Source organism: Phocoena phocoena, chromosome 7 (genome assembly GCF_963924675.1).
Source record: "Phocoena phocoena chromosome 7, mPhoPho1.1, whole genome shotgun sequence".
NCBI classification, from domain to species: domain Eukaryota; kingdom Metazoa; phylum Chordata; class Mammalia; order Artiodactyla; family Phocoenidae; genus Phocoena; species Phocoena phocoena.
In genome coordinates, this window is record NC_089225.1 from 114,400,318 (window position 1) to 114,468,241 (window position 67,924).

At 59.9% G+C, this 67,924-nt stretch overlaps 4 protein-coding genes across 4 annotated transcripts in view; 3 read left to right on the top strand and 1 right to left on the bottom strand.

Moving 5' to 3' along the window:
- RNPEPL1 (arginyl aminopeptidase like 1) overlaps positions 1 to 1,265 on the top strand; it is a 9,496-nt gene extending 8,231 nt beyond the window's left edge. The window contains exons 9-11 of the mRNA XM_065880895.1: positions 1 to 34; positions 107 to 249; positions 978 to 1,265. The exon at positions 1 to 34 is cut by the window's left edge and continues 197 nt beyond it. Coding sequence (XP_065736967.1) covers positions 1 to 34; positions 107 to 249; positions 978 to 1,265 — 465 coding nt within the window. The remainder of the gene's footprint in view (positions 35 to 106; positions 250 to 977) is intronic.
- Positions 1,266 to 9,203: 7,938 nt separating this feature from the next.
- CAPN10 (calpain 10) lies at positions 9,204 to 20,793 on the top strand. The gene is made up of 12 exons (XM_065880663.1): positions 9,204 to 9,329; positions 11,849 to 11,980; positions 13,120 to 13,316; positions 14,091 to 14,308; positions 15,830 to 15,971; positions 16,458 to 16,624; positions 16,893 to 17,113; positions 17,863 to 18,065; positions 18,151 to 18,403; positions 19,994 to 20,193; positions 20,438 to 20,483; positions 20,764 to 20,793. Exons 1-12 carry the CDS (start codon positions 9,204 to 9,206, stop codon positions 20,791 to 20,793), a joined length of 1,935 nt encoding a protein of 644 aa, XP_065736735.1.
- Positions 20,794 to 48,624: 27,831 nt separating this feature from the next.
- On the top strand, positions 48,625 to 49,546 carry GPR35 (G protein-coupled receptor 35). The gene is given in 2 exon segments (XM_065881024.1): positions 48,625 to 48,837; positions 48,839 to 49,546. Coding segments are annotated over 2 exon segments (918 nt in total). The 5' UTR covers positions 48,625 to 48,627.
- A 14,496-nt stretch (positions 49,547 to 64,042) lies between these two features.
- The window catches only part of KIF1A (kinesin family member 1A), an 87,610-nt gene continuing 83,728 nt past the window's right edge, over positions 64,043 to 67,924 (bottom strand). The window contains exons 45-49 of the mRNA XM_065881198.1: positions 67,012 to 67,136; positions 65,984 to 66,136; positions 65,482 to 65,674; positions 64,467 to 64,585; positions 64,043 to 64,085 (exon numbers count right to left, since the gene is read on the bottom strand). Coding sequence (XP_065737270.1) covers positions 64,043 to 64,085; positions 64,467 to 64,585; positions 65,482 to 65,674; positions 65,984 to 66,136; positions 67,012 to 67,136 — 633 coding nt within the window. The remainder of the gene's footprint in view (positions 64,086 to 64,466; positions 64,586 to 65,481; positions 65,675 to 65,983; positions 66,137 to 67,011; positions 67,137 to 67,924) is intronic.

Here is a 67,924-nt window from a genome sequence, read left to right on the forward strand (position 1 = left end):
GACCGGCTCCTGGACGGGTCCCCGCTGCCCCAGGGTGAGTCCTGCAGCCACCAGGGTGGTGGGGGAGGGGAGGGGACGGCTGGCCTGACCTGCCCGTGGCCGGCAGAGGTGGTGATGAGCCTGTCCAAGTGCTACTCCTCCCTGCTGGACTCGATGAATGCCGAGATCCGCATTCGCTGGCTGCAGATTGTCGTCCGAAACGACTACTACCCCGACCTCCACAGGGTCCGGCGCTTCCTTGAGAGCCAGGTGCACCCACCAGCGTGGGCCCGCCCCTCCCCTCCCCTCCCCCCCGCCCCTCCCCTCCCCTCCCCCCTCCCCTCCCCTCCCCCCCTCCCCTCCCCTCCCCCTCCCCTCCCCTCCCCCCCTCCCTCCCCCTCCCCTCTCCTCCCCCTCCTCTCCCCTCCCCCCTCCTCTCCCCTCCCCCCTCCCCTCCCTCCCCCTCCCTTCCCCTCCCCCTCCCCTCCCCTCCCCTCCCCCCTCCCCTCCCCTCCCCCCTCCCCTCCCCTCCCCCTCCCCTCCTCTCCCCCCTCCCCTCCCCCCCCCGCCCCGCCCACTCAGACTGGGCATCCCAGAGAATGGGGTGGGGAAGACGTGGCATCGGGGCTGGCAGTGGGGGGAAGAGCACAGACCCCACCGGGCCTTGGGGCAGTGGTGCCCGAGGGCCAGGCCGGGAGCAGAGTCCGGGGTGGGGGTCTGGGCCCACTGGGCCCTGGGCGTGGACAGCCGGCACATCTGAGCTCCTCAGAGGCCCTAGGACCCCAGGCCTGCCGGGGCCCGGCCTCCCCACTCCCCAGACCTGTCCCCCGGCAGCGCCCCCCCTAGCCCGAGCTCCGTGGAGATGGGGCCTCCACAGAGGCCTGCAGTGGTGGAGGCAAGGACAGTGGGGCCCCTGCTGCGGCAGTGTGACTGCAGCCCTGGGGCCCGCGGGTGGGAGGGGCCAGGGAGCAGCCAGTGTGACAAGCGGACGCCCGCAGATGTCCCGCATGTACACCATCCCGCTGTACGAGGACCTCTGCACCGGCGCCCTCAAGTCCTTCGCCCTGGAGGTCTTCTACCAGACGCAGGGCCGGCTGCACCCCAACTTGCGCCGGACCATCCAGCAGATCCTGTCCCAGGGCCTGGGCCCCGGCACAGAGCCCAGCGTGGAGCAAGGCGGGGCCGGAGCGGACTCGGAGGCGGACACAGACGCACCAGCCCTGCTGCTCGGGGACGAGGCCCCCGGCAGCGCCATCTCTCTCAGGGATGTCAACGTGTCTGCCTAGCCCTGACTGCTCGACACCACGATTGTGCCTTCCGGGCCTCGGCCCACCGTGACCGTGCCCCAGCCTGGCCCGCGCACCCCTCCTGCAGGCTCTCTGGGGGCACCCCCGGGGCCGGCCAAGGCCTGGGGACCTGGTCCCCGCAGCCCTCTTGCACTGCAGGCCTGGAGCGGCCAGCACACGCCACACCCTCCTGTCTCAACACTGACTGCCAGGCGCTGCCCCTGGGTCGATGGCGACCGCCACACCGTGCCTTACATCTGCCGGGGGCCTGGGCCATGCTGTCCCCCCAGCGTGCTTCCTGCCCGCGGACCCCGCACCCCACCCCCGGGGATGGCAGCCTCGGTTGGCCTCCGGCAGAGGACGCAGACATGCCCTCCATGTGGGGGGCAAGGGACACCGAGTAAAGGGTGGATGTCCCTGGGGAGGGGCCCCCCGGAAAGCCTTAGCTCCTCAGGGAACACAGGATCCCAGGCCCCAGGGGGAGTGGGACAGGACAGTCTGTCTCGAGGCTGCCTGGGGCCAGTGCAGCAATAACACACAGGGAGGGACAGGCGGCGCTGGTGCTCTTTCTAGGCCCACCCTGCTGGAAGAGGCCTGGGGAGCCCAGTGCTTAGAGCCGGGCCCCCCGGGGGACCACTGTGCAGGGTCACCGTGACTGTCCCATTAAACCTCCACTGCAAACTACCTCCCGGCCTGTTCGTCCCAGCTCCTTCACACCTGCCCAGCTGCCGTGGGGCGGGGTCCTGAGCTGGTCACCGCCAGACACGCAGGCCAGAGGCCGGAGGGGCTGGGTCGTGCTGAGGTTCTTCTCTGCCCCCCAGCCCCTCCTGACCATCCCGGCTCTGCCCTCGGAAGCCCCCAATCCTGCCCGGCAGCCCTGGGGGTCTGAGCGCCAGCGGCACCCTCCACCCTCCCCAGCCCCTCCCCCCCCACCCTGGACCCCCAAACACCAAAGCAAGGAGGCCACTTGTCATCACCCTTGCTGCGGGCCTTTCTCAGCAGTGGTCCCCCATCCCAAACTGGAGTAAAGGAAGAGGTGAGTGTGACTTTGGGGGATGGAGAAGGAAGGATGTCTACAAGCACAGGTGCGGTCGAGGCGGCAGGTACTGGTGGGGCTTGGAAGAGGGAGTGAGGTTGGGGACTCCACCTGGGGCATCGCCACGAAGGATGGCTAAGCTGTGGACGCTGGGATTGATGCAGCCACTGCGACAGAGGGCAGCGAGCGGGCACTGGTCCTCCTGGTTGCCCGCAGGGTTGGGCTCACGGGGTGGCACGCCTCTAGTGTGGGTCTCCCACCACCATTACACGCTCTGGCCCTGCAGTGACATCACCTGACCAACTGGCCGGACCCAGTCACAGAGCGCCCCCCCCCCCCAAGGGGCCAGGGCGAGGGAGGACCGCAAATGGTGGGCCAGCAGCCCTGGCCCTGCCACATCCGGCCCCCAGGTCACCAGATGTCCCACTGATTCTCCTTCCTGCACTCAAGATGCAACCCCTCCACCTCACCCCCTTGCCCCGGCCAGGAGTTGACTTGGTCCCATCCAGTTACGGTCCAGGGACTCGGGGGGCTGTCCCAGCACCAGGGCCCGGTGGGGCTCCACTCGGCCCAGCCACTCGTGAGCTGGAAGGCCAGTCACCCACCCGTGGGGAACAGGGACAGGGCGGCAGCAACAACACCCCTGCGGAGGGAGAAACGGGGGGCCAGCAGCCCCCGCCCCACAGCAGTGTTAGAGGCCTGCCAGGGGCCCCATCCTGGGCCAGGCTCCCCAGTCCTGGGTTCTCTGTGGCCCTTGGCTCTGCCCTGGGAAGGGTCCGCCCTCCTCCTGTCTAACTGGTCACGCCTGATCATGGCATTGGCCAAGCCCTCTTTGGGGGCTGAACTGCTTCCTCGGCCTCTTCTCCACCAAGGCCATTTTCAAGTCTCTAGTCACAAACTTTTTAGTCCCAGCCTCCTGGTTTCTTCGGCAGTGCAACTCTCAAAAGCGCTGTGGTCCCCCAAGGTCCTGACGTGGCCTCTGTGGGCGTGCAGCCACACCCGAGGCGCCTGCTTCGCTCTCCGCCCCCCCGGCCTCGCCCGACTTGGCGAGGCTCAGAAGCAAGCCCCACAGTCACCCACGGCTCGGTGTTGTCCTGCCACATGGTCCTGACTCTGATCTGCCCTCTGGGATGAGCAGGTGGCCTCTCAACCCCATGAGTCCCTGCGTTCCTGCCTTTCTCGATTCTTTTTCCTCCCAGCTTGCAAACCGGGCATGTTTTTTCAGGCTATCTCTCCCTCGTGGTATCTTGCCAAACGCAGCCTGTGACCAACACAGGCTGCCAGGGTTTCCCAACCTCTTCCACCAGACCTGTGAGTTATTTTGGACATCGTTTGCCTCATGGGTCGTCACGGTTGAGTTTTACCAAATGTTTTATGGCTGCATATCACGGCTTCCAGGGATGGGCCCATGCCAGCCCCCGGCCTGCATCGTATGTCCTGATATAGCCTCACACCTATTCTGGGGCCGATGTCTGTGCTCTGGCAACAAACAGCTCTAAAATACCAACATTTTATTTTATTTTATTTTATTTTATTTTTTAATTTATTTTTGGCTGTGTTGGGTCTTCGTTGCTGCGCGCGGGCTTTCTCTAGTTGCAACGAGCAGGGGTTACTCTTCATTGCGGTGCACGGGCTTCTCATTGCGGTGGCATCTTTTGTTGTGGAGCACGGGCTCTAGGTGCTCAGGCTTCAGTAGCTGTGGCTTGTGGGCTCTAGAGCGCAGGCTCAGTAGTTGTGGCACACGGGCTTACTTGCTCCGTGGCATGTGGGATCTTCCCGGACCAGGGCTCGAATCCATGTCCCCTTTGTTGGCAGGTGGATTCTTAACCACTGCACCGCCAGGGAAGTTCCTAAAATACCAGTGTTTTAAATAACGAAGTTTTATCTCTCACTCGTGCCTTGTGTCTGCTTCAGGCCAGGTGGGGGTATGGGCTTCCTGTCTCTCGTTCCTCAAGGACCCATGCTGATGGATGAAAGCACCTCGTCAGAGATGGGTCTGTGAAGGGGCTCACACCAGCAGTCAGACGCGCTGGGGCCATGTCTGTCCGCTCCTGCCACGTGCATGGAGGTGGGGGTTTTCGGCCAGTGGCAGTACTGACCACCATAGGGGCTGAGGGCAGTGCTGGGAGACAGAACTTTCGGGACAGAGAGGGGAGCAGTCAGGCAGGAGAATTGGGCCGAGGGGGGTGATGCCCAGGATGGGGATGGGAGTGGCCGTGAGCATCGGATCTGCTGGGGCCAAGGAAGGTGGGGCAGCGAGGAGAGATGGTGTGTGGAGAGCTGACCCGTGAGGGTTTGTGCATAGAGCCCCGCGCTGCCTGGAGCCTCTCTCGAGTCCAGGTACAGGCGTCTTGAGTCCCTCAAGCCGTGTCCTGTGTGGTCCAGACTTGCCTTGGGGGCGCTTCTCTCCCCTCCCCCACTCTTACTGGGACTTACTGGGGGTACGCCCCCCTCTCTCAGGCCAGGTGCCTTGGGTAGAACTTCAGATGTAAACATAAGGCCGAGTCAAGCACCAACCACGTGCACAGCGGCCAACACTCCCCGGCCCAAGCTGACCCCCAGGGAAGCAGGGCTGACAAAGTAATCAGAACACAACTAACATCTCAGCCACGCAATGGCGGGTGGGGGTGGTTTGAAATAAACCCTAAGACAGGAATAGGCACCTGTGAGATGACCAGGAGTCAAGAAAAAGAACCAGAGACCTTGGAAGTTTCTTAAAGGGACAACTTTTTAAATAAAAAAAATGCAACCCGAGAAGAATGGTCACAGTGAAGACGGGACTCACGGACTGGAGCATCAAAGAGCCCTCCTCGCGTCAGCAAAGGCCTGACGAAGGGAAAGAACAGAGGAAGCGCGAAGCGGTAGGAGTCGCCCAAGACCCGGGGTCGTGGAAAGACTGGGCCGCACGAAGCAGCTCAGACTGATCAAGGCATCCTCGCTCTCAACACATCCGGGACTCCAGCCTCCTCTCCTTAGCCATTGCCCCCCGTCTACCCACCATCAGACCTCCCCGGCCAGGCTGGGCCACCTAAGGCCGCCTCGCCCAGGCAACCTCCCTAACCCACATACCCTAACACAGGCTGTCCTTTCACCAAGATGATTCTGATGGCAGCTGTTAAGGGTTTTGTTTTTTGTTTTTGTTTTCTTCACTTTCTCTCTAAATAATCACCAGATGCTGGGAGGGTGAAGGCCAAGCGCAGGGTGCGCCCTGAACACGGCCGTGTGCCGAGGCTCCCACAGGGCTAGCCCAGCATCCGGCAGGGGCTCTCAACACAGGGCAGGGTAGAGAGTGCTACCGCCCACCCACCCAGGCCCAGATAATCCTTCCTTGTTCAAAAACGCAGGAGCAAGCAGAGAGGAATAGAGGACGCGACGCCCGCAGTGCAGAAAATATCCCACTTGGAAATCCGGTCACCTCAGAGCAGTGAAGTCAAGAAGAAATTACCTGTATTGTGTTCAAAATAAAACTTAAGAACACGTGACCACTTTGGAGCAGTAGTTAAGGGGGAAAGTCCTATCAGGAGCGTGTATTATTTTTAACAATGAGGTAAAAAAAAAAAAAACCCAAACAATCTAAAACATCACCGCAAAAGAATCCATTCCTCTGTCAGCAAGCAAAGCGACCTAGGCCTGCCTGGTTTCGGAACGCTGGCTCCGTCCCACGTATAGCTGTGGGGTCCTGGGCTGCCCCCTCCTCCCTTTGAAGTTCAGGTTCTTTGTCGTAAAATGGGACGGTGACACCTACCTCTGAGATGCGTGAGGATCGTACAAACTCCGCGTCTCAGCGTTGTCAAGTGCATTTAACCCTTCAAGCCCTTAGGGGCGGGACCTTCCTCACTTCTGTTGAACTGATTGAGGGTTGCAGGAAAGACGCAGATGGCTTTGTTCCAGCCCTGCCTGGGGAGATTCCTTCAGCTGGAACCTCCAGACAGGGGCAGGGGAGAGACCCACGCTTCCAGGACGCACTCCCGCTCCGCCCCAGCGAAGACCGTCCCACAGGGAAACAGTCCACATTCGTGGCCCTCGCTGATGCCCCTCGGCCCAGGCCCAGCCTTGTTTCTCACGTAATCGTCAGCCCGCCCCAGGGTCCCTGCACTGTGGGGGTTGCAGCTGGAGATGGGCCCAGAGAGCAGCTGGGACAGCCGCCCAGCAGGGCCAGGTTTCCAGTGACTCTTGCTCAGGTGACCTCAGGGTGCTCCTGGCTCGGGGGCCCTGGACTACTGCTCTGCGTGCCCCTGGCCCCGGGGGGGGCGGACACCCGCGCTCCCACCGTCTCTCGGTGCTCAGAGGCCAGAGTCAGTTCTGGGATGTGCGTAGTGGAGGCTGGTCCTGCGCGCCCAGGGCCTTGCTAAGGTAGGGGACCTCCCACCTGTCCCGTCCCCTCAGGAGGAGAGTCCCGGAGAGAAGGGCTTGCTCAGAGGGACAGCCACCCCACCGCCCGCAGGCCCGGGACACGAGTCAGTCTCGGGCTGCCTGGGGTCGGGCACGTGGCCTTCACTGTTCTGTGGGCCTGAAACTGCCTTGTAATTCAGACGCATCAATGTAACTGAGAACGTGTCTCAAGAGCTTCCTAACCTGAGGGGCCCGAGGCCAATCCTTCTTGCAGCTCCACGGGGCCTCCCGATGTCTCACTTGTAACCGTCAAACAGCGCTATGACATGGAGCTTGTGTTCCCGCCTTACAGCGAGGGCCCTGAGGTCAGACTTTAAATAACTGCCCATCCCAGGACCTGCGGCTGTGGAGACTGGGGTTGTGCACCAGCTGCCCCCAGAACACCTCCTCATTTTCCCACCCCAGGCTGCCTCCATCTCCTCCTGATACCCACAAGCCAGAGGCTCCACTCTGCACAGGGCTGGGGGGTGGGCCCAGGAGGGAGAGGGGACTACTGCTAATTGGCCCAGGGGTCATCTCTGCACCCAGAGGTGGGGAATGGCACCACAGGGCTTGTGGGGGTAAGTGTGGCCCAGGAGGAGCTGTGCCCGCAGGCCGACAGGAGAGATGCCTTCATGCCGTCTTGGTGTTGGTCACAAACCAACACTGCAGGCCTGGGCTGCGGCCTACCCCGCACCAACTGTCTGCTGGCCCCTTCTCTGGGCCTGGGCCCAGCTCTGCACACCGACATGCCTGCAGGAGACTGCTTGCTCTCCAGAGCTTGCAAGCCTGGGTAAGTGGCACAGCAGAGGCCCCCACTTAGAGTCCAGATCCTGGGCTGGCCCCAGCCCGCTGCTCACCACCCCAGCGTGTTACCTGGAGCAGACCAGTCACCCAACACCCCAGGTCAGGGAAGTTTCTCTTAGTCCTTCAGGACACCCACATGAAGCAGGGCCCAGGCCATTCCTGACTCCATCCAGCTACGGTGCAGCCTCCAGCCTGCCATAAACATCTTCTGGGAGAGTCAGCACCACGGAGGCAAGGGTCATGAAGTGAGCATCCCAGAGAGAGATGTCAGACGATGCGGTCACTCCCTTCTCTAGAACCTCAGCAGAGATGAGGACCCTAGGCCTCCAAACCCCCCCCCCCGTATCATGCCACCACCAACAGCTGCTCCTCATGCAGGCCTTGCTGGGCCTCTCAGAGGGAGAAGCCGCAGCTGTCACAGCAACCGGGGGCTCTGGAGCAAGAAGGCCGGGGCAGGGGCTCCTGGACCAGGCTCCGTTTCTCATCAGCACGGATCAGATTGCAGAAGGGCTTCGATCTGACCACCCTTCCTATCTGGGAGGCTGGGCAAAAGCGGCCTGGGGATACAAAATCTGAGAAGCTCTAGTAGGTATCAGAGAGCTGTTCTAGAAGGATTGTGCCCCACCCCATCTCCTCCCCCGTGCGGCCCTCTGTGAAGGCTCCAGCCACAATGAGGCAGGCTTGGAGAGGCAGTCAGAGAATAAGCCTCTGGCTGGCTGCCTGCCTTCCTTCCTAGGAATGGGGACGGGGAAGGGCAGGTTCCTGCAGCAAAGATGAATCCTTGAGCAGATCCTTAAATCACTGCCCTCACCAACCCGCAGCACTGAGCGGCCATGAGCTATAACCGCAACTCCAGCGGGTCACTGTCCAGCCCATCAGTACCAGATGCCCGGCCATCTGGGGACCAGGAGGATGCTCCAGCCTCATCGCCTGCCCGGCTCAGGATCTAGCGCGTCTGATCCCAGCCTGCCCTGAGACAGCCTCCCAGGCCTGCGAAGGCCCTCCCGGGGCCGTAACATTCCCCAGGACCCCAGCACGACCACAACAGTGGCGGACACCACACGGTCCCTGACAGCCCACAGCTCCCCTTCCCGAGTCTCTCATTGGCTCTCCCGACACCAGGTGGCCGGACCCACCGCCCCCGCCGGAAGAAGTGCATTCTGGAGGCAGCACGGCATGCTGGGACCTGTAGTTCTTAGCCCGACCTCGGCCGAGACTGCCTCTCTGGTCCCTTCAGCCTCAGGAGGCAGTCCCGACGCCCCGACCCGAACCACACCGGCCCGAGGACAAGACGCTGCCGGCTTCCCAGGTGTGAGTCTCCGCTGAGACACCTTCGAGCCCCCCGGCCCTGGAAAGAGAAGTGCAGCCAAGGCGACTAACCGGCTTCGCCGGAGCCTAGATCGAGAGCCACGCCCCCTGCGGGCTGGGAATCTGGCGCGGACTTCCCAACGCTCGAGTGGGATTGGGCCGTTCTGTCATGTGATCAGGGGCTACGCGCCTGGTTGGCTGCAGCCTAGATCGACGGTTACCGGGGCGACGGAGCGGGCGGGCACCGGGGCCGGGTGGTACTGTGGGTCCAGCGGGGCTGGGGGGCCGGGCCGGACGGGGGAGGCGCGAGGCAGGCGGGACCGCGGCCGGTTCGCGCTCCCTCCGGGGCTGCGCGCCCCCTCGGCTGCGCTCGGCACCGGGGCGCGGGCAGCAGATGGGAGCTCGGGGTGCCCAAGATGCGGGCGCCGGCCAGGGAGCTCTTCCGGGACGCTGCCTTCCCGGCCTCTGACTCCTCGCTCTTCTCCAGCTTCTCCACGCCGCTGGCCCAGTTCCGGGAGGAAATCACGTGGAGGCGGCCCCAGGTGGGTCAGGGGGGCGCGCGGGTCTCACGCGTCTCGCGCCAGGCCTCCGGGCGCTCCTTCCTGCAGGGGTGCGAGCGCGGCGGCCGGGGTTAGCCGGGGCTGGGTGCACGACGGTCGGCAGGGTCTGCCGCCGCTGTCCTCCTGAGTGGGCTCCCAGGCCCCCTCCCCAGCCCACTCGGGGTGTGCTGGACCCGAGTTTACGGCCCCTACTTGCGAGAGCTCCATTCAATAGGAGTTTCAAGGCACAGCGAGAGGGGCGTTTTAACAGACGCAAACTCAGCCCCACTTGCGTCTGCTTTGAAGAGCTTCCAGTCTGCATGGCTCTTCTGGCCACAAGCGGTCTCTTTCTGTTTCTCATTATGTTCTGGAAGGGCCAGGCTGAGCCTACAAAGCAAAGCCGTTTTGCTCTGCACGTTCCTGTTTTGGACCTCGTGCACTTTAAGGTGGCAGTTAGAGGGATGCGCCGGCCTGGTGCTATGCTGGTATCTTTAGAAATGGCGTATCAGCTGAATAAGACTGTCCAAGGAACAGTCTCTCCCTGAGTGTATGCAGTCTTAGTGGGGACATCTGTGTGCACCAGCCCTGGAAGAAGTCCAGACCTGGCTCTGCCTGTTGAAGTGCTTTCCGTGGGCAACACTGAGAGGGCCTGTTTGGCATGGAGGTGCCAAGGGCCAAAGAGCCTGACCGGCCATGCCGGTGGAATTTGGGTTAAAAAAAGTGTGGGGAGTGGATTTTAGGGACAATGGGAGGCCATTAGAATGTTTTTAGTAGAGGAGTGATTCGATTTGATTTACGTTTTAAGAAGCTCACTCTTACTGCCAGGTGTGGAATGGATTGTTGGGGCAGGAATGAAGGTGGCCATTGCAGTGGTCCTGGGGAAAGATGAAGGAGCTCAGATTGGTGTGACAGCTGTTGGGGTGGGGCTTTGGAGTGGATGGATTTGAGAGATATTTTGGAGCGGGGATTGATAGGTCTTAGTGACCGATTGGAAACTAGAGTCGGGTTCATGGTGGTCAGGAAATGGGAAGAGAAACTTATATTTACATAACGCTCATTATATGCCAGTAAAGGCTATAGGTATTCTATGTGCACAGAATTTATGCCCTTGATTTTATTTAGTCCACCTTGGTACTTGTATCTCCATTTTACAGACCAGGAAACCAACGTTAGGTCAAAATGTTGCCCAAGGTCTCAGAACTAAGAAGTGTGGCAGAGGTAGGTCTGAGACCCATTTGTCTTAGTGACCGATTGGAAGTAGATGGTGAGGATGAAAGAGGGACCAAGAATGACTTCTAGATGTCTAGCCTGAGCACCTGGGGGGATGATGGTCCCGGTTGCTGTGCTGGGGAAACTGGGAGGTGGGGGAGAGCTAGGGGTGGAAATGTAGGCTTGGGTTTTGCTCTCACAGGTTCAAGCGGAGCTGACAGTAGGCAAGTGGATATGAGAGTCGGGAGCTCAGGAAGACCTGGCCTAGATGCTCCACTGGGAGCTGGGACTGTAACAGATGGCTTACTGTCCAGGGTCTGGAAGGGTATCTCAGGAGAAAGTATGGGCAGAGAAGAAGAGGCAGCTTGGAACCGAGCCTTGAGGAACCGCAGGTGCCTTGACAGGTAGACTTCAGACGTGGCAGGCAGTGAGGGGAAAGGACAGCCAGAAGCCCTTGGAATCGTGGAAGCCAGGAGGGGACTGCTGGGGTCGGGGGCAGCCACTGCTCTGATGCTGCCGAGTGTTGGGAAAGACAAAGGACAGAGGATGCCCGTTGGAGGTGACGACACGGAGGTGACATTGATAAAAGCAGTTTTGGGGGCACGGCTGGCTCAGAAGCAACGAGGTGTGGCAAGGAGCCGGAGGGAGGAAGTAGGGGCAACAGCTCTTTCGAGAAGTCAGTCAGTGACGGGCCTAGAGGGGAAATAGTGCCCAGGGACAGCATCTTAGAGAAGAGGAGACATCCTCTCCCATGCCTTATGCTGGTGGGATCCTCCCTGCAGAGAAGGAAGGAAGCGGGGATCAGATACTGAGGGCAGGAACGGGTCATGTCCGGGGGCTTCTGATGGAGCATCAGATGAGGCCATCCGCTTAGAGGGGCGAGGGTGTTTTGAGAAGAGAAGGAGGAAGGAGAAGGGGTAAACTAGTCTGGGGTGTGGAAAATTGAGCCTTTTAGAGAAACAGTATAGAGGACCCACTTGAGACTTGCCTGTGTGAATTTAAAGTGAAACCATTTTCTAGACCAACTGTTTTATGAAAAGCAGGGTAGGATTCATCCAGAGTTGGGAGTTTTGCCAATTAAGGAAGGTGGACAGAGACAGGGACCCCGGAATCTTAAGTTGGATGCGATGATCTGAAGCCAGGAGAGGCTGACGGATACTGGCTGCAAGAAGCCAGCTACTTCCCGTCCCCTCTTAGGCAATGTGGATGACCAGGAAAGCTCCTCCCCAGCCCCTGTCACATAGATCCTGTATTCTTAGTTTTAAAGCTAGCCACAGGCATGAAGTAATTCTGGACGATTTTCTTTATTTCAGGAAATCTGTGCCGCGCCCCAGCTGTTTGCAGATCGCGCTCAGGAAGGACAGGTGAAGCAAGGGCTGCTAGGGGACTGCTGGTTCCTGTGCGCCTGCGCCGCCCTGCAGAAGAGCCAGCACCTCCTGGACCAGGTGTCTGCCACAGCGCGGCTTCCCCTCCGGCCCTTGCTTCCTGTCTGCCCGCGCTGGAAGGAAGCAGGAGGCAGCCAAGCTCTTGCCCTGTGGGGCTCGGCCCTCGGGGGCTCCGAGGCGCAGATGCAGTGACCCCCTCCCGCAGGGGCCAGCAGGGCTGCTTTCTGCCCTGCTCTGCCATCTCCTGAGCCCTGGGTCAGGCAGGCATTTGGAATAAAAAGACAAACGTGCCAGCCCAGGGTAGGAAAGGGTTGGCTGAGAGGTCCTGTGCTGCTTTAGAGTAAGCTTCCTAGCTAGTTGCGGTTGCTTTTTTTTTTTTTAACAGGTTTAGAATATAAATTGGCAAAAGGTGATTAAAACTGTTTCTGATGCTAAGCAGGGACCACAGTTATAGAAGGCCTGTCGGGCTGCTTCCCCAGGAGCCCTCACGGCCTCGCTAAGTGTCACCGATACAGGCAACAGTGTTGACGGTGGTGACCCCTTTCCGAGCTGCTCCCATGTCCCAGGCCCTGTGCTAGGTGACCCCAGTTGCTGGCTTTCATTCTCACAGGACTGGCTGGCTTTGACCCTTCCTTACAAACGAGGGCACTAAAACCATTGTCCCGTTCCCAGCTAGTAAGGGGCAGAGCCAGGCCCAAACGAGGCCATCTGGGTCCAGAGCCCGTCCTGTCTCTCAGCATTAGGCCAGAATCACAAACCCAGCAGTGAACAGTGGGCCGGGCACTGTCAGAGTTTCTGAGGTCCCAGGCTCCAGCCAGGGGGTCGCTGTGCCTACGGTGACCTGCCACCAGCCACTCTGTCGAGAACTGGGTCACTCAGGCCTATAAAAGTCACATTTGTTTTGGATTCAGGTCACATGCTTATTGGGGACGCTAGGACGTTAATGGTTGACTCTGACCTCTGGGAGACAGTCGGCTCCCTCCGTGTGGCCCTAGCATCTTTTATTAAAAGGTCTATTAGTCTTCTGTCCAGTAAGCGGGTTTTGCATAAGCCCTGCCAGCCAGGCGTCGGGGGAGGTGGAGTCCTTTGCGCGATGGGAGGGTACCGTTCAGCACGGTCATGCTCTCTCGGGATGCTGGGAGCGCGCCGCGTGGTGGCTTCTCTCACCGTCTCCTTTTGCCTCTCCCCACGCGCGGCAGGTCTTTCCTCCGGGACAGCCGAGCTGGCTCGACCAGACGTACCGCGGCTCCTTCACCTGTCGAGTTTGGCAGTTTGGACGCTGGGTGGAGGTGACCATAGATGACCGTCTGCCTTGTCTTGCAGGGAGACTCTGCTTCTCCCGGTGCCAGAGGGAGGATGTGTTCTGGCTTCCCTTACTGGAGAAGGTCTACGCCAAGTACGCACGCTGGGGGTGGAGGGGCCGGGCCAGGCGGGCTGGGGGCCCGGGAAGCACATCTGCTCTCCCTGGGCTGCAGCGTTCTTGTCAGCAGCTAGGGCCTGGTGGCCAGTCCTGGGTGGGGCGACCCGTCCAGAGACAGAAACTCTGAGACTTGGCCTGTGGCTTGCTGTCCCCTCTGCCCACTCCCTCTTTCCCTGCCCTCATTTCAAAGTTGGGCATGAAGGCCTCGCCTCCAGAAAGAGGGTGTGTGTTTTCCTCTCTCTTTCCTCAAACCCAAGCGAGAGAAATGTCTCTGTCTATCTGTGTCAGCACTGGGGACAGGCGGCCTCTGTGCAGGTTGCTGGGAAGGAATGAGGCCGCCGAGTTACCATGCTCGTTTATCGTAGTCCTGAGACCAAGGACTTCCTCCCCGAGTGTGCTGATGGCCGTGCTGAAAGGCGCTGGGCCGGTAGGCAGGCCTCCGCGGTGGGAGTGAGCGCTCCACTGCTGCCGCTGGCGGGGCCGAAGGCCTTGATCATGAGAGACGCAGGAGTGGGAGCTCACAGCCTCTGTGCCCGCCTCATGCTGGTGCCCCACAGGGGCAGAGGCCGCAGGGCACTGCGGGGTGCTGTCCCTTATGGCCTTGGAGGCGAGCTTGTGTCTGGACTTGGTGAGGACAGGGTGGGAGGGAAAGAGAGGCGATTGAGGTGGGTAGAAGGCAGACCACAGGGGACAGGAGAGGGGCAGGGGGCCTGGTGCCGGAGCCTCACGCCCTCCTGGCTGTCTCCCCAGGGTCTACGGGTCCTATGAGCACCTGTGGGCGGGACAGGTGGCTGACGCCCTGGTGGACCTCACTGGTGGCCTGGCCGAGAGGTGGAACCTGAAGGACATGGCAGGAACCAGCGGCCAGCAGGACAGGCCCAGGGGCGCGGAACGTAGGACTTGTCGGCAGCTGCTCAGCCTGAAGGACCGCTGTCTGCTGAGCTGCTCGGTGCTCAGGCCCAGAACAGGTAGGGCGGGAGCGGGCGGTGGCATGGCAGGCCTGCACACCTGAGCCCTCTCGGCCTCCTGTACAGAGCTTTTTACTGTGGTCCTATATGGGCTAAGTGGAAAGGAGGACCTTCCCTACTGACCGTCCTTCTCTGGAGGGAAGTGTCCCCTTTTCCCTTGACCAGGGCTTACCCCTGTGGGGAGACGGGAGCCTGTATTGGGGTCACCAGGTGGTGGCACCATCTCTGGCCCAGCTGGTAACCTGGCAAAAGCGACAGTCAGGTTTTCAGTTTAGTAATATGCCTGCTCATTGAAAGAAAAAGATCACTCAGACTTGACTACCTTTGACTTTTCAGTCCCCTTTCTCAGTTTTTTTTCAAAAAGATGTGTATGTTTTATATTCTGTATCACATACCGTTCTCTGTCGCTGTGTAAGCTTTGTCGGCGTCGGACGTTACCCGTGTGTCTGCTGCGCTCTTCTTAACGCTTCCCTCGATGTTGGGTATTCAAGGTCTTTCCATTTTATGCTATTATAAATAACATTGCAGTGGACATCTTTATGCACAGTTGTTTTCATATTTACGGTTATTTTCCTAACGGGCTTTTTGTCCGAAGAATAAGAACATCAAAATAAACCGCCACGTGTTGGCCGTTGCGCTGCCCGGCGGTGCGCGAGCGTTAGCACAGCCCCGGGCTGGTTTGCCCACCTGCAGGCCTCAGGGTGGGGTTGGGGAAGCACACTTCGGGGGTGAGGGGAGCCCACGGAGTGCTGTGCTGGGACGCTGTGCGAGACACTGCCTCAGAGGGTGGCCCGTGTAGCACCAGCTGCCCCCAGGTGGGGTAGGGCTAATTCTAGGCACTTCAGGCTTGGGGGGAACCCACAGGCAAAGATGGAGAGCAGCTGGAACCCACCGAAGTGGCAGGGGGCTGGGAACGTGGGCGGGACACCCAGAGTGGCGGCTCCAGTGCCTTTCTAAGCAAAGCACTTAAAGACGTTCCAGGAGTTTCTTCTCCTGTCTGGACCACCACCCGCCCACCAGTCTCTGCTTGGCCCCTTCACTTCTGCGCCTGTCTGTCCCCAGGCCTCTGGCCAGGGGGAGGGTCTCCCGCGGGCCTCCAGCCCTCCCCACCGGTTTCTGCGCAGACACTACCTGACGCCCCTGACACCTTAGCAGCTCGCTGAGAAGAGGTTTCTCTAGTTTCTGGTGTCGCAGACCCGCCCGTGACGGTGCTGGGAGCAGCCCTTTTGAGAACCTCCCTCATCATCCTCAACGAGGACCGAGGCCCAGAGAAGGGAATGACTCGTCAGGCCTGGTGGCAGCCGAGCCGGGGTCTAAACCCAGGTCCTTCCCTGTGACTCACGCTGCATAAGGCCGTTCCTGAGCTGACTTGTCGGCAGCGGTCAGGAAAGGAGCCCCTGCTGGCCCGCAGGGACCCGGGTGCCTGTGCCGCCGCAGTGGAGTGGGCTGGGGCGTCCCAGGGAAGGAGGCGGACCTGTGCATCTGCTCGGTTTGAGGACTTCCTGGCTGTCGCTCACCCAGGTACCAGGGCGCTGGGGGAGTTTCACGCTTTCATTGTCTCGGACCTGCGAGAGCTCCGGGGCCGGGCTGGTCAGAGCATCGTGCTGCTGCGGATTCAGAACCCCTGGGGCCGGCGCTGTTGGCAGGGGCCCTGGAGAGAGGGGTGAGTGCGGCGAGGTGCACTCTGGGTCGTCGCGCTGGTCTCGCTGGGGGAGGGGTGCGGGGCCCGAGGGGCAGCCCAGAGCCGCCTTGACCGCGTGCGCGCCTGGTGTCCGAGGCCGGGCCGTGGTCAGGACAGGGTTTGGTTGCTCTCCTGCTCGTGGGCCACCGTGCTCTGTGCTCGGCCCCAGATGGCCTGTTGAGGCAGGCTTAGCACTGGGCCCTGCGACCCAGGCACCCGGGGCGGTCGGGGCCTGTCCTGAGTCAGGGGCACCCGCGGACTGGTGGATGCCTTGCCGGGCTGCGGGTGACAGACCCACGGAACGCCTGCACCCAGTCGTCAGCGTCAAGACCTGGACCAGGGCTGCTCCCCTTCGCCGGCCCAGGGTCGCAGAGCGGGACCAGCATCCCCCAACCCCCACCCCGCCCTGCCGCCCCTGTCATCCACTCAGCAGGCGGGAGGCCTCGGCTGAAGGGAGGTTCCTTCCAGGGGTGAAGGGTGGAACCGGGTGGAGTCCGAGGCCCAGTCTGAGCTGCTGTCGCAGCTCCAGGAGGGGGAGTTCTGGGTGGAGGAGGACGAGTTTCTGCGGGAGTTTGACGAGGTCACCATCGGCTTCCCCATCTCGGAGGCTGGCCACCTGCAGAGTCTCTGCTCAGGTAAGGGAGGCCTGCGCCCTGGGGGAGGCCTCATGGGCTCGCAGTGGCCCGGACGACTGGCCTCTGAAGTCCGGGGCTGAGCGGGCACCGCGCCCCACCGCGGGCTGCCCGAGCACCCCTCTTGCCTCTTGGCTTCTCTTCAGGGCGGAGCGGTGGTTGCATCCCCACCTGCCCTGGGGGGACAGGTGGCGGGGTGGGGGGCCCCTGCTAGTGCGGGGAGCGTGGGGGGGACCCCGTCCCTGCAGCTGACGTGGGGGTCCCCGCCCAGGAAGGGCGCTGTGCCACACTCAGGAGCTGCCCGGGGCCTGGGTCAAGGGCCAGTCAGCGGGAGGCTGCCGGAACTACAGCGGCTTCCCCAGCAACCCCAAGTTCTGGCTGCGGGTCTGCGAACCCAGCGAGGTATACATGGCCGTCCTGCAGAGACCACAGCTGCGCACGGCGGGCCGCCCGGGCAGGGACTACCAGGCCGTGGGCCTGCACATCTGGAAGGTAACCCACCCGGGCCTGGCACCCCGCTCTGTGGGATGCAGGCACAGGGGTGAGGAGGCCTGAGCCCCAGGAGCCCCCAGTGTGCCTCTCGCCCCCCCGGCTGTCTTCCCACAGACCCCGTTCAGATCTGAGTCCACAGGGCTCACCTCCCTCCGCCTGGCCAGGGTGTGCCCTTTGGCCAAAGGCAAGCTACACAGAAGCAGCCGTTAGCAGAGCTGGCAGAGGTGTTAGGAGGGCTCCCCTCCCTACAAAACGGGGATGGGGTTGTTGTGCTCTCGTGGGTTGTCTGAGGGTAGGTCTGTGGCTCCCGATGGAGACCCCTGTCCTGCTCTCCGAGGGGACAGGAGGGTGGCCAACAGAGGACCGCGCTGCCCGTTGGCTTGCCCAGTCGCTTGGCTTTAAACCCTGTGTGTCCTGACGGGGTCTGACAGCTCACATCGCACTGTTCCCCGTCCCTGTGTGGCCACGGCCTGCCTGGTGTTGCTTTCCTCGTGCAGAAACTGCTAGCAAGCGTTTGCCTGGCAGTCCCCAGATTGCATCAGCCTCTTGCCTTTGCAGGCGCAGCCCTGTCTGGATTTGTCTGTCTCCTCCCAGAGCAGAGGAGGACTTGCAGGCTCCCGTGTGGGACGGAGCCGCTGACCCCAGGGCTGAGGGGAAGGCCCGGGTTCACCAGGGTGCGGGGGACCCGTAGGCCTGGGTGCTTCAAGGGGGGCCCTTCTGTGACGGGTGCACGTGGGCCTCCCCTGCAGGTGGAGAAGCGGCGGGTCAGCCTGCCCAAGGCCCTGTCCGCGCCCCCCGTGGCGGGCACCGCGTGCCACGCGTACGACCGCGAGGTCCATCTGCGCTGTGAGCTCGCCCCGGGCTACTACCTGGCCGTGCCCAGCACCTTCCTGAAGGACATGCCAGGGCGGTTCCTGCTCCGGGTCTTCTCCAGCGGGAGAGTCTGCCTCAGGTGAGGGCGGCGGGCGGGCCGGGGACTGGGACAGGGCCACGTGCGTTCGTGCCACGGCCGCCTCCTGTGCTTGTCTCCCTGGCAGCGCCATCCAGCCGGCAGCCCAGAGCGCTGCCCCCCGGGAGGCCCTGCCTGTGGGCGAGTGGGAGACCGTGAGGCTGCGGGGCTCCTGGAGAGTCGGCCGGACGGCGGGGGGCAGCCGGAACTTTGCCTCCTACCCCACCAACCCCCGCTTCCCCCTCTCGGTGCCGGAGGGCGCGGGCCCCCGCTGCGTCCGCATCACCCTGCGCCAGCACTGCCGTGACCGCGAGGTCGCCATCGGCTTCCACGTCTTCCAGGCAGGCGCCCCTGCTCCCGGGCGTCCGGGTGGGGTGAGCCGGGTCCGGGAGAGAGGCCCCCCGGGGTCTGTCCGCATCATCCAGTCACACGCAAGACTCATTTCTAGGTTTCCTAAAGTCCATAGCTCACTGGGGGTCACGGCTCAGCTCAGGCAGCCCCTCGTCCACTCGCCCGGGCTCAGAACCACTGGACACTTGTGTCCTGAGCTGCCCCCAGCATTGCACCTGCAGCCGGGAGGCCCGAGAGGGCGTAGAGGGTGCCGTTGTCCGGCAGGAGCCGCCCTGAAGCCCCGTGAATCCTCCCCGCCCCAAACCCCGGGCCTGAGTCTGGAACCAGCGAGGGCCTGGGCTCTGGGGACCAGCAGGGAAGGGACGGAGGGGAGGCCCACACCCGCTGAGACGCGATGGACGGTCGCGCCACCGAGTGAGGGTCTTCTGATCAGAAAGACAAGACAGAGCTGGGGGTGGGAGCTGAGAGCGAGGCCAAGGTGCGGGGCCGAATCTCAGGCAGTAGGAGGGTGGGGCGGCCTTCGGGAGCTCGGGGAAGTGTGCCGGTTGCCCCTGCAGAGGAGAGGCTGCCTCCCGGGCTCACGTGGGCCTGAAGCTCTACCCACGGGTGGCAGGAGACCATGGAGGCCAGGTGAGGGCCAGGGAGTCACAAACGCCGCCCCGAGCGCCTTCCCAGGCCTCAGTCAGCTCTTCCTCTCCCGGCACGTGAACGGGATGCACCTAGCGGACGTGTAGCTGGAGAAGGCGGGGAGGTGAAGTGCCAGAGGTCGGAGGTTGCAAACCCAGATCCCGTGGTGAAGTGTGGCTCCCCTGCTCCTTCTGGGGACCCCGCTTCAAGATGGGCTTGGGCAGTGGCAGGTGCCCGAGGAGGGCATGGGCTGGAGGATGGCCCGGAGCTGTGCCATCAGGGGCCCGTCATGGGGCTGGACACGCTTAGCCTGCGGTACAGACGATGTGGGGGAGGGGAGGGTCGGCTCTCCTCTGAGAAGGTTCTGTGCCGTTAGGATCCCAACGGCTGAGGACGTACTCTGGTGCCTCGCTCCACTGCAGGCCACCCCTGGGGTACCCCCCCGGCGCTTCGAAAATAGTGCCGGGGCCGGGGCCAAAGAGATGAGTCCTGGGGCAGGGGCTTGTGCAGTGGGGGCCTCCTGGTGCCCTGGGTCTTAATTCCGGCACCTAGCTCCTCCCAGCGGCCACCCTGAAGGCTGGGCTGTGCCCTGGGACACGAGGTGCCCCGGTCTCTTCCCCTGAGAGCCCCAGGCAGAGCTTCTCAGGGCCCAGAAGCCGGGGCTGCAGTGACAGCCGCTGGAGGACGTGAGGGCGGGCCTTCTGCTGGTCCCCAGCCTGGGGCCCTCGGGTGGTGGGGCCCCGGTGAGTGGCGAGTCCAGCTTCGGGGGCCTGGCATGTGTGACGGGGTCCAAGCAGACTGCACCAGGCTGCTCCCAACCCAGGGCAGTGCTGCCTGGGAAGGGAGCGAGGCCAAGGCTGAGATAGGGGACTTGCCTTTGCTGTCCTGGCGGGCACAGCCGATTCGGTCCGCCCACGGGCGGGCCGCCCGGTCTGAGCCCGGGCCTCCCCCAGGTCCCAGCGGACGGTGGGGGCCAGGATGCGCCCTCCTTGCTGCTCCAGGAGCCTCTGCTAAGCTGTGTGCCGCACTGCTACGCCCAGGAGGTCAGCCGGCTCTGCCACCTGTCCGAGGGGACCTACTGGATCGTGCCCTCCACCTACCTGCCGGACACAGAGGGGGCCTTCACAGTGACCGTAGAGACCAGAATAGACAGGTGGGGTGCCGGGGCCGTGTGTGGGTGGGCGTGTGTGTCGGTCGGGGGGCCGTGGTCCTCAGCATCTTAGCACCCTGGTTCTCTCCCACCTGTCGCACACACCCCAGCTCTCACTGTCCTGGCAGAGCCCAGAGGCCTGTGGGAGAAGAGTGCCTTCTAGAGAGCAGACGGGCCTGGAGCGTGGCTGCCTCTCCAGGTGCGCAGGGAGGGACCCAGAGGGTGAGAGCGGTGTCTTCTCCCACAGGCGCTCCATTCACAGCCAGGAGATGCTGGGGCAGCTCCTCGAGGAGGTATGTGTGGGGCCTGGGAGGGCCCAGCCCACTCTGCTTTGGGGCCTCCTGGTGCCCTGGGTCTTAATTCCCCCGCCTAGCTCCTCCCAGCGGCCACCCTGAAGGCTGGGCTGTGCCCTGGGACACGAGGTGCCCTGGTCTCTTCCCCTGAGAGCCCCAGGCAGAGCTTCTCGGGGCTCAGAAGCTGGGGCTGCCATGACAGCCCCTGGAGGACGTGAGGGCGGACCTTCACCCCTCGAACCAGGGCAGTGCCGCCAGCCCTCGCCATCTCCTCCCGCAGGCCTCCTTCGTGGCAGTGATGAAAGCCTAACCGGGTGACCCTGCGTGTCGGCTTCGGTGACCAGGGGTCTGAGGGACTCCCAGTGGCCCACACGCCAGGGCCGCGGCGGCCGGGCCTGAGCGGGTCCTGGCAAAGAGCCCCCGTCCCTGCAGGTGCTGCAGGAAGGACAAGAAAAACTCAGGGTGGGCACCTTCGTTCCACGCCGCTGAGCCGACAGAGCCTCCCTGAAATCCTCCACGCCCTGTCTCCCTGGCCCCAGAGAGAGGCCTTACGGCGCATCGGGACAGATCTTGTTTAAAACTATTTATTAGAAACGTTTTTAGGATGTAACTTTATAAATAAACATCTGTACTGAGCAGCTTCCAGCTGGGTCCTGGTTTAGGTAGCCAGCGGCTTCACTGGCTGTCACTGGGGGAGCAGGTGAGGGGCTCCCGCCCGGCTGCTGAGACACGGGGGGTGACCAGGTGGCCCGAGGGGGGCAGGGCTGGTGTAGGGAAGGAGGAGGTGGGTAGTGAGAGAGAAAATTGGAGGGGCGGCACACGGCAGTCCGCGAGTGGCTGAAGCAGCATGGTGCCATCGACTCCCCATCCATGCTGGGCCCCCACCGGGCTGCCTTCTAGGCATCTGGTCTACCAGCTGATGGTGCTATCAACTCCCTGTCCATGCTGGGCCCCCCACCTGGCTGCCTTCTAGTCATCTGGTCTACCAGCCGACGGGCTCTGGTGCGAATGCTGCCGCCGGCGCCCAGCGGTCTCCTGCTTCCTTCTAGGAGGTGCGGGATGAGGTCCTCTGCTCTTGACTTGGGAGGGGATAGCCCGCAGGCCTCTGACCCCTGGACCCCTCAACTCCTAACCATTTCTGGTGCCCCTGTCTTGGCCTGGTTTGTCTCCTGCCCCATCTTCCTCCTCTGACTTCAACACCGTGTCATCACCATGATTGGGGCGTCGAGCCAGTTGGGTCTCCTTGTCCTGTATTACAACACAGTCTGGAAAAAACTGCCAGTGGCCGTTCCATTGCGCGAAAGCGTGGGCTGGTCCTCGTCTCTCCTGACCTGCACCGTCACGGAGCGCTGCCGGGCCTGATGCTGCCCTCGGGGGGCAGGAGTTGTCCTGGGAACCCCGAGTTCTGAGTCACGTGGAGCTGGGCTGGGGCCGCCACTCCTGACAGGACCACCCCGAGTTCTGAGTCATGTGGAGCTGGGCTGGGGCCGCCACTCCTGACGGGACCACCCTGAGTTCTGAGTCACGTGGAGCTGGGCTGGGGCCGCCACTCCTGATGGGACCACCCCAGGGTCTTCGGAGACTCAAGGGGGGGGTGTCCCAGTCTTCACCCTCCCCTGAGGTACCGTTTGTGATTTGTTGTCTGGGGTGGGTGATGGTTTCAGCCTCGCCCTTGGCCTTCCTGACAGGCGTCTCTGACCCCAGAGAGGGTGTTGGTCATTTGCACATGTGAATCCCAGTTACATGTTTGGAGACCAGGAAGTGACGCCATTGCCCGCTGGGAGCCGGTCCTGGCAAGATTCCACTGTCAACAGCCTCCTGTGTCCCACCCTGGCAGGGCCCATGAGGATGTGCCAGAGGTCAGTGTCAACTCAGGACCTGAATGCCCACTGGTTCTCAAATGTCTGGACGTCCCCTCCGTCTCCCTGAGCACAGCCAAGGAGTAGAGGGCCTAAGGGCCAGGTGGGTGGGAGCATCTGGGGGAATCTGTTGTGCACACTTGCTGTCGGGGGAGGGTCCTTCCTCTTGGAGCCCGGCTACCTCTGCAGTCAGTGGGCCCAGGCCTGGCTCTCTCTGCCCTGCAGCTGGAGCTTCTTCTTGAGTGACCAGAGGTGGCCTCACACCTGGCCCCCAGCCACCTGCCCTGTCACCCTGCTGTCCGTGTATCTCAAACCCCCGGATGGGACGAGACCACCACCTGTGCCACCAGAGGCAGGCCCCTGTCGCCAGGCGCAGTGGGTGATCCAGCTCCAAACCCCATGGTATCAACTCTTCTTGGACCTCGGAGGCGACACGAAAACAAGTTTGGGGTGCAGGATATTTATAAGGGAAGGAGGGGAGGTCTGACACGTGCATCCGGAGTCCCACATGGGGCTTAAATGCAGGGTGTTTACACCCCGCCCAGCTAGGTCTCCCTGGCAGGTTACCCCGTGGGTGTCCTTAGAAGAGGTAGCAGAGCTTCACGTGAGAACACAGAAGGCGGCCTTCTGTGAGCCAGGACAGGGGCTCCGCCAGGAACCAAATTGGCCAGTGCCTTGACCTTGGACTTCCAGCTTCGAGAACTGGGAGAAACCAATGTCTGTGGTTAAGCCTCCGAGCCTGCGGTGTTTTGTCCCGGCAGCGACCGAGACAGGCTGCTCCTGATTCTTGAGCCGTGGCCGCAGCCTTCCCTGGAGTGGACTTTCTCTCTAAGCCTCCACAGGGTGCGTGTGCTCTCTGCAGCCGCCACTGCCTTGAAGAGCTCGGTCCCGAGATCGGCTGGGGTGTGGAGGGGTGCCTCCAGACCCACACGTCCCTGCCCAGCCTCAAAGCCCTTCTGCAGTCGGCCAGCTCACCCGATGACCCTGCCTGGACGACCAGTGTCACTGCCAGCCAGCTGTGTGCCGGACACCTCTCCCTCGGGCCAGCCTGGGGCTCCCTGCTCCACCGGGGCGGTCTGGGGAGGCCTCCGGGGGGCGCACTTGAGCTGGGCCACCGCGTCTGAACTCCTGTCAAACACTGATCCCCTTCCCTTCCCCACTTGCTTCGCTGCGAGGCACTTCATTTACGTGAAAATAGAGAAAGCCAGCGCACTGTCTCACCCCGTGAGGGTTCAGACAGGGGCCTTGCGGAGCGCCACCCTTCCAAAGGGCCAACACCACTGGCCTCCCGCCCTGGGCAAGGCGCCAGGGCTCCCAGAACCCCAGAAGGCGGGGGTGGGCCTTCCCGGGGCAGAGGGTGGGACGCTGCCGGCTTCTCCCCAGGAGCCCGTGGGGTGACTCACGGTTCCCCTCGGCCAGACACCCTCGCTGTGCCCGTCTGGGGAGAGTCCTGGTCCCTCGCTGGGTGAGGGCCCCGTCTGGGTCCCACAGCGGGGTCGTTTGAAGGCCAGGACTGCGGCCGCTGCAGATGGGAAGGTGCCCACCACCTGGGCTTCTAGGTCACAGCTGGCGCAGCGGGCGCCGGCCTTGTTTACTGAGCCAGAGGAAGCAGAGTCTGGGCACTGAGAGGCAGGGCGCCGTCGGGGGTGGCCTCCGTGCCCTAAGCACCAGGCCCCCGCCTGCCGTCAGCCCCAGGCTTGCGCCAGCTGTTACATCATCCCTTCACAGTGACCAGCCACCGGCCGAGCTGAAGGGGGCCCTGCGCCAGGCCAGCCTCAGGAGCCAGGCAGGCCCGGTTCCACTGTACACGGTCGCCTCGTAGCTGAGCCACCGCCAGCGCAGCTTGTGTCCTCTGGGCTCCAGTGTCCTCGCCGTCCGGGCTCTGGCCACACCGACATGGTGTCCTGTGTCTGCTCTCTGGCCCTCCGGTTTGCCCTGGACTCCCGGGTCTGGATGCGTCTGCTCGGGTGGGTCCGGCGCAGCCCAGGTCTGCCGACGAGGGGAGTGAAGGAAGGGGCCTGCTCCCGGGGGTCTTCCGGGGTCTGAGCCCGTCCAGCTGCGGTGGCCGTGCCCCCTCCCGCCCGTGGTGGGACTCCTGATGCGTTAGAAACCTCGGGCCTTGTCTAATATCATGTCTGATGCTGGCCCCCAGGCCCAGTGCAGGATCCCCCGGGTTGAGGGGGACCGCAGAAGGCGGGGCCCCCGCAGGCTCTGGGACGGCCTGGGGCCCCAGGGGCGCCCACTGCTGCCTCAAGCCTCCACTATACTGACTGACACAGACTGGGACCCTACTCTGGGCCCACCTGGGCTCCACGGAACCCACACCAACCTGAGTGCCCTGTGCTGAGCCCAGGGCTGTGTCCAGGGCCAGGCCCTGCCTGGGGTCCCTGTTCTGTGGACATGCCACTGGGGGCCTCCCTCCCATGTGCCGTGGCCCTGGATGGCCCAGAGGGGCGGGCCAGGGGCTGTGCAGGTGAGGACGCCTCCTTTCCCGGGCTTTCCCAGAAGACTTTGCCCTGAACCGTCTGCTTGAGTTTTGTGGTAAAATCACTTCCTGCTCCACGGGCAGCAGGCAGCGCCTCCTCGGTGGGAACCGAGTCCTACCCAGCCCTGAGCCTGGACCTTCTCTCTCGCCATCCTCCCTCCCTCCCTAGGCCTGGTCAGCTTGGGGGCAGCAGAGCTTCCAGGGTGAGTGTCGGGATCCTGGTGCTCTGAGAGCGATTGTCAGGGAGGGCGTCCGGCGGGGCAGGGTTCCCGAGCAGCAGGCAGGATGGGGCCGGAGTGAGCGGGCCTGGCTTTCAGATGCTCCAGGCCCTTCCTCTCTGTCTCTCTGTCTCTGTGTGCCCCTCTCCATTCCTAAGCAAGCCCTTTCTCTCTGTCTCTGCCTCTCCGTCTCTGTGTGCCCCTCTCCATTCCTAAGCAAGCCCTTTCTCTCTGTCTCTACCTCTCCGCCTCTGTCTGCCCCTCTCCATTCCTGCATATGCCTCGTTCGGTGTCCCGTTTACGCCTTTTGTAGCTTTACCTCCACTCCTAAGCAAGCCTCGTTCAGTGTCCCGTTTACGCCTCTTGCAGCGTTACTGAATTCTTTTCTTCCCTGACGTGTAACATTTAACGGAGCTTTTGCTGCCGTGTGAAGTGAAGGGAAAAGGCACTTTGCTCCTGGGGACACTGAGTTCTTATGACAACACGTGGCCCAGGACATGGCTGCTCCATCAGAGGAAGAGTCCTTTCTAGTTGAGAGGACAAGCTTTGGGGCAGGCTGGGCCCGCCCGTCGCAGGAGTGCTCGGCTCTGCGGCTCTGGGGCCTTATCTGTCTCCAGGGTTCTGGCCGCAGCCCGGGGGTGTCCAGTCTGTGCAGCGACCTTCAGGCCATTCCTTTCTGATCCCTGGCGAGTACAGGCTGCATCTGCCCAGACCGCACAGCCCCGAGTCCGGCCTGGGAGCCTGCTGACTCGGGGTCCCTGGGACCAGTGGCTGTGGAGGTTTAGTCAGGGGCACTCCTGTGCGCGATTTCCTAAGCCTCCCGCCTCCCACCCCGCTGCCCCGCCCCTTCCCCCCACCCCCACCCCGACACGCAGGGCCAGGGCCTGTCCTCAGCTGCCTGGGACTCCTGGTCCCTTCACGAATCACCCAGGAAGTGAGGCTGCAGGCTGAGGAGCCAGCACTGGCTCGGGCTGGGCTGGGGCTGCGCCATCCGGGGCCAGGCCAGGTCCCCTGCAGGTTCCGGGGCCTGGGCAGATGTGATGCCGGGGTGCCGGGGCATACGTGTGCATGTCTGTGGGCTCAGCCCTCATCCCCCAAGCCCCATGGACGGGACCGCCGGCATCTGCGATCCCTGTCCACCATCTTGCTCCCCCAGTCCCTTCATTCTGAAGCCCCTCTGTGAGCACATGCAGCTCCAGGCATGCAGGCTCCTCAGGTTGGACTGTCTGCACACAGGTCACCCAGAGAGTCATGACAATGAGGTGATAGGTGACGCATGGGGGTGGCGGTGGGGCTGGGTGGTCTTCGACCAGCCTGGGGTCAGCCAGGTGCAGGGCAGGGGCTGGCGGAAGAACCGGGCACCCTCAGAGAATGGAAAGAAGCTCTCTGTGCTGCAGCGCGGGGAGTGGGCTTGGGGAACGAGGCAAGAGCTGAGGCTGGAGAAGCGTGTGAGGGTTCCGAGGCCGTTCCAGGAGCTGGGGTCTCACGTCTTGGGCAGTGGGAGCCGTGGCAGTTTCACGCAGGGCCCCATGTGTGCCTGCTTGACGTCTGTCTCTGGCTGGAGTCTCAGGAACGACTGGGGGGAGGGGACCAACCAGAAGGCTGCTGCCTTCTTGCAAGCGAGACAGGAGGGTGTTCCGGTGGGCGGGGGCCGGGCGGGGGGCGCTGAGGGGAGAGGGCAGTGCTGTGGTCTGCTTGGAAAGCAAAGCCCGCAGAGCGAGATGCTTGATGCTTCCTTAATAGGTTTGGTTGTGCAGATGGAGGTGAGGAGAACTGGGTGGGACCTTCCGACCCACGAGCATGGTGTAGCTATCCATGTTTGACAGTTTAATTTCTCTCAGAGATATTTTGTGGTTTTGAGCATACCTGTTTTCCATTCCTAGTTTGCTGAGAGTTTCTGTCATAAATGGGTATTGAATTTTGTAAAATGATTTTTTTTGCACCTATTAAGAGGATTACTTTCTCCTTTATTTTATTAATATAGTGAATTATATTGATGGATATTCTAATGTTAAAATAAACCTTACAATCCTGGGATACTTGTGCATGGTGGATTATTTGTTTTCTATATTGCTGGATTCAATCAGCTAAAAATATTTTATTAAGGATTTTCGTGTCTATGTTCATACATGATGTTAATCTGTAGTTTTCTTGTAATACCATCTTTGTCTAGTTTTGCTATGAGGGTAAAGCTTGTCTTTGAAAATGTGTTGGGAAGTGTTCCTCCTTATTTATTTTCAGAAAGTGTAAGATTAGCATTATTTCATCCTTAAATGTTTGATAGAATTCACCAGTGACATCATCTGGGTCAGGAGTTTTCTTTGTGGAAAGGTTTTTAATTATAAATTCAACAACTTTAATAGATGCAGACTATTCAAATTTTATATTTCTTCTACAAATTTTGGCAAGTGGTGACTTTCAAGGAATTTGTGAATTTCAACTGAGTTGTGAAATGTCTCCTCATAAAGTTATTATAAGTTTCCTTTATTATTGTTCTAATGTCTGTAGGATCTAAATGATGTGTCCTCCTTCATTCTTGATATTAGTAATTTATGGATTTTTTTTTGAATTTTTAAATTTTATTTTATTTACTTTTTTATACAGCAGGTTCTTATTAGTTATCCATTTTATACCCATCAGTGTGTACATGTCAATCCCAATCTCCCAATTCATCCCACCATCACCCCGCCGCCACTTTCCCCCCTTGGTGTCCATACGTTTGTTCTCTACATGTGTGTCTCAATTTCTGCCCTGCAAACTGGTTCATCTGTACCATTTTTCTAGCTTCCACATATATACGTTGATATACGATATTTGCTTTTCTCTTTCTGACTTAACACGTCTCAACAAATGACCCAATTTCATTCCTTTTTATGGCTGAGTAATCTTCCATTGTATGTATGGACCACATCTTCTTTATCCATTCGTCTGTTGATGGGCATTTAGGTTGCTTCCATGACCTGGCTATTGTAAATAGTGCTACAATGAACGTTGGGGTGCATGTGTCTTTTTGAATTATGGTTTTCTCTGGGAATATGCCCAGTAGTGGGAGTGCTGGGTCATATGGTAATTCTATTTTTAGTTTTTTAAGGAACTCCATACTGTTCTCCATAGTGGCTGTATCAATCTACATTCCCACCAACAGTGCAAGAGGGTTCCCTTTTCTCCACGCCCTCTCCAGCATTTGTTGCTTGTAGATTTTCTGATGATGCCCATTCTAACTGGTATGAGGTGATACCTCATTGTAGTTTTTTTTTTTTTTTCTTTCTTTCTTTTGTGGTACGCGGGCCTCTCACTGTCGTGGCCTCTCCCGTTGCGGAGCACAGGCTCCGGACGCGCAGGCTCAGCGGCCATGGCTCACAGGCGCAGCCGCTCTGCAGCATGTGGGATCTTCCTGGACCAGGGCAGGAACCCGTGTCCCCTGCATCGGCAGGCGGACTCTCAACCACTGCGCCACCAGGGAAGCCCGTTCTCGTTGTAGTTTTGATTTGCATTTCTCTAATTATTAGTGATGTTGAGCAGTTTTTCATGTGCTTCTTGGCCATCTGTGTGTCTTCGTTGGAGAAATGTCTATTTAGGTCTTCTGCCCATTTTTGTATTGGGTTGTTTGTTTTTTTAATATTGAGCTGCATGAGCTGTTTATATATTTTGGAGATTAATCCTTTGTCCGTTGATTCGTTTGCAAATATCTTCTCCCACTCTGAGGGTTGTCTTTTCATCTTGCTTATGGTTTCCTTTGCTGTGCAAAAGCTTTGAAGTTTCATTAGGTCCCATTTGTTTATTTTTGTTTTTATTTCCATTACTCTAGGAGATGGATCAAAACATATCTTGCTGTGATTTATGTCAAAGAGTGTTCTTCCTATGTTTTCCTCTAAGAGTTTTATAGTGTCCGGTCTTACATTTAGGTCTCTAATCCATTTTGAGTTTATTTTTGTGTATGGTGTTAGGGAGTGTTCTAATTTCAGTCTTTTACATGTAGCTGTCCAGTTTTCCCAGCACCACTTATTGAAGAGACTGTCTTTTCTCCATTATCTATCCTTGCCTCCTTTGTCATAGATTAGTTGACCATAGGTGTGTGGGTTTATCTCTGGGCTTTCTATCCTGTTCCATTCATCTGTATTTCTGTTTTTGTGCCAGTACCATATTGTCTTGATTACTGTAGCTTTGTAGTATAGTTTGAAGTCAGGGAGTCTGATTCCTCCAGGTCCGTTTTTTTCCCTCAAGACTGCTTTGGCTATTCGGGGTCTTTTGTGTCTCCATACAAATTTTAAGATTTTTTGTTCTAGTTCTGTAAAAAATGCCATTGGTAACTTGATAGGGATTGCATTGAATCTGTAGATTTCTTTGGGTAGTATAGTCATTTTCATAATATTGATTCTTCCAATCCAAGAATATGGTATATCTCTCCATCTGTTGGTATCATCTTTAATTTCTTTCATCAGTGTCTTATAGTTTTCTGCATACCGGTCTTTTGTCTCCCTAGGTAGGTTTATTCCTAGGTATTTTATTCTTTTTGTTGCAGTGGTAAATGGGAGTGTTTCCTTAATTTCTCTTTCAGATTGTTCATCATTAGTGTATAGGAAAGCAAGAGATTTCTGTGCATTAATTTCGTATCCTGCAACTTTACCAAATTCATTGATTAGCTCTAGTAGTTTTCTGGTGGCATCTTTAGGAATCTCTAGGTACAGTATCATGTCATCTGCAAACAGTGACAGTTTTACTTCTTCTTTTCCAATTTGTATTCCTTTTATTTCTTTTTCTTCTTTGATTGCCGTGGCTAGGACTTCCAAAACTACGTTGAATAATAGTGGCGAGAGTGGACATCCTTGTCTTGTTCCTGATCTTAGAGGAAATGCTTTCAGATTTTCACCATTGAGAATAATGTTTGCTGTGGGTTTGCCATATATGGCCTTTATTATGTTGAGGTAAGTTCCCTCTATGCCCACTTTCTGGAGAGTTTTTATCATAAATGGGTGTTGAATTTTGTCAAAAGATTTTTCTGCATCTATTGAGATGATCATATGGTTTTTCTTCTTCAATTTGTTAATATGGTGTATCACATTGACTGATTTGCATATATTGAAGAATCCTTGCATCCCTGGGATAAACCCCACTTGATCATGGTGTATGATCCTTTTAATGTGTTTTTGGATTCTGTTTGCTAGTATTTTGTTGAGGATTTTTGCATCTATATTCATCAGTGATATTGGTCTGTAGTTTTCTTTTTATGTAGTATCTTTAGTTTTGGTATCAGGGTGATGGTGGCCTCATAGGATGAGTTTGGGAGTGTTCCTTCTTCCGCAATTTTTTGGAAGAGTTTGAGAAGGGTGGGTGTTAGCGCTTCTCTAAATGTTTGATAGAATTCACCTGTAAAGCCATCTGGTCCTGGACTTTTGTTTGTTGGAAGATTTTTACTCAGTTTCAATTCCATTACTTGTGATTGTTCTGTTCATATTTTCTATTTCTTCCTGGTTCAGTCTTGGAAGTTTATACCTTTCTAAGAATTTGTCCATTTCTTCCAGGTTGTCCATTTTATTGGCATAGAGTTGCTTGTAGTAGTCTCTTAGGATGCTTTGTATTTCTGCGGTGTCTGTTGTAACTTCTCCTTTTTCATTTCTAATCTTATTGATTAGAGTCCTCTCCCTCTTTTTCTTGATGAGTCTGGCTAGTGGTTTATCAATTTTGTTTATCTTCTCAAAGAACCAGCTTTTAGTTTTATTGATCTTTGCTATTGTTTTCTTTGTTACTACTTCATTTATTTCTGCTCTGATCTTTATGACTTCTTTCCTTCTGCTAACTTTGGGTTTTGTTTGTTCTCCTTTCTCTAGTTCCTTTAGGTGTAAGGTTAGATTGTTTATTTGAGATTTTTCTTGTTTCTTGAGGTAGGCTTGTATAGCTATAAACTTCCCTCTTAGAACTGCTTTTGCTGCATCCCATAGATTTTGGATCGTCGTGTTTTCATTGTCATTTGTCTGTAGGTATTTTTTGATTTCCTCTTTGATTTCTTCAGTGATCTCTTGGTTATTTAGTAACGTATTGTTTAGCCTCCATGTGTTTGTGTTTTTTACATTTTCTTCCCTGTAATTGATTTCTAATCTCATAGCGTTGTGGTCAGAAAAGATGCTTGATGTGATTTCAATTTTCTTAAATTTACTGAGGCTTGACTTGTGACCCACGACGTGATCTATCCTGGAGAATATTCCATGCACACTTGAGAAGAAAGTGTAATCTGCTGTTTTTGGATGGAATGTCCTATAAATATTAATTAAATCTATCTGGTCTATTTTGTCATTTAAAGCTTCTGTTTCCTTGTTTATTTTCATTTTGGATGATCTGTCCATTGGTGTAAGTGAGGTGTTAAAGTCCCCCACTATTATTGTGTTACTGTTTATTTCCTCTTTTATAGCTGTTAGCAGTTGCCTTATGCATTGAGGTGCTCCTGTGTTGAGTGCATATATATTTATAATTGTTATATCTTCTTCTTGGATTGATCCCTTGATCATTATGTAGTGTCCTTCCTTGTCTCTTGTAACATTCTTTATTTTAAAGTCTATTTTATCTGATATGAGTACTGCTACTCCAGCTTTCTTTTGATTTCCATTTGCCTGGAATATCTTTTTCCATCCCCTCACTTTCAGTCTGTATGTCCCTAGGTCTGAAGTGGGTCTCCTGTAGACAGCATATATATTGGTCTTGTTTTTGTATCTATTCAGCAAGCCTGTGTCTTTTGGTTGGAGCTTTTAATCCATTCACGTTTAAGGTAATTATCCATATGTATGTTCCTATGACCATTTTCTTAATTGTTTTGGGTTTGTTTTTGTAGGTCCTTTTCTTCTCTTATGTTTCTCACTTAGAGAAGTTCCTTTAGCATTTGTTGTAGAGCTGGTTTGGTGGTGCTGGATTCTCTTAGCTTTTGCTTGTCTGTAAAGCTTTTGATTTCTCTATCGAATCTGAATGAGATCCTTGCCGGGTAGAGTAATCTTGGTTGTAGGTTCTTCGCTTTCATCACTTTAAGTATATCATGTCACTCCCTTCCGGCTTGTAGAGTTTCTGGTGAGAAATCAGCTGTTAACCTTATGGGAGTTCCCTTGTATGTTATTTGTTGTTTTTCCCTTGCTGCTTTCAATAATTTTTCTTTGTCTTTAATTTTTGCCAGTTTGATTATTATGTGTCTTGGCGTGTTTCTCCTTGGATTTATCCTGTGTGGGATTCTCTGCGCTTCCTGGACTTGGGTGGCTATTTCCTTTCCCATGTTAGGGAAGTTTTCAACCATAATCTCTTCAAATATTTTCTTGGGTCCTTTCTCTCTCTCTTCTTCTGAGACCCCTATAATGTGAATGTTGTTGCATTTAATGTTGTCCCAGAGATCTCTTAGGCTGCCTTCATTTCTTTTCATTCTTTTTGCTTTATTCTGTTCTGCGGTAGTGAATTCCACCATTCTGTCTTCCAGGTCACTTATCCGTTCTTCTGCCGCAGTTATTCTGCTATTGATTCCTTCTAGTGTAGTTTTTATTTCAGTTATTGTATTATTCATCTGTTTGTTTGTTCTTTAATTCTTCTAGGTCTTTGTTAAACATTTCTTACATCTTCTTGATCTTTGCCTCCATCCTTTTTCCAAGGTCCTGGATCATCTTCACTATCATTATTCTGAATTCTTTTTCTGGAAGGTTGCCTATCTCCACTTCATTTAGTTGTTTTTCTGGGGTTTTATCTTGTTCCTTCATCTGGTACAAAGTCCTCTGCCTTTTCATCTTACCTTTCTGTGAGTGTGGTTTTTGTTCCACAGGCTGCAGGATTGTAGTTCTTCTTGCTTCTGCTGTCTGCCTTCTGGTGGTTGAGGCTATCTAAGAGGCTTGTGCAAGTTTCCTGCTGGGAGGGACTGGTGGTGGGTAGAGCTGGGTGTTGCTCTGGTGGGCAGAGCTCAGTAAAACTTTAATCCACTTGACTGCTGATGGGTAGGGCTGGGTTCCCTCCCTGTTGGTTGTTTGGCCTGAGGCAACCCAACACTGGAGCCTTCAGGCTCTTTGGTGGGGCTAGTGGTGGACTCTGGGAGGGCTCACGCCAGGGAGTACTTCCCAGAACTTCTGCTGCCCGTGTCCTTGTCCTCATGGTGACCCACAGCCACCCACCGCCTCTGCAGGAGACCCTCCAACACTAGAAGGTAGGTCTGGTTCAGTCTCCCTTGGGGTCACTTCCCCTGGGTCCCAATGTGCACACTACTTTGTGTGCGCCCTCCAAGAGTGGAGTCTCTGTTTCCCCCAGTCCTGTCAGAGTCCTGCAATCAAATCCCACTAGACTTCAAAGTCTGATTCTCTAGGAATTCCTCCTCCCATTGCCCTAGCCCTAGGTTTGGAAGCCTGACATGGGGCTCAGAACCTTCACTCTAGTGGGTGGACTTCTGTGGTATAAGTGTTCTCCAGTTTGTGAGTCAACCAACCAGAAGTTATAGGATTCGATTTTATTGGATTGCACCCCTACTACCTTCTCATTGCGGCTTCTCCTTTGTCTTTGGATGTGGGGTATCTTTTTTGGGTGAGTTCCAGTGTCTTCCTGTCAATGACTGTTCAGCAGTTAGTTGTGATTCTGGTTTTTTCACAAGAGAGAGTAAGAGCACGTCCTTCTCCTCTGCCATCTTGATTCAGGCTCCAATACATAATCTTGTATTACGTGTGTTTTACAAAATGAGGGTAAAGAGGAACACAGAGATCATCTGGCCACAGCTAGTAAGTAGCAAGCGCTGGGATTTAAAGTCAGTCTGTTTGTATCCAGTGTGAGTTCCATTGCCTCCAGCTGATCAAGGAGTGAATGATCCTTTGTCTGGATTTTTTTTTTCTTGATCAGTTTAGCCAGAGGTTTACCAGCTTCATTGATCTTTTCAAAGAACCAACTTCCATTTTATTGATTTTTCTCTGTTGTTATTTTTCTATTATATTACTTTTACCTTTTCTTATTTCCTTTCTTCTACTTACTTGGGTTTAGTTTGTTGTTGTTGTTGTTTCATAGCTTCCCAAAGTGAAATCTTAGATGAATGATTTTAGGCCTTTTCTCTTTCCCAGTATCAGCACTTAAAGCTACAAGTTTTTCTCTAAACACTGCATTAGCTTTATCTCACAAATATTGATAAGTTGTGTTTTCATATCAATTAGTTCAAAATATTTTCTGATTTCCCTTTGATTACCTATTTAACCTTGAGTTTGTTATACTTATGTTGCTTAATTTCCAAATATTTGGGCATTCTTTAGATAGCTTATATCTTTTGCTACTGATTTCTCATTTAGTTGTGTTGTATTTGAAGAACATATTCTATATGATTTAAATCCTCTTAATTGTTTTGAGACTTGCTTTCTGGCCCAGTATATAGCCTATTTTGGAGACTATTCATGTGTACTTGAAAAGAATGGTTATTCTGCTCTTGTTGGGTATGCTGCTCTGTGGACATCAGTGTGGGCAAGTCGATTGATGTTGTTCAAGTCTACTATATCCTTAATAATTTTTTTCTCAGTTACTGAGAGAGGAGTGTCAAAATAACCTATCATAAGTGTGGATTTGTCTACTTATTCTTCTGAGTTGATCCTTTTATCAATATGAAGTGTCACCTTTTTATCTCCAGTAAGAGTCCCTGTATTGAAGTCTACTTAGATATCAATACAGCCATCCCAAATTTCTTATGATCAGTGTTTTCATTTTACATCTTCTTCCATTCTTTCACTTTGCTTTCATTTTTTGCTTTTAATCTATCTGTTTGTTTAAAGTGTATATCATTTAGAGAGTGTATTGTCACTTCTTGCATTTTTAATCAGTTTGATAATCTTTGCCTTTTAATTGGAGTGTTTAGACCAGTTATATTTAATGTGATTATTGATATGGTTGGGCTAGATCTACCATCTTGCTATTGTTTTCTATTTATCTCATCTATTCTTTGTCTCTTTTCCTCCCACTTTTGGATTAATTGAGTACTTTGTTTCATATTCCATTTATGTCCTCTGTTGGTTTATTTATTATGCCTCCCTGTTTTATCTTTTCAATGATTGCTATTGTGCTTACAATCTGCATACTTAACTTATCAATGACTGATTAGATGTAGGAGGGAGGGGAAATTTGTGTGTTAAGAATGACACTCAAATATCTGGCCTGGGCAACAAGAGGGATCATTCTCTGAGATGGGGAACTTTGAAGGAAGATTACAGCATGGGGGTATGATGAAGGGGCTTGATGATGTGGTCAGTTCTGGTCAAGTTACGCTTAAAGTGCTTGTTATATGTCCAAGAGAAGATGCCTTGTGGACAGTCCACGTGTGGTCCAGAGGTCTGGGCTGGAGCTGGCAGAGCGGTCAGGGGATAGGGGTGATTCTTGAATCAACAGGACTGGGTGAATCTGTATGGAGAGTGTGTGATGGGGCGAGAAAGGGCCCAGGACCAAACCCCAGCAAACCCCAAGTTAGGGACCCACATGGAGAACAACAGGGATGTGAGAGGAGAAGCCAGAGAGGAAAGAGCAAAATAAGGTGAGTGCACCACTGTCTCAGAGCCAGAAGGGCAGTGGCCCAGCAGTTAGCCTGTGCCCTGGGTCCTGCAGCCAGATCCAGACAGCATGCAAGGGGGCCTCAGAGGCCGAGGGCCTCCCCCTTACCTGTGCACAGGTACCTGGTGTGCATTAGACCTAGTTAACGTTTCATTAAAACATTTTAAAAGTAAAGAACTAGGGATAGTTCATCTCTGCCCAGTGCTGCTGGGAGATGGAACAAGGTGGTCTGCCAGGGCCTGCTGGGTCTATGACATGGCAGCCAGAGGGCCCCCTCAGGGAGGATGCCTCTATGTGCTGACCATGGTGGGTCCCAAATCCCAGTGGCGGAGCAAGGAGGGGTTGGGAGAAGCAGACACTGTGCGCGCAGACGTCTTTTGGGAGAACGTGTGGGCCTGAGGTACTGTACTGCCGTCTAGCCAGGCTCTGCAGAGGGCTGGGCCCCCAGGGGAGGCAAGCAGTCAGCCAGACCCAGGCCAGGCTTCTCCAGGGGGGGAAGTGCAGCGGGGGGAGCATCGCAGCACCATGGCCGACAAGGGGCCCATCCTCTCGGCCGGCAGCGCTTCCCTGGGGACGGGTCTCACGAGTTGTGTCGTGCTCTGTCCTGCTCCGGAAGCTGCTCTTGCAGCCAGCCGCCCCCCCCCCCCCCGCCGGGGCACGTTCCGCACGCCCCACCCCTCTACTGGCCGCTTATCTAAACAGGAGCAGCCCCAGCAGCTTTCCACAGCCCTGCAGTCTGACCAATCTGCCCCAGTACTGACTTCCTGGAAGTGCAGCCCCACCACATGGGGCTGTGCAGACTGACTCTGACCTCAAGCAGGAGACCAGCTGCTTGGCTCAGGGGCTGCCAGAGGGCACTCAGCAGATAGTGGGGGGAAACGAACAGCTGGTAGATGGGGTGGCAGGCCTGCTGCAAGGGGCCCAGGACGGGCAGGTGGGGGAGGTAAGGGCAGAGGTTGGAGGCCCAGGTGAGGGTGAACAGGTGCGAGGGTGGGGCCCCTGAATCCGCCCCGAACTGCTGTGGTGTGTGTGCACGCACATACATGTGTGTGTGTATACATATGTGTGCATGCGTGTATCCGTGCCTGTGCCTGCGTCTGTGTCTGTGTACGTGTGTGTGCACGTCTGTGTACACGCATGTGTATATACATACCTGTGCATAGGTGGGCAGGGTGCTTGTTAAGTTGGGCTCGCCCCAGACAGACTGGCTGAAAGCAGCCTGAGCTAAAGGCCGGCTGCCCTTAGGGGAGGGGGGAAGGGGGAAACCCCTCATAGAGAGACAGGAGCCTTTCAAGGGAGACGCGCCCCCGCCTGCTCTGAACCCAGCTGCTGACTTTAAGGCAAGGATGATGTGTGCTGGGCACACACTTGGGTTGCTCTCTGCCCATTGGACTCCCCAGCCCGAGGTCGCCGCCGGGAGCAGGGCCTGGGAGCTGCTGTTGGGCAGTGGGGGCCCCTGCAGGGGACTGGCCACCTGGTGAGGAAGGAGGGCGGAGAGTGGGCAGGGGATGCCTGGGTGGGGTGGCGCGGGCCAGGATGGCCATCTCTGCTGGGAAGGGAAGCCCGAGACCAGGTGGGGTGCTGGCGCTGGAGGGCCGCCCGGGGACGTGGAGTCCCAGGGGGGGCTGTCACGGGGCCAGCAGCTGCCTTCCAGGCAGAGAAACCCCAGGCAGAGAAAGGGGAAGGAGACCCTGGAGCAGGCAGGAACCTGCGGTTGGAGCAGCGCCACGGCCCACCCACCGACCCTGCGGGAGGGGTCCCGGGGTTCAGGGCAGGTGACGGAGCGGGCGGCCTGGGAGCCACCCCAGAGGAGGCCTGATGGGCCGTCAGGCGCCCCTGCCCTCAGCCAGCTGGGAGAGGACTGGACATCCCTGGCTTGGCCTCTGTTGGGCACCAAGGGGTCCCAGGGTGAAGGGAGCATGGGGGTAGGAAGGGGATGCAGAGCATAGGAGGGCAGAGGCGGGGTCTGTCTGGGGGCACCAGGGGTTTACGAGGGGGACTGGGTGGGCGAGCTTGCAGTGAGAGAGTAGCGGCGCCGGGACGGCCGGACGCCAGGGATGCCCGCCCCAGGGCACCAGAGTGCGTGCCCTGGACCCATGGCCTCTGTCCGCCGGGCCCCTGGCCTGTGCGGCGGTCACAGACAGAGGGACATTCCAGAGCCTGGAGAGCATCTGCAGCGCTGGCCGTCTGGCCCGAGGACCACAGGCTCCGCCCCGGATGTGCCTGCTCGTTCCTGGAAACAGGGCAGCCATCCCTGGGCCGCTCAGAGCCGGCCCCCCGTGGGCTCCCTGGCCGGGTGGGGAGCGGGTGGCAGTGGAGGCCAGAGGCCGAGGGCGGGCAGGCGGCATGGCCGCCACGTCCTCCCTGGTGTTTCCAAGCCCAGTGCTCTCCCTCTCTGGCTGCGTCCCACTGACTCCACCGTTTGAGGGGGAAACACGAGCTCGTGCGGGTGACACAGTGGGCGTCCAAAGGTGGCCCGTGGGAGCTGGCCTCCCTGTCCCCTGTCTGCAGCACAGCCAGGCCCTGAGGGCGGCTGCCGGGGCTCTGGCACCCCCTGCCCTCCTGCCCACACCCTTTCCCGCTCAGCCACATTTGCTGAGTGGGTGAACAAATGAGCGAATGGGGGGGCAGGGTGAGCAGGGCGGGTCACAGAGGCCACGTAGCGGCTTTGTGGAAGGACAGAGGTGGCAGCCACAGGGGCAGGGGCTGGAGGCCTTCCGCGGGAGGGCCCCTGCTGGCCGTGGTGGCATCTGCCGCTGAGCCAGGCGGGGCTGGCGGGCAGGAGGTGGGGTCTAGGAGGGAGGCGGGTGGCTTTCCCCGCCCCTCAACCCACTCCTGTGGTGCCGTCCCCTCTCCGCCCGGCCAGCGGGCAATGCACGGAGATGAGTCATGGGTCGTGCCCGAGGCCCGGCGCTGGCGGCCGGGTGAGCGCCAGGCTTGGCACAGAGCAAGTCTTGGGTTGAGGGCACCTTGGGCCGAAGAGCTGGACTCGGGCAGGCAGCCCCTCCCGTTCCACGTGCCCTTGCTGACCGGCCACCTCATCTGCCCACCTAACGCAGACCCTTCCCCAGCCATGCACCTGTGTCTCTATTTTTATAAACTTTTTATTACGGGAAGCTCAACTATATATCAAGGTAGGGAGTCTAGTACAGAGAACCCCAGGTCTCCTGCCCCATGAGGATCAACTCCCCGGCTCCTGTCCAATTCCAGCCACTGTGTCACCCCAGCCAGTGACACTTGAGTGCGCTTCCAGCAGACAGGAGGCCAGCCAAGGTGCCATGAAGGCGCCTGAGGACAGAGGGCTGATTCCTGGCCTCGTCCCCTTGCTGGCCGATTCCCAACGTCCAGTCACAGAAGGATGCCTTCCCCAGGTGGCTCTCCCCAGGTGGCGGGCAGTTGGGCCTGCGAGGCCCCATCTGGCCGTGCCTCTGGTCTGTGGATCCCACCGCCGGGTCCCCTGAGGGGCTGTGAGGCTGTGGGCAGAGCCGGGGGCCTGGGCTCATCCATTGCCCCTGAGAGAGAGAAAGAGAGAGAGAGACCGACCAACCTGCAGGGAGACAAAGGGAGTGAGGCTGGGAAGAGCCTGGCCGGGGGGTGGGGGGCAGACCCAGCAGAGAAGGGCTCCTAGAGGCCGGCGGCTGCTGGGTGAGGGGACGGGGGGACGGTGCCGGAGAGGAGGGGGCGAGGGGGCAGCCCAGACCGGAAGGGTCTGTCCCCTGCCTCTCCTGGCCTTCCTCTGGGGAGCTGAGGCTGGTCTGGTGGCTCAGGGGGGACCCAGGGCCCAGGGCCTGCGGGGGAGAAGCAACCCGCCCAGTGCGAACAGGGCTGGCAGCGGTTCAGGGTGCGGGGGGAGTGTTGAGCGGGAGCTCGAGTGGCTGACGTGAGGACCCGGGACAAGGCTGAAGGGACTGCGAGGAAGAGCGGGCGGCCCAGGGCAGGGCTGCCGGCCAGCGGGAGGAGGGCAAGGGGGATCCTCTTCCTCCCCCGAGCCGTGTCCCCATCGCCCGCAGTTTCCTGAGGGGTGTGCCCCCATCCTCCTCCACTCCCCGCGTGGCGTCCTGCAGTCACCCCCACCTTGCCCCACTACGGCGGCAGCAGGGGCAGCCTGACAGGGCCCCCAGGCTGGCTTTTGGCCAAACCAGCGGGAGGCGGGAGGGATGTTTCCCAGGCCTGGTTTCTGAGAAGAGGGGAACAGAAAGTGCCCGCAGTGACAGAAGTCCACGCCTCCTCTCTCAGCTTCGCAGGGATGCCAGGCCCAAGGCTGAGCCCAGGGCCCACGGGCCCACGGGTCCACGCCATCCCGGCCAGGCGCCTGGGCCAGGGTGAGGCAAGTGAGGCCTCGGCCTCGGCACATCTACGAGGCCCCGCAGGAGTCAGTAATCAAGATAAACTGTCCTTCGGTGCAATATTTCAATACATCAGAGATAATGCAGAATCCACGAGAACGGAGAGTCAACGTGTACTGGATTAAAGGCAGGGTGGTGGGACCGGCATTCCTTTGCCTCAGGCCGAGAGGCGGGATGGAAGACCAGCCTCCACAGCCCCGTCAGGCTCTGGAGGTGCCAGCTGCGCGGGGTCCCCCTCCGCCTGCGCCAACGGCCACATCTCCCTGCGGGCAGTCCAGCTGCCCCGTCCGCCCAGCTGTGCTGGGGATTGTGCGAGAGAGGTTGTGGCTCATCTCCAGCCTTCTGTCCCGGTGCCGAGGCAGGCATCGCGCTTCCATCTTCCAGGAAGCCCCTCCCCCTCTCCTCTCCTCCCACCTCCCGGGTCCAGCTCCAGGGCCTCCTCCTTCAAGAAGCCTCCAGGTCCTGACCTGCCCTCTGTGAAGCCTCGCGATATGACTGCACGCTGCCCCCGTGCTGGGTACGCCCACCTGGCCCATGGCCCCCCGCCCCCGCCCCCCACCAGCCATGTCCAGCACGTTTGCCCACGCGTGGGGCGGCGAGGGTGGGCACAGAAGAGGGGCAGACCGTAGTGTAGAGTGAGGTCGGAGTGGACACAGAGTGTATGTAGCCTGGGGAGGACAGCCTGGGTGGGTCAAGGCCCTTGGCCAGGGGCCACACTGCCGGGCTCAGGACACCCCACCTGGGTGTCCTCAGGGTCCTTCGTCCTCTTTCTCGGCCAGGGTCCTGAATCCCCCACTCTCAGGGCTTTGTCCCCTCCTTGACCCTGACGGCATGGGCCTCGCTGCCACCCGAGGTGAGGAAGCTGGGGCCCCGGAAGCAGTGAGGTTCCCGGTGGCGGTGCGGTAGGGGCCCTGGGCCACGTCCAGAGCCTACGCTGGAGTGACTCTGCCTCCGGGGGGCACTTCCCTCAAAGGGAGGCTCACCTAGATAGGGTAGTGATGCATATCTCCCAGCTGCAGCTGTTGCCAGCAGCCTTTTTGTCTCAAACCCCAAACGTTCGGAGGGGTGGGGGGCCGGGAGGAAGGGGCAGGAGAGACCCTCCTTCAGACATGCGCCTGGACCGCCACCACCCACGGGCCTGCCACGTGGGCTCCCTAGCAGGTGCAAAGCCGGAGAGGAGGGTGCTGGGACGAGGCGCGGGGGGCTCTGTCTGAGCCTGAGCACCGAGGCTCTGGGGGCTCCACGGTGGGTGCCAGCAGCGGGGTCCTTCCCAGTCCTTCTCTGGGGAGGGTCCTTTATGGTTTTGAGACCAGCCGGCAGTGAGAATGGGCCAGGCCTCTCGGAGCCCAGGGGATCCAGTGGGACTTGAGGAAAGGACCCGGCCCTCCCCTGAGCAGCCCCAGCTCCCTCCACTGGGAGGGAGCTAGCCGAAGGGCCAGTAGAGGGAAGGGCCGTGGGGCAGGGAGGTGGGGAGAGACGCTCCATCCCACTCCAGGCCGACAGGGTTCTGAGCCTGCGGCCACTCCTGTTTACAGCGCCCCGCTATGGGCCAAGAATCTGCTTGTTCCTTGGCGCTGGCCACCCGGTTGGATTCTCCGGTTGGGGCCCCTGCTGACCGGTGAACGGGATTTGTTGAGGCCCTACTATGCGCGAGAGTGGGTGGGGTCCCAGAACAAGGACACAGTAGACATTCAGGGGAAGCCCTGTGGAGGACGCCAGGCAGGGTGGGGGTCTAGGGAGGGGCCGGGGGAGGAGGCTGGGGAGACTGGGGGTCGGGGGACGGGCAGAGAGCAGGCAAGGCAAGGGAGGAGCCCACGGCAGGACCCTCAGGCCTGGGTCTGGAGGGTGGAGCCCGGGCCCTCCTCGGGCCTCTGGGCAGGGTCTCTGCAGGCTTAGGAGGCCTGGGCCAGCCACTCCCCTTCTCGGGCCTCAGGTTCCGCCTGTGGAGATGGGCAGGGCTGGGGTCGGAGCTCTCCCAGCCCCTGGCAGTCTGTGCAGAGAGAGGTGCTGAGGCCAGGTGCTGCGGGACCCAAGCGGAGGGCTGCGTAGCCTGGAGGTGGGCTCTGCAGGGGGCGGGGGTAGCCCTTTGAGCAGGGTGTCCCAGCCCTGAGCTCAGAGTGGGGAGAAGAGAACGCCCCGGGAGGGCCTGGCGGAGCGGGGGAGGAGAACACTCTAGACCAGGGGAAGGGACGGTCTGGAAAGAAGGCCCCTCAGGAGGTGGGTGTGACGAGGTGCAGCTGGTGGAGGGGAGGGACGAGCCTGCGGCTGGAGCAGAGCTGCAGGAAGCTCCCGTGTGTCCGCGGTCACCCCGTCAGCGTCAGCGTGGGTGTGGTGCGTGCGAAGGTGCAGGGCCTTCCCGCCAGCGTGCCGGGGTGAGGTGCAGGCACCGACCGCAGCCACGGGGCTCAGCCCTGGGAAAGGCTCAGCGCCATCCAGAGAGGCCAGAGACGATGGGAGAGAGGATGCCTCCGCGCCGCCGGTGGTCTGGACTCGCTAGCTCGGGCCGTCTCCAGAGCGGGTGCTGTCTTAGCAAGCACACCGCTCCTCTGGAGGTGTTGACACAGGCGGCCCCTTGCACCCCACTTCCTCTCCCAGAAACTTCCCCAGGCAGCCCTGGGGTCGGGCTGGTGCAGGTGGTGGGGAGCCATGTCACCCCAACTGTGCTGTCATCAGCCTGCCCACCGCCTGCCGGCTTGAAGGAGGCGTACAGTCAGGGGGACCGGCTCACCTCAGCCCTGCTTCCCCACCACCCCCTACAGGTAGCACCTGCGTAGGCTTCGGGGGCTCAGTGCCAGCAGGCCAGTGCCCCTGGGGCCAGGGGTCTCAGAGCGGAATGAGGGCTGGGATGGGGTCTCAGCAGGTGGGGGCTGGCATGGGGGTCTCAGCAGGTGGGGGCTGGCATGGGGTCTCAGCAGGTGGGGGCTGGGATGGGGTCTCAGCAGGTGGGGGCTGGGATGGGGTCTCAGAGCGGAATGAGGGCTGGGATGGGGTCTCAGCAGGTGGGGGCTGGCATGGGGGTCTCAGCAGGTGGGGGCTGGGATGGGGGTCTCAGCAGGTGGGGGCTGGCATGGGGGTCTCAGCAGGTGGGGGCTGGGATGGGGTCTCAGCAGGTGGGGGCTGGGATGGGGTCTCAGCAGGTGGGGGCTGGGATGGGGTCTCAGCAGGTGGGGGCTGGGATGGGGTCTCTCTCAGCAGGTGGGGGCTGGGATGGGGTCTCAGCAGGTGGGGGCTGGGATGGGGTCTCAGAAGGTGGGGGCTGGCATGGGGGTCTCAGCAGGTGGGGGCTGGCATGGGGGTCTCAGCAGGTGGGGGCTGGCATGGGGTCTCAGCAGGTGGGGGCTGGCATGGGGTCTCAGCAGGTGGGGGCTGGCATGGGGGTCTCAGCAGGTGGGGGCTGGCATGGGGTCTCAGCAGGTGGGGGCTGGGATGGGGTCTCAGCAGGTGGGGGCTGGGATGGGGTCTCAGCAGGTGGGGGCTGGGATGGGGTCTCAGCAGGTGGGGGCTGGGATGGGGTCTCTCTCAGCAGGTGGGGGCTGGGATGGGGTCTCAGCAGGTGGGGGCTGGGATGGGGTCTCAGCAGGTGGGGGCTGGGATGGGGTCTCAGCAGGTGGGGGCTGGGATGGGGTCTCAACAGGTGGGGGCTGGGATGGGGTCTCAGCAGGTGGGGGCTGGGATGGGGTCTCAGCAGGTGGGGGCTGGGATGGGGTCTCTCTCAGCAGGTGGGGGCTGGGATGGGGTCTCAGCAGGTGGGGGCTGGCATGGGGGTCTCAGCAGGTGGGGGCTGGGATGGGGTCTCAGCAGGTGGGGGCTGGCATGGGGGTCTCAGCAGGTGGGGGCTGGGATGGGGTCTCAGCAGGTGGGGGCTGGGATGGGGTCTCAGCAGGTGGGGGCTGGGATGGGGTCTCAGCAGGTGGGGGCTGGCATGGGGGTCTCAGCAGGTGGGGGCTGGCATGGGGGTCTCAGCAGGTGGGGGCTGGGATGGGGTCTCAGCAGGTGGGGGCTGGGATGGGGTCTCTCTCAGCAGGTGGGGGCTGGCATGGGGTCTCAGCAGGTGGGGGCTGGCATGGGGGTCTCAGCAGGTTGGGGCTGGGATGGGGTCTCAGCAGGTGGGGGCAGGGATGGGGGTCTCAGCAGGTGGGGGCTGGGATGGGGGTCTCAGCAGGTGGGGGCTGGCATGGGGTCTCAGCAGGTGGGGGCTGGCATGGGGGTCTCAGCAGGTGGGGGCTGGCATGGGGTCTCAGCAGGTGGGGGCTGGCATGGGGTCTCAGCAGGTGGGGGCTGGGATGGGGGTCTCAGCAGGTGGGGGCTGGGATGGGGTCTCAGCAGGTGGGGGCTGGGATGGGGTCTCAGCAGGTGGGGGCTGGCATGGGGTCTCAGCAGGTGGGGGCTGGCATGGGGGTCTCAGCAGGTGGGGGCTGGAATGGGGTCTCAGCAGGTGGGGGCTGGGATGGGGGTCTCAGCAGGTGGGGGCTGGGATGGGGTCTCAGCAGGTGGGGGCTGGGATGGGGTCTCAGCAGGTGGGGGCTGGGATGGGGTCTCAGCAGGTGGGGGCTGGGATGGGGTCTCAGCAGGTGGGGGCTGGCATGGGGTCTCAGCAGGTGGGGGCTGGCATGGGGGTCTCAGCAGGTGGGGGCTGGGATGGGGTCTCAGCAGGTGGGGGCTGGGATGGGGTCTCAGCAGGTATGGGCTGGCATGGGGGTCTCAGCAGGTGGGGGCTGGCATGGGGTCTCAGCAGGTGGGGGCTGGCATGGGGGTCTCAGCAGGTGGGGGCTGGGATGGGGTCTCAGCAGGTGGGGGCTGGGATGGGGTCTCAGCAGGTGGGGGCTGGGATGGGGTCTCAGCAGGTGGGGGCTGGGATGGGGTCTCAGCAGGTGGGGGCTGGGATGGGGTCTCAGCAGGTGGGGGCTGGCATGGGGGTCTCAGCAGGTGGGGGCTGGGATGGGGTCTCAGCAGGTGGGGGCTGGGATGGGGTCTCAGCAGGTGGGGGCTGGGATGGGGTCTCAGCAGGTGGGGGCTGGGATGGGGTCTCAGCAGGTGGGGGCTGGCATGGGGTCTCAGCAGGTGGGGGCTGGGATGGGGTCTCAGCAGGTGGGGGCTGGGATGGGGTCTCAGCAGGTGGGGGCTGGGATGGGGTCTCAGCAGGTGGGGGCTGGGATGGGGTCTCAGCAGGTATGGGCTGGCATGGGGTCTCAGCAGGTGGGGGCTGGCATGGGGGTCTCAGCAGGTGGGGGCTGGGATGGGGTCTCAGCAGGTGGGGGCTGGGATAGGGTTTTGCACCTCAGCAGAGTGTCCTGATGGGGGAGATCCGCGGGAGGTGATGGTCTAGAAAGGGGGCATGAGCGTGGACAGCAGTGCAGAGGAACTTAGGGTGTCTCCCAGGGCCTGGACTGCCACCTCATTCAAGTCTCTGAAATGTATCCGTGGGTTGAGACAAGCATCTGAAGCTGGAAGAGGAGGTATCTGAGTGGGGTTTTCCTAGCACAGTGAGCGCTGCTTTGTGAAACTCATCCTGGATCCTGGGCTATTTCTAAAGTGGGGTCCCAGCTCCAGAGGTCGCTATGGTGCCCAGGCAACAGGGGTCTGTGCCCACTCTCTGCCCCAGATCCCATTCAGGGAGTCTGCGGGGTTCCTTGGGGGGCCAGCAGGGAGGGCTGGCGGGAGGCTTGGACCTCCCAAACATGACCAGACTCATCTCCAGGTGACAGCAAAGGTATTTCAGCGCATAATCAGAGGGTGACTTCCCACGTCTTGCAGGGGAAGCCGACTGATCTCACTGTCACCCCTGGAGCAGGAAGCGACACCTCTGAGGTCCTCCTACCCCTCGGGCCAGCCTCCCCCAGCAGGAACTGGCAGAGGGCCCCTGACAGCCGAGCACCCTGAGCACCGGCCGTGCTGCAAGGGGCCGTAGCCGCCGCGGGGCCATGGCTGCACAGTGTCTGTTGGAGGTGACAGGTCTGTACATCCAAGCAGGAGGCCAGCTGGGGCCCCTGTTCTCCACAGAGGGCCCCACGCCCTCGCCTGGCACAGGCAGGGGCCTCAACTGGCTGCCATGCCTTCTGGGGACCCCATGCTATTTGAGCTGGACCTTGGGACTTGACTCCCCAAACTTTTTTCACCCTAAAGGACAGAGATGAGGTGCCACGAACAAGGCATTTCCTCAAAGTCTCGTGTGCACCTTGAGACTCTTGCAAAGTTGGTGTCCTTCTCCCTGACGGTTAGTTTGTTTTATTATAAAAGGGAAAATTGAAAGACTGCAGTTAGATTTTTTAACTTTCCTGCACAAAATATTGGGCCACACTGAGGCTACACTGAAAGTTATACGCCCCGGGGTGTGTGGACCGGGGCCCAGACCCTAGGCAGCCGTCTGAGTGGAGGGCATCAAGGGAGGGGACAGGCCTGCCTCCTCTTCTCCCGCCCAGGCAGTGCCCTGGGCTGTGGGTGATCCAGAAGAGACAGCAGCCATCCACTGGTGCGGCACCACTGGCCCGAGTAGTGAGGGGTAGGCCCTGGACCCAGCTCGGGTGGGGAGATGGCACGGAGGACCCCCTGTGGCAGCTGGGCCTGCAGAATCAGGGGACATTCCCAGTAGGCTCCGAGGGTTCTGGGCTGGGGGTGCCACACACAGCTGGCCTGGCTGCGGCCAGCAGGGCAGGCGGACAGGAAGGGAGGATCCCAGCAGTTGTTCCAGTGGGTTCCGGGGTCTGAGGAGACTGCCTGCATGGGTCTGGGGGTCACAGAACCTGTGCAGAGTGGCGTGTCGCTCAGAACAGGGAGAGAACAAGCAGAACCCTGCAAAGACGAGGAGAGAAGCTCCTTAGGGGCTGTAGAGATTTCACACACAGCGAAAGGGCCCATGGAAACGTAACTGCTGGCAAATGTGCAATTATAATTCAGCAGAGATGGAATGGGGGCAACTGGTGGAAGACTTCTGCTCTGGCTACGGTCTGTGCTCCTGCCTCCCTAGTGGCCTGTGGCCTGGAGGCTCCCAGGGGGCCGTGGCTGAGGAAGTGGGCGCCCCCATGCCAGACACCAGTGAACCCGACACTGCAGCCGCGGGCTCTGGAATACTCTTCCCTTCCTGTGTGGGGAGGGGGCCGGTGGAGCAGAACACACCAACCTGGCTGCGGGCCCTCCCCTGAGTGGACTGAACCCCCTTCCCTACCTCACCTAAAGGTCAGCGAGCCCCCAACAGGGCCTGTGCCCATGGGGGAAGGAAGGCCACTCCCGCCCCACCCCTCCAGGCCCTTCCAGCCAGAGAAACAAAGGTGGGGGGATGGGAGGGGGTCTGGTGGGCTTGCGCCACTCACGCATGTGTGCTCCGTGGTCCTGCACGTTTGACACCAGCACCCCCGGGTGCTGACCGGCTCAGGGTGAAGCCAGAGCCTGACCTTTGCACCATCTGCCCCGGCCCTGAATGTCAGAGCGCTGACCCCCGCCCACCTCCACCCTGGTGAGCTGATCCCAGCAGCCCCAGGCTGTGTCACGGAGCACGCGGAGCACGTCCAGGGGAGCGAGAGGCACGGAGGGTGAGGCCACGTGCATGCTTCTGATGACAGGGTGTACGATGCCCAGGGCCACCCTAAGGTCGGCTCTGAGCCACGGGTCTGCACCCGGAGGAGCAGGGCTGCCCTCATGGCCCTGGCTGTAGGGAGCTCAAGGGGACTCCTGACCCCAGGGTGGCCTCAGGCCAATCTAAGTGGGACCTCAGGGCAGAGAGCTGGGGAGGGTCTCGGAGGGAGGGAGGGAGGGAGGCTGGCGCCTGGGGTGGCCCCAGCCACTGTGCCCTCAGGAAGAGGATAAAGCACTGGTAGGAGGGAGGAGGGAGGGAAGGAGGGAGGAGGGAGGGAAGGAGGGAGGGAGGGAGGAGGGAGGGGGAGGGAGGGAGGAGGGAGGAGGGAGGAGGGGGAGGAGGGAGGGGGAGGAGGGGGAGGAGGGAGGGGGAGGGAGGAGGGAGAGGACGGGGGGAGGAGGGAGGGGGAGGAGGGAGGAGGGGGGGAGGGAGGAGGGGGGAGGGAGGAGGGAGACGGAGTTCTGGAGTTTTCTGGAGAGCTGGTTGACTGAGCCACGGACCCTGCTGTCCTGAACCTCAGCAGCCAGGAAAGGCCAGGTGGGGCAGGTGCCGGCCCAGCCCGCCGAGGTGCAGGTGTGGGTCAGACTCAGGCACCACCTGCAGCTGGGTTTGCCAAGCGGGTGGGAGGCGGCAGTAGGCGGCCCTGGGCTTTGTCCTCGGCCTGTCTCAGAGTCGCCTCTGAGCGTCCCCCCCACGCTGTGAGAATGGTACTGGGTCTGGGGCGAGGCTGGCCCCCCTGGCCCCCCCCATCCCAAGAGCGGGCAGAGTTGGGGTGGCTGGGACTGGAGGTGGACAGTGGGCTCCCGATTTCCTCTCTGCCCAGCGGCACACAGGTCCCTGCAGACTGGGCTCGGGAGAGGGGAGGGGAGCTGGGTCCAGCCCTGGGTCTGCTCACCGTGCACCTTGGGCCCGCGGGCCTCTGAAGGCCTTGGTTTCCCCACCCATCCAGCAGGTGGGGGGCGGCCTGGAGGGTGCCTCAGAGCTCCTTTTGATTTCTTCTTTGGGAAGGTGAACCGGGGTCTCCTGACTGCGGGGTGGGCGCTCACCGCCTGCATCCCTGGCCGGAGGTGGGCGGGCCCGGGCTCCCCTTGCGGCCTGCGGCCTGCGTGCCTCACACCCTGCTCCCCTCCTGCAGCCCCAGGACCATGAACAACAGTACCTGCGGCTGCAGGGAGCTCCCCGGGCCCCAGGCGGCCAGGTACATCTTCTTCATCTACACGGGCTGGCTCCTGGTGCTGGGTCTGCTGTTCAACGGCCTGGCACTGTGGGTGCTGTGCTGCCGTCTGCTGTGCTGGACGGAGACCCGCGTCTACATGGCCAACCTGGCCGTGGCTGACTTCTGCCTGCTCTGCGCCCCTGCCCTTCTTTCTGCACTTCCTGAAGAGCAGCACAGACTCGCCACTCTGCCAGCTGTCCCAGGGCGTCTACCTGGCCAACAGGTACATGAGCATCAGCCTGGTCATGGCCATCGCCGTGGACCGCTACGTGGCCGTGCGGCACCCACTGCGAGCCCGCAGGCTCCGCTCCCCACGCCAGGCCGTGGCCGTGTGCGCCGTGCTCTGGGTGCTGGTACTGGGCTCCCTGGTGCTTCGCTGGTTCCTGGATATGCAGGACGGCGGCTTCTGCTTCTCCAGCTGCTCCGGGCAGAAATCCTACACCGTGGTCTTCTCGCTGCTGGGCTTCTACCTGCCGCTGGCCGTGCTGGTCTTCTGCTCTCTGCAGGTGGTGACCACCCTGGCCCAGACGCCAGCCGCCGACGCAGGCCAGGCGGAAGCCACCCGGAAGGCCTCCCGCATGGTCCTGGCGAACCTGGCCGTGTTCGTGGTCTGCTTCCTGCCCTTCCACGTGGTGCTGGCTGTGCGCACAGCCATGGGCCTGCACACCTGTGCCATCCATCTTGCCCTCCAGATCACTAGCAGACTCTCGGACGCCAACTGCTGTCTGGACGCCATCTGCTACTACTTCGTGGCCAAGGAGTTCCAGGAAGCATCTGCGCTGACCGCCCGCCCCACCAGAGCCAAGGCCCACAAAAGCCAGGACTCCCTGTGTGTGACCTTGGCCTAGGAGGTGGGCCACGGGCTCCTGGGCGGTGCTGCTGAGGCGGGGACCTGTGAGCAGCGACGAGGAGCTCCGGGATCGGGCTGGGGGCACTCTCACGAGGCCCAGGTGGGCAGAACAACCCAGGCATGGAGCGTGGGGAGGAGACATCCCTAGCCCTGGGGCCGAAGAGGGGCAGGGAAGACGGAAGGAGGATGAGGCCTGAGCGAGGCCAACGCCAGGGGCCCTGGGTGGGGCTGCACCCGGAGCCTGGTACCTCTGGGGTGCTGGGGGGGTGGGGCCTCCTGGGTGCTGTGAAGCTCTGATGGCTAGCTTTCTGCTGCTGCCCCACAGGGGCCGGAATAAAGCTCTCAACCAAGGCTCTGTGTGTGCCACCCCCCCTCACATGGCGGGAGGTGGGGGCCTGGGGGCATCTTCCCAGGTAACTTTCTAGAGCTCTCCCCGTGGGGGCTCTCCTCGGGCCTTGCCACCTGCTTCCCACCCCTGCCCACACTCCACATCCGTCTGGCAGTTCCTGGAGGGGCCACGCTGGCCACCCTGGAGGGCTGGCTCTCATCTGCCTTGCCAGGCCCAGGCCCGGGCCGTGCCGAGTGTAGGCAGCTGGTCCTGAGCTCCCAGGCCGAGTGTAAGGAGGGGCGGAGGGGACGGTTGACGTCTGTGTCTGGCAGGTGACACGAGTGAGCGTCTGTAAGGGCCAGAGGTGGGAGGAGCCCCATGTGCCTCAGCCTGGGGCGTGAGGAGGCCCTTGAGACAGAGACAGTCTCTGGAATAGAGAAAAAGTGAGAGATGGGAGAGAATGAGAGACAGACGAGGAGAAGGCAAGAGGGAATGGGGGTGGGAAGTGTGGAGGAAAGAAGCAGGGGGACAGAAAGCAACGGGGGGAGAGTAACAGGGAGAGCAGGAGAGAAGGCCCGGCCAGAGACGAGAGTGAGGGAGACGCTGAGCAGAGCGAGGAAGGTGAGGAGGGAGCACGAGGGCAGAGCCGGAGACGAGGGACAGACAGACTAACAGACAGACAGACGACAGGTCAGCCTGGTCTCCCCGAGGCGCCAGGCCCTCACGCTCTCCTGCAGACTGGGAGCCCCAACGGCTGGCCTGGGAGCCCTTCTGGTCCCTCAGAGGGTCCCCGAGAGCAGGTGGGGGTCCTGGATTCTTGAAGAAGGGCCAGGGGCCAGCTCTGCCTTCCACAGGAGTCTGGGGACCCCACGCCTAGGGCTGCAGGAGGATGGAACTTACAAGGGGCCACGTGGCCTGGGCAGACAGGGTAACTGGGCGGAGGTGCGGACCGGCAAAGGTGCTGGGCTGAGCAGAAGCCTTGGGTGGAGAGGCCCAGACAGGACCCCCTACAGAGCCCCCTGCCTGGAAGGGTGCCACAGTCCATGCCCAGGCGTAAGGCCAGGGGCTGGGGCCCCTCGTCCCACGGGGCAGGGTAGGGGAGGTGGCGGGTCCACAGGCTGGAGGGGGCCTTGGTGGAACCCCCTGAGGTTAGGGGAGGGGCACCCTGACCCAGCTTGTTGGGCAGCCCTGGGGCTGCCACTGGAAGTCAGCAGGAGAGAGGGAGAGAAAGATGGAGGGGCTGGGGGAGGGGGAAGAGAAAGGCGGTGGCATCTCCCTCCCTGGCCCAGGTGAAGCTCAACCCAGCCGGGGCAGTCCTGGCCCTTGAGCCTGCTGAAGCTCCCACCATCTTCCCCCCGCCCGCTCCAGGCCGTTGGCCTCGGTGCCTGTGGCCGCTGCCCCCGGGAACGACTCCAATGGCTGCAGTACGGGCAGGAGTGTCCTGTCCAGGTGGTGACCAGTGTCTCCATCTGCCTCCTCATGGCGCTGGGTTTGCCCTCAGCGGCCTGGCACACTGTGTGTTCTGCCACTGTCGACGTAGGTTGACAGAGACCTGCATCACCTGGTCAACCAGGTGGTGGTGACCGCCCACTGCTGCTGAGCTGGACGGATCCTGCCCCCAGGGCCGGGAGGCCGCCCCGTGAGAGGTCCTGCAGTGTCTCCTAGGTCAGCACCTACAGGAGCAGGTGCGTCATTTCAGCGCGGCCTGAGGGGAAGCTCCGGGGGACCCTGCTATGCCCAGATCGTCATGGATCTCAGGATGTGTCCACTCCACTGGGGCCAGAGGGCCTGGCTTGGAACCAAATGACTGGATCAGCACAAACACCTGCACTAAGAAGCCCAGGAAGGCGGCCGTCCTGAGGACTCGTGCTAGAGTCCGGAACCCCCAAACTGGGGCCGGGGCAGTAGCGGTGGGTTCCCCTGACAACCTCAGGTGGCCGGGTGACCGGAAGAAGGATCAGGAGGCCCAGGCCCCTCGTTGGCCTCCCCAGCCACACAGGGAGATTTGTTCATGCAGAATGAGGGCGGACAGGCCGCAGGCAGGGCGGTGTCCCAGGCCAGAGCTGCTTTCCTGCCTGGCCACCAGCCTCAACCTGAAGGAGACAGACTTCTTGGCACTGAAACAAAGCAGCAGGGCCCTGGACCTGCAGGGTGGTCAGCGTGGCCTGCTGGTAAACCCCCATCTGCCCATGCAGGTGCCCCACCCATGGCCTGGCCCTGGGGTCTTCCGCTGCCAGGAGGTCCAGGCTCACCTGGATGCCCCGGTCACGCTGACCGCCGGCCGCAGTTCACCTGTCCCCTCCCGCACTTGCTCTGGTGAGGTGTTCAGTACCTCTGGCCCCTGGGCACACTGCTCTGGGCCCAGGCCCAGGGACGCTTCAGATGGCCCGTCAGCAGGCTCCTCAGAGAGGCCGTTTATGTGGCCAAGGCTGGTGGCGGCATCAGTACCCTTGGCCACTGCTCCAGTGCCGAGGACGTCAAGAGCAGCCGTCCTGTCCTTAGATCAAGTGCGGAACTTCTTGGGGTGCCAAGAGCACGGCCACAGCCCCTGCCCCCGTCTCCTCTCGGGGCTGCCTGCTGGCCAGAGTGGCAGCTGGCCGGCAGAAGGAGGGGTGGCCCTGGCCCGGCATCGCTCCCTCTGGAAACTGCAGGGCATGAAGTCCGCCCCACGGGGTCCAATCCTGACCACCGGTGGGCGGGGAGGGGGGTTCCTGAAGGGGGCACCGCCATGTCATCGTGAAGAGGCAGCGCCTTGGAAGACAACCCTGAGCTGCGAGTGACCCCCGGAGGGCCAGACCCGAGTTGACTTATTCATCAGCAAGTGGAGATAAAACCAGCCCTGTGACAGACACTGGACCCCAAAACGTGCACCCCGGAGCCTCAAGGGCTGCGTTCTGAGGCCTCGCATGGAGGGAGCGGGGAGGAGAGAAGCTGGGAAGTGGGCCAGATAGGATCATGGGGCCTTGCAGGGGGATGCGGGCTCCACGGGTGCTCTGAAGGTGGGGGAGGGTTTGTGTCAGAAGAGCCGGAGGCGCTCTTCATGCGGGCCTCTCCGCGTGCTGCGCTGGGGCGTCCAAGGGAGGGCTGGCCAGGGCCAGGGTGGCAAGGGCAGATGTTGGCCAGGATGAGGGCTCCGACCGTGAAGAGGGGCAACACGGGACTCAGTGGGACACGCTAGAGGGGCGTGGCTAAGGAGGAAGAAAGGGGGCCCCCAGGAGTCGCGGTGTCCTGGTTCCAGTGCGGAGGGGTGTGAGGGCCGGAGGAAGCAGGCAGCAGGCAGAGGCAGCGGAGGGACCCTCCGTAACCAGGAGGGTGCTCTCTGGAGAACAGCGGGGCGGGGTTGCCCAAGGGTCACGCTAAGTTCTGTCTCTTCTCAAGGACACCCCGGACCCCACCCCCACCCCTGCAGAACCCCCACCGGTTCTGTAGTCTTTGCGCCTCACACACTGGACTGGAGGCCGGAATCGCTGTCCTTGGCGATGCTCAACTTGCTGGTCCCAGCCCTGCGCCCCGCACGGGTCAGGGACAGGCTGGACAGGACAGCCCTGGCGGGCGGGGGCGGAGCTTCGGCGATGGGGGGCGGGGCCAGGCCACCGGAGCCGCCCACGTCCCCCTCCCCGCCCCCCCCCCCCCCCCCCCCCCCCCCCCCCCCCCCCGCTCCAGGTTCCGCCCCTCGGCGCCAGGCCCGGCCCATGCCCAGGGCCCCGCCCCGCCACCTCCCCTCCTTTCCTAGGAGGTTCTGCGCCCCGTGGGGCTGGGGCCCTCTGGTGCAACCCCTCTTCCGTCCCCAAAGACTGTTCAGGCTCCGGGAAAAGAGCTGGGGGTCGGCTCCCGGCGCTGGTGGGGAGGGGGAGGAGGGCCGGGGCTTTGCCTTCCCCCTCACCTGCCTCTCACTACGCAGCTGTGTCCAGCTCTGCTTAAGGTTTTAAGTTAATTTGCGAAGGGAATGTGAATTCTGCACTGCGACCGAGATCGACAGGGTGAGGATAGCATGCTCAACAGAGAACCAGCGGCGGGCACACAGGCAGCTCGGGTCATGGGTCTGTCCTGCCTGCCACTGTCCCTCGGCCCTAACTCCTTCCTGTAGGACTGTCCCAGTCTGCCGCGGCCGGTGGGGCGCTGCAACGGAACACCACAGGCTGGGTGGTTTGTAAACGGAGCCCCGACATCAGTGCCCACTTGGTCCGGGTGCCGGCGTGGCCGGGTTCTGGTGGGGCAGGCTCCTGGTTCCCAGACCACCGTCTTCTGCTGGGTCCTCACGTGGTGGAAGGGATGCGGGAGCTCCCCGGCGTCTCTTTCATAAGGGCTCTAATCCTGTCCCCGAGGGCTCCACTGTCGTGACCTAATCAACTCCCGAAGGTCCCACCCAGTACCATCCCACCCGGTGTTAGGATTCCAACATAGGAATTGTGGGGACACACAGACATTGTGGCCATAGCAAGGGGCAAGTGATTTGACTTAGTTCATCACCTAGAGCTTGCCTGGTACATAGTCAGTATCACAAGGTGCTGGTGTCTATTAGGAACTTCCAAGCCCCCCTAGATGAGAACCACTTTGTTAGTGAGAAGTGCCACCCAAGAGAAACAAAACTGAGACCTGGGCCCCTGCCCTCTCCCCTCCCTGCATCCCGGCCAGCGCACACGCAAGAAGGCCCATCGCCCCTCGCCTTTCCTACCACCTCCAAAGTTTACACCCCAGCTGCCCCGTCCTCAGCGTGCCACAGCCTCTGGAACCCTCCCGCCTTTGCCCTGTTGGCCTCAGCTGGGCGCCCAGTGTGCCAGGGCCGGCAGGCTCTGACCTGCCCTTAGGATAGCCTGAGGTCCCACAGTGCAGAGCGTGGTCCCGCAGCCTGGCTGCCTGAGTGCAGATTCGCGCGGCTTCCTTACCAGCCTCAGTGTTCTCGCCTGTATCCTGGGATCCTTGGATCCAGGGTCACCTCTAACATTTGTAGGGCCAAGGACATGAGTACAGGTGAGACCCAGGCACGTCCAAGTATTGAACTGACACCCGAACCCTCGGAGTCTGGCCTTAGTTCCCAGCCCAGGTCCCCAGGCCTGGAGACCACAGGGGGCCCAGGGCTGAGGAGCTGCCCCATCCCTGGCAGGGCTCCCCGGGAACCTGAGCCATATCCCCAACTTCAGGGTCTGGCCAGGACTCCTGGGAGTGATTCCCTGGCTGGGAATGATGGGGGTCAGGGTGGCCTCCCTCAGGCACCCCTTTTCAGACTTGGGATCCCGAGGACTCCCCCAAACCACCACCTGAGCAGAGAACAGGGACGGGCACGTCCCGCCTGCCCTGATCCTCTGAGCCGCTCCGAGAGGCGGTTTTCAATGCTGCTCCCATCGCATCTCCTGGACTTCCTGCAAGGCCCCTGCGGGTCCAGGCACCACAGGCCTTGGCCCCTCTATGTGTACGTAATATTGCCACGAATGGTCACTGTCTTCCTGTCCAGATGCCGAGGCATCTCTGCATCAGACTCGGGGAAGGTTGTGGGCCTGGAGAACCCCAGGCAAAGCTTGAGTTTCGGGTGTTGGCTTTGAGGCCTGGAAATGGGGAAGGCGTTAGACATTCAGGATAAATGGCCACCCATGAGATTTAGCGGCGATACCTTTGATAAAACGGTCACCTGCATCAAGGTCAGAGCCAAAGATCACCAGGAAGCCTCCGTCAGCAGCCAGCATCTGTCTGTTTTTTTTTTGCGGTACGCGGGCCTCTTACTGCTGTGGCCTCTCCCGTTGCGGAGCACAGGCTCCGGACGCGCAGGCTCAGCGGCCGTGGCTCACGGGCCCAGCCGCTCCGCGGCATGTGGGATCTTCTGGGACCGGGACACGAACCCGCGTCCCCTGCATCGGCAGGCGGACTCTCAACCACTGCGCCACCAGGGAAGCCCCCAGCATCTGTTTTATTACTCACTGCAGCGGGGGACTATTAAGATTCACATTTATAGCAGGTACATTTATAAAACTCTATCCCAAGAATTATAATTCTATCAGGTCCCCATTTCAGATGCTGTCAGATCACTTAGACGAGAGCATTAACACTGAAAGAGAAAAACACCAGAATTATTCTAGAAGACAAAACAAAATGCTTGCTGTGGGGCTGGATTATTTTATTATCCTGTTTGCGACAACGAGATACTGCAATTACACTTCCCACAAATGGAATAACTTGGAAGCCCTCACCTTCTAAGGGAAAATAAAAATGATTTTAGTGGGCAAAAGCATCTCTCTTGGTTCTAAATCTTCAGAAGCTCGTGGGAAGGTGGGGGCAACTCGGAGGTGACTCATTTCTGGGACCCCTTGACCTAGAGCCCATGCCCTGTGTTTCCAAAACCTATGGGCGAAGTCCCAGTAGAAGCGAACGTTAGATCTTAGGAGGAGAAAGGAACGCAAGAGTCGATGAGATTGAAGCGAAACTTTGGATGAAAATTGGAATGCTTGAACAGACTGCAGGGGAGGTGCGCCCGCTGTAGCAGAACGTATTCTGGGGATATGTACTGTGTCTGACTGGGGACGGCATCCCCTACCTAATCCCGTAAAACAGGAGGCGTGTAAACCCACCCTTCAGCCAACATTGATCGGGAGTTCTAAGTGGGGTCAATGAGATTGTCCAGCCCACAGAGGTTAGTAATATGAAATAGTATAGGACGCCTGATGGACGAAAGGGGATTACCATCTTCTTTATGTCCGGTAGAAGCTGGAGCGCAGTAAGGACAAATTGAACTATAATGCAAAAGAACTATTGCCCCATGTGGAGCACAGACTGGGCCTCAGGGTAAAAGTCAGTGAGCGCCACCCAGCGGGGACCACTGGGATGCTGGACCGGAACATTTCCGTCTGAGATGATTGGTCAGCTATTGGGCTTTGATTGAGATCACTCCTCTTACCCTGGGACATAAAGTAATTCTGAAACATCCTAAGTGATGCCAAAGAAACCGCCAGTGGGGAGGTCCGTGACCGGAAGAGCTCCCCAATAAGATGGAAATTTTCTTTACTTATTTATACAGGTGCAGGCGCCCAGAGGAACATCCATGATCAGGGAGCCTGTTTCCCCCTTGCACTGACTTTGGAACCCCTGAGGAGCCGCCAGACGCCACTACCGCATGGACGGTGCCCTATACACAGCTCTCAGGGGACAGACAGAGGGCTGCCTGGTTTACGGACGGCAGTTCCAGGCGGATGGGCAGCATCCTGCTGGCAGGGTCACCATGTGATCCAAGAAGGTAAAAATGAATCAGCTCAGCGGGCTGAATTGCATGCAGTTTGCCTCTGCGTTTGAGTTTTTACTGACTCGCGGGGTGGTGGCCAATGGCCTGGCCATACAATCGGGTAGATGATCAACAGAAAACTGACCTGTTAAGGAGACGGTCCCATGCAAATCACTATGGAAATTTAAGGGGTGCATTAAACTAGGACATCTCGATACCCATCAGAAGAACCCCCTTCCAGGATCAGAGGTGATCGGAATTGGCAAATGGCTATCCCGGTGCTTTTGCCTAAGGTGGCCACAGGGGCCCATGAAATGAGTGGACATGTGGGCACTGCAGCCACGCAGAGATGGGCTGAATCTCTACAGGGTCCTCCTGCCCCCGCTGAGGCACGGAGTGCCGACAAAGGCTGTGTGTCCATCAACGAGAGAGACTGAGACTGCAGACGGCTGGGGGTAGGTTCCCAGCTGGTGGTGGCGCCCACCGGGCTGACAAGTCAGATTGATGCCCCATGGCCCCAGGTGGCCACAAATGGGTCCCACTAGGAACAGATGCTAACCCTGCCCTGGGCTTTGCGGGCCCAGTGGTAGATGCAAGCGCTCAGAGTGCCAGCAAATAACTGGAACAGCAGGGTGTGCACCAGTTTGTATGGTCAAGTTCTGTATCTTCAGGCCAGAGAAGACACTTTCATCTTCAGAGTAATGGTCTGACAGAGAATTGGAACAGGCGATTGAAACACTGGCTCCCTAAGCGGTGGGGAGATGTGGCACAAAGGGCCGGTGTGTGCTCACCTTCAACACAAGGGGCCACGGGCAGCTCCTCCCAGAGAGCTTCCTGTGTTTTTCTGGGGGGTCCAGGGAAAGGGGGTGAGGGAGAAGCTCGTCCAACTATACAAGTCTAGGAAGACTTGTAGAAACGGGGACGGATTCTAGTGCGACTGTGCGGTTTGGTGCACATATATTAAGGATTGCCTTGTCTTCTTAGTGCATTTAACCCCTCTTCTCAATATGCAATGTCTCTCTCTGTCCCTGGTAATATCTTTGCTCCGCAGTCTATATCTGATATGAACATAGCCACTCTGACTTTAGTTCATGTTTGCACGGCGTATCTTTCTCCATCCTTTTACTTTCAGCCTCCTTGCCTGATGAGGGTTGAAGCCAGCTTGTGAAAGGGAACATGGATTAGTGTTTTCATGTCCATTCAGCCAGGCTCTTTCAACTGGCATATTTGATCCATTTACGTTTCATGTGGATATTGACATGATAGGGCTTTGTTCTGCATTTTATTTGCTGTTCGTTCCTTCTGTTTTTGTCTTTCTTCTGTAGAATTTATTTTTAGAATAGCTTTAGATTTGTAGACAAGTTGAGAAGATCGTACAAATAGTTCCCACGTGCCCTGTACTCACTTCCCCGTTATTAGCGTCTTACATTTGTGTGGTGCATTTGGTACAATCAACGAACTAATATCGATTGTTGTTATTGACTGCTGTCCATAGTTCATTCCTGTAGTGTAGTTTTACCTAATGTACTTTTCATGTCCCAGCATCCCATCCAGGATGTCACGTCACATCTAACTGTCCCAACTCCTGGGCTCTCCTTGGCCGTGGCGGTTTCTTAGACTTCCTCGTTTTTGATGACCTGGGCAGATATTTTGTAGGATGTCCCCCTATTAGAATTTATCTGGCCTTTTTTTACTATCAGACTGGGATCGTGGGCTGGGGGAGGAAGACACAGAGGTAAAGGGCTATTTTCTTCTCGTCATATCAGTGTACATACTATATCAGCATGACAGATCACCGTGGGTGTTGACCGTGGTCACCTGCCTCAGGCAGTGCATGTCAGGTGTCTCCACTGGAAAGTTGCTCTTCTTCCCCTCTTTCCATCATGTCATCTTTGGAAGGAAGTCACTAAGAGTGGTCCACACCTATAAGGAGTATGGGATAGGCTCCCCTCCTTGAGAGCAGAGTATCTGCATCAATTGGAATGCTTCCACACAGGAGTTTCTTCTACCTCATTCATTTATTTATGCGATAATTTATTTTTATCAGCGTGGATTCGTGCATATTTATTTTATACTGCGGGTTATTGACTCAGTTTTTTTTTTTTTTTTTGCAGTACGCGGGCCTCTCACTGTTGTGGCCTCTCCCGTTGCGGAGCACAGGCTCCGGACGCGCAGGCTCAGCGGCCATGGCTCACGGGCCCAGCCGCTCCGCGGCATGTGGGATCTTGCCGGACCGGGGCACGAACCCGTGTCCCCTGCATCGGCAGGCGGACTCTCAACAACTGCGCCACCAGGGAAGCCCTTTGTTGTTGTTTTTTAAATTTTTATTTTATGTTGAGTATAGCTGATTTACAATGTTGTGTTATTTTCAGGTGTACAGCAAAGTGATTCAGTTATACATATACACGCATCTGTTCTTTTTCAGATACTTTTCCCATTCAGGCTATTACAGAATATTGAGTAGAGCTCCCTGTGACATACAGCAGGTCCTTTTGGATTATCTGTTTTATATATAGGAGTGTGTATCTGTTAATCCCAAACTCCTAATTTACCCTCCCCCACCTTCCCCTTTGGTGACCACAAGTCTGTGAGTAGATTTTTGTTGTTGTTGCTGCCCAGATTGTTCCAGTCTTGGCCATTGGGGAACCTTTTCAGTTGGGTCCTTGTCCCTTTGACATACTCCCACCAGTGTGGGTGCTTGGGGGGGGGGGTCTCCTACCTTCCTGGCGCTACAAGATGCTCCAGGCTCACCTTGTGTACTTCCAGCCCCAGCCCTAGAAGCAGCCATTTCTCCAGGAAGTGCTGGTTCCTTTGATCGGAGGATGGGTTTAGAAATCAAGCTCTGGGAGCTGGAGGGGTGCTTTTGGGCCCTCTCTGCAGGCACCGGACTCCTCTCCAAAAGACCCCTCCCTCGCCGCAGGCGGGCTCCCACACCCCACGCAGCCAGGACGGGTGGGAGTGTGCTGGGGGGAGGGAGGGGCAGCGGGCCAGAGATGGGGGAGCTCTTGCTGGAGCCAACCTGGACGTCGGGCCTGGTGTCTGGAGCCCGGGAAGCCAGAGGTGTTGCAGGGAAGCCCGGACCTCCCTGCAGGCCCACGAGACCAGCCCCTGGAGTGCACCCCCCAGCGCCCCTCCCACCACTACCCTGATCACTTCCTGCCTTCAAAATGGGCAGTTTAAACCATCAGGGGCCGGAGGGTCTAGGAGGAGTAGGGGTGCAGAGAAAGCTCCAGGGCTGTGCCTGGAGGCCTCAGCTGGGGGCAGCCCCCCTCGCCCTGTAGCCAGGCTACGGTTAACGCCCGCTGCCCACAGCGGGCTGCCCTGATTCCTATATGCACCGCAGCAGGCGCTGAGCAGCCCACGCCTGGGGCGCTCCCCGCAGAGAAGCAAGGCAACGCCAAGGCCTCCTTCGGCTGCGCAGCGGCCTCTCTGGCCTCCCACTGACCTCGTTCCCGTTGCGCCTCCTCCCTGGAGGGCCCGTGGGCTGAGCTGGCCACCGCGCGGTCAGTCAGCCTCTCCCACCCCCCGGTACAGGGGCTGTGAGGGCGCAGCCAGGGGACCAAGGAAAGGTCCTTGGAGCAGGTTAGCGGCGCTCGTTCCTTAAGCGGCCAGCACGGGGACAGCGTAGGGGCTTAACCAGCACCCGTCAGGTAACGCTGACCATATAAAATGACGGGGTTGCCTGGGCATGAGGCTGGCAGTACAGGGGTGGCATACCCAAGGGCACCTGGAGCTGTTCAGACAGGTGCAGCCAGGAACTGAGGGAAGCAGCTGGATGCGACCACGATAAACACCACCTTGTACCTCCCACCCCTCAAGGCTCTCTCCCCTCCCCACCTCGCCACTGGGAGATGTGTGCTGTCTCCAACACCTGGCCCTGTGGCTATTTAAGGCCCCAGCAAACAGACCTAACGCATCAATAAAGCCAAGCGGAGACCCGCGGGTCTGGTGTTGCATAAAGAGCCATGTTTATTTCTTAACTGGACAGAGCCTTAAGTGCACACACATCGTACAGGAGCCTAGAGCCTAACACTCGGGTTTCGGACATCAGGGAACTAGAGTCATTACATCAGGACGGCAGTTACAGTGCAGGGGCTGGGGTGTGCCACACAACCACGTATGTACAAGCCACAGGGGAACTCAGGGGACAGCTGGCCGCAGGACGCACGGACCTGGGAAGAAGCCACAGCCCGTCGTCTCTCCCGAGGAAACACGTGGCCCAGTCCCAGGGATGCAGGAGGGTGCCTGCGGGGTCCCCACACTGAGGAGAGCTGACGGAGGACCAGTGTGGCCACCCTGCCCATGCCTGCAGCATGGGCGACATTTGGGGACCCTCCCCGAGTGCCTTGCGACATCCACCCCAGAGGTGTCGAGGGGGGACGAGGATTGCCGGGAGACCACGTCACTGCAGCCGCCCTGGTGTGTGTGTGTGTGTGTGTGCGCGTGTGTGTGCGCATCGTCGGTGAGTGAGACAATGATTACTCAGAACAGAGAGGCCTTGAAACTTACGAGCATCTCAATAGCCGGCCCTGGGCACCAGCCGGATCGCTTTGGAGCCGGGGCCGCTCAGCCGGGAGCCCAGCATCTCCCTCCCTGGGGCTCCTCCCTAGGGCCACAGCGGAGGGAGCCCACCCCTCCCTGGGGGACGGAGAGCCCTCTCCAGGCGAGCACGGCCTCAAGCGCAATGAGGCTGCAGCCTGAGCGGCAGCAAGCACTGAACCAAAACCCGTCCAGGAGAGATGGCTTTCTGGATCTTTCCTTCCCCACTCGCAGAACACAGCAGCCACAGCCAGACCTGACTTTCCTGTCTGCACCCCACAACCTGAGGACCCTCACGGGCCTCCAGACCAGCCTCCCATGTCACAGATGTGGCAACTGAGTCCCAAACCACTCGTCTCTGGCTTGCATGACACTGGGCACGAGACAGCAGCTTTCCTGACTCACACACGGAATTCTCGGACCCAGGCCCTCGCGTGGGAGCTGGCCCGAGAGGAGGAAGTGGTGACGGGTAGGGGCCACCAGGTGGGCCACACCTGGTTCCGAGTCACTGCCAAGACGGCGCAAGGCCCAGACGAAGCAGCCCTGGAGGCCTCCATGGCCGTGGAGGCCCCTGAATTTGGGGCGATTCCCAGAAACCCTCCCGGGGGCCCCCTGCCCCACTCAGCGGGTGCTCTGCAGGTTGGCTGGCCCCAGACACCTGTGCCCGGGGTGAGAGGGCCTCAGACTCTCCGGAGGCCTCCGCCTCAGGCTGGCTGACCTGAGTGGCCGTGGCCTGGCCCTGCACCTCCAATCTCCCCGCAGGAAGGAGGGGCTCTCGGAACTGACCCATCTTAGAACAACTCACCCCACCTGTCTCTCCTCCCTGCCCTCAAGGCCATCGTGGTGGCCAGCGTCAGTGCTTGCTCCAGAGCGTGCTGTCCCCTCTGCTCTCTGCGTCTTGGCCTCTGCCTCCAGGGAAGCCCTGTGCGCGGGGCACAGGCCTGCTGGTTTCTGGACAGTGTTTGACTTCAGTCTGGAATGTGAACCCTCTGTCACCCCCTCTTGGGGGACGTGGTAGGGATGCGTCTTGTGCTGCGGTGGCTGTTTTCCCTCGAGCTAAAAAGAGGCTGAATGTGCCTCTGAGTGTAGGAACAGGTCACTGAAGACCCCATGGTTTCTCTGAAGGGCTTATGGCCTGGGCATGACACACGGCCAGACTCTCAGCCCGGGGCTGGCTCCTGCCCGGTCCCGGGCAACCCTCAGGCATGGGGTCTGCAAAGGGGACGAAATGGATATTGTCACGAGAGGGCAGAACAAGACAAGGGTGACACCCTCGGATACAGGAGGAAGCCCCCTTGATGACGGATGACCCCAGCACTGGCTGCCCTCACCTGACCCCATGGAGTTTTCTCACCAGGACTCAGAAACTCTGCTCTTGGGGCAAAGAGGGGAAGTCACGATTCCTTCCCTGGAGCTCACCCCGGGTCTCACAGTGGCTGGAGACGCCGCACCAGAAGCCCCTTGCTGCCTGGACCACCTCTAAACACAGCTCCCCGCACCCAGCCGGCCTGGACACATGACACACCCGGTGGGACCCTGACCACTCTCCCGTTTGGTTCCCACCAGGACAGCCGCCAGCCAGGCGCCTGCTGCCTCACCCCGCACGTGCCGCCAGGGACGGGCTGCCGGCGTCACCGGGACAGTCACACCTCAGGTGGCTGCTGTCCAGGTGAGACGTGGGTCCTCCCTCCTGCGAGGCGGGTGCATCCACCTTCTGTGCTGCTCGGATCTCAGGCATCAGACCCCCCAGACACACACACGCACACGCACACGCACGCACGCACGCACACGCACGCCCTGGGACCAGGGCCTGCCCCACGTGCCGCTGAGCCTCAGCTCAGGCCGGGCAGGTGCCCCCGTGGTGCCAACCAGGAGGTGCCCGGCCTGTCCAGACGCCACCTCACTGTGGTCTTCCCAGGCGGCTGCCCCGCCTTGTGCGTCCCCAAGAAGCTTGGGAGGTGCGTTTGGGAGCAAGCGGGGCGGGTCTACGTGAGGGCATTAGAGATGCACACATAAATAAAACACAGTCTTACGGTTAACTTCTGAGCGGGCTGTCTCAGTGTCACTAACTGATGTATATTAATTATAGTCTGTCTATGCTTAAAAAAATATTAGAACGGCAGCGATGCCCCCATGGCTCCTGTCCTCTGGCCTTCCTGGCGTCTCCCAGCTCTTCCCACCCCAGGGTGCGTTCTGAATGAAGAAAGGACAACAAACGCGGCCTCTGCTGGGAGCACGACAGGTCGTGTGGCAGGTCCCCGGCCAGAGGTGGTCTCTTGGGGCCCAGTGCGGGCATCCCCAGGAGGAGGGGGCGCGTTGGCTGTCTGCTGGGAGCAGGGCTGGGTGGCGGATGACACGACAGATGGTGACGAGGGTGGGAGATCGGGGCCGGGCCTGCTGGCTGTCCAGGAGGGCTCGGCTCAGACCCTCATCTGGGCAGACCTCCTCCTGGAGAGCTTGGACCTGCCAGGGGCGGAAGAGACGCGGCGGTCAGGGCGCCAGGCTGCCGGCATTAGCGTCTCTGGTTCCCCGGTCGCCCGAGAGCCGTAACCTCTGTCTCCTGTCCCTGCGACTCGCGGGGAGCGGCCCTCCTCCCTGTCCCACACCCCCCCTCCCCCGCCGCCCCAGCTTCCTTTGTGAGTCACTGACTAGGGGCGGGGCTCCATCCACCGGGGGCCTGGCTGTCCCCAAGCCTGGTGCAGCATGTCCCCGACGTGGAGGCCCGCCCTGGTTGAGTGGAGGTTCTGAAAGTCGGGGATTTACACACTCGGTGAGGAGCGACGGCCCGCAAACGAGAATCCACGTCCTCAAGACCGCGCCCCTCCCTCTGCAGGCAGGACGTACCGTATGGTCCCCGCCAGGAGGGGGTTGAACGCGTACAGCCAGTCGTGCATGTCCTTGTCGCTGCTGGCCTGCAGCAGGATGCCCCGGTGCTCCGTGCACACGGCGAACGTGTTGGGGGTCTGTGGAGGGGCGCTGCCGTGAGGGGCGCCAGGCCTCCCGCGGTCAGCTAGGGGCGGCCGCCGCTCCCCCGGGCCCAGGTGGGGGGGAAGCGCCCTCCCCCCTCAGGGGGAGCGTCAAGGATGAGGAAGCAGAAAAGAAGACCCCGAGGAGGGGGCAGCGCTGCTGCACGCACAGCCCGTCCTGACCCTGCAGGCCGTGGCTCCCCTCCGGAAGCCAGTATCTTCCCGTCATCCCCGTGGCCATGCCCGAGGCTACCTTGTCACTGCTCTGTGTCCCCGTGGGATGAGTCAACCCCTCACAGGCCAAGGTCCCTCCCCCGGGGACCCTGGCTCAACTGCTCGCCCAGATGTATCCTCTGGGGCCCGTTAATCCTGGCGTCTTCTCTCAGGCCCGAGCCCTCGACGTGGTGGGCGCGGGTGGCAGGCTGAGCTCACACCCCCCTCCCCCACCACAGGGAATCAGTGCCCAGTGGGCCCTGCGGCCACCAGCCAGGAGTCAGGGCTACTCAGGTCCAGGGCCACCGCTTACTCAGAGAGGAGCAGGGCAAAGCCAGGCACGGGGCGCTGGACTCCTGGGCCCACTGCCCCGCTGGCCTAACAGGGCTCCATGACCCCCACTGTGGGCGTTCCCAGGAAGAGGGGACTGTCGCTAGCCATCCAATGGAGAGGATCAACGCCTGCCGCACCCGTCACCGCCGCTGTCACCAGGGCTACAAGCCCCGTGGGTGGGCAGAGTGGCCCCGGGACACAAGAGGCAGAGAGACAGTGAGGCTGACCCCGACGGCCCTACCCGTGACAGACGGGCCCGGCTTCAGTCGGGCAGTGGGCAGACGCAGGGCCCGCAGAGGAGGACCCGTCCCGGCTCCTGCCCTCCCCCGCCCGCGGCCGTGTCGCACCTTGAGCATCGCCTGCTGGTCCTCGCTGTACTCAACCTGGGCTGTGGACAGGTTGAGCACAAACCTCTCCACGGCATCCTTGTCGCTGTTGTACATGTAGGCGTAGGGCCGCCGCACCACCACAAAGCGCTTGGCCCAGCCAGCCGTGTGCGGCTCCAGGAAGTGCAGGTACCCCTTCTTGGAGACGATCGGGCTGGGGATGGGGACGCCCCAAAACCATCTTTCTGCAGCTGCCCACCAGGTGCCCAGCCCCCGCCCGGCACTGGCTCTGGCTCTGGCTCTGGTCCACCCTCCTGCCCTTTATGTCTGCTTATCCTCCACCCCTGTCCTAGGTCGGGGGGCCCTGCCCGACCCCCGGCACAGAGCTGTCCCCTGTCCTAGGCCAGGGGGCCCTGCCCGACCCCCCGGCATACAGCTGTCTCCGTTCTAGGTCAGGGGCGGCCCAGCTGTCCTTGCAGGAGCAGAACGGGCTGGCCGGTGCTTTAGAAGGGCCCTCACGCACCTGACCCGGATCTCCTGGATGTCGGGAACCAGTAGGCGCCGGGGCTCCTTGTCGGCCTCCGTTGCCCGGGCAGGGGAAGGGGACTTCTTGGAATCCACCTCCGGCAGGGGCTCAGGTTCTGGGCTGGCCGGCCGGGAGCAGGGCTGTGGGGTCCTGGGAGAGCACAGTGAAGCCCCTGCACTCCTGCCAGAAGGTGCCTCTCCGGCCCGGCTTCCCCGACGGCCAGCGTTACCCGCTCAGAACCGCCGGGGGCGCCTGGCTGGGCCTGCCCCCCACGCTGGCTCAGACCTCCGGCCGGCCCGCCGCTGCGCCGTGCCGTGTGGCGGGCAGGGTCCACGCCGACGCAGCGCCTTCTCCCGTGGCATGTTTTGGCTCCCCACCTCCACCTCCCGTGAAAGCGGCTTCCGCATCTCTTGTCTCCAAAGTTATAAACTGAAGCTGACCCGACTTCCTCAGGGACCGTGTGCGTGCAGGGAGCTGCTATAGTCCACTGTAGCCACCAGGCCCAAGCGACGGACCCGGTGGCCAAGGAGGCCTGACTCAGGATGGCGCCCAGAGGGCTTGATGCCTTTTTCTTTCAAGAAGGAAATTTGGAAAGCCTGAGGTGTTATAAGACCTGATGGGTCAGACACGAGCGCTGTCAGCAACGTGTGCCCTGCTCCCAACACCGCTCGGCAGGTGTCAGGTGGGCTCAGGTGTCCTCTAGGCTCCGCTTTGTCACCACTTTTCCCACTGAGTATTCTGTGAGTGCTGCCACTGAAAACGGCTTTTTGTTTAGTGTTTTGACCCATTCCTGGTTTTATTCACAACTGTATTTTAAATCTACGCTTTAGCAGAAAATGACCTTGGACAGGGCTGCGTCAGCTGGGCCGGGCAGACCCCCTCCCCCGGCCCTGCCCTAGCGTGCAGCTGTCCCCAGACACGCAGCCCCTCGAGCCCTGGCTTCTTGCTCTGTGCCCGAGTCACAGCCGTTTTGTCGGTCAGCTTGTGGGGGTGGAAGCTTTGCCGGGAGCCTGGAGCTCACTCACCTCAGTTCAGCTGCCCCGTACCGGCCCTCGACCAGGGAGGGGCAGGTGGAGGAGGGGGTGAGCGTGGCCGCCCCCAGGGGGGACATGGACGGGTCCCTCAGCAGGGTGACAGACATCTCAGAGAGCTGCGGAGGAGAGACGGCTCTTCAGGGATGGCCTCAGGGCCCTCTGCGGGTGGGGACATCCCTGCCGCGGCACCTTTGCCTGCATTTTACCCTCTGTTTAGGGCAACCCCACTCCAGCTGCGGGCTGGGCTCTCCTCCCAGCCTCCCCACCCTCTCCCAGCCCCCACCGTCCCCCGGCCCACCCCGCCCAGGGCTTCAGGCTCTGCCTTTTGCCGAAGGAGGTCCTCAAGGCTGTGGAGCCCCAAAGACGGAGCGAGGACCGCTGGGTGGGGGTCGGGGAAGGAGTAGCCTCTGAGCCCCGACTTCAGGGTGCGCAGCCTGGCAGCCGCGGCAAGAGGAGGTTTGGGCAGAGGGAGAGGCCGGTGCGGAGCACAAAAGCCGGGCAGGGCTGTCTGCCGGGCTGAGGGGGGACGGGTGATGGGCCTGAGCGCTGGAAGGGAAGCCTGGAGCCTGACACGGGCCGGGGCCAGCCTCCAGCACAAGAGCCGCCCCAGCCTTGGGCGTGAGTGTACGGCTGCAAGACCAGGGTGGGCCCCCAGGGGAGGGAAGGAAGCCGAGGAGAGGGGGCTCGGCCAGCCCAGGACACAGGCAGCTGGGTGAGGGCCAGCCTGGACAGGGCCGGGGACCGGGGAGAGTAGGAGCCAGGGACGACACCGAGTGGACACCTCTGGGCCCGGCGGGCCCCTCGCTCCCGGCCCTCCACGGACCCCAGCCTCAGGCCCCGGGAAGCCAGCCCCTTAGCTCTGAGGCATCCCTTTAGGCTGGGAGAGGAATGTTCCTAAGAAAAC

Coding starts and splice junctions, on each gene's coding strand:
- CAPN10 (XM_065880663.1), top strand. CDS start 9,204: ATGCGGGCGCCGGCCAGGGAGCTCTTCCGGGACGCTGCCTTCCCGGCC. Junction 15,972..16,457: donor CAGGGGCCCTGGAGAGAGGG/GTGAGTGCGGCG, acceptor GGTTCCTTCCAG/GGGTGAAGGGTGGAACCGGG. Junction 18,066..18,150: donor AGCGGGAGAGTCTGCCTCAG/GTGAGGGCGGCG, acceptor TCTCCCTGGCAG/CGCCATCCAGCCGGCAGCCC.